We start from the raw sequence: 72,089 nt of genomic DNA on the forward strand, positions 1-72,089 counted from the left end.
TCCACTAAAATCCCGTCAACCCTCCTCAACATATCGGTCGTGTCTCGTATATAAGACGGAAGGGTCTCAACCAAAGGCTTAAGGTAAAAATCTATAAAGAAACAGACAGGATAGCATAGTCCTTCGAGACCAGACATGTTTGGGTGTCCGGGAGCGCTTACGGGATCCTTGTGGATTTTGGGGAGGAGATATAGGGTGGGAACTCTTGGAAACTTAACTGTAAAACCCTCCAGAATTTTTTTGGTCAATAATGCCTTTCTCGAAAGCAGAAGTTAATATACATTGTAACTGGTCGGAGAAGGAGGCGGCAGGATTGCAGGACTGTTTTTTATAGGTATTACGGTCCCTCAGCTGTCTGAATACTTCTTTTTCATAACTTTCAATTGGCCAGATCATGATGTTAACCCCCTTATCCGCCGCCTTGAAAACTACATCATTAAGGGATTGTAATTAGTGTTGAGCGAGCATGCTTGACACTGCTCGGTACTCGGGATGTTTGGTGAGCACCGAGCATTTCCGGATTACTGGGGCGGGAGCTCGGGTCTCCGCCCTGCATGTTTGGCGCTCTTTACAAAGCCAATGAACATGCAGGGATTGCCAGCCAGTCACTGGAATGCCGCAGCCATGTTGTTTGTGGGCATTACAGTGATTGGCTGGCCGCACAGCGTCACCTTGAGTATTTAAATCGGGCGCCGCCATCTTGGGATCAGACAGTGTAGGGAGAGTGCTGCTGAGTTAGGGAGAGATATATAGTGCGAAATAGGTAGTGTAGGGTCTCTAAAGCCTGCCAAATCAAACAAACAGTACTTCTCAGGACTAATATCCATCCCAGATATCGATATCAGGCAGGCAGGCTGTATAGGAGACGCAGTGGTTATACCAGCAAACGCTGCATTACAGTCCTGTGTGCTCCTGTTGGTCAAATTGCTAGACTTATACCCCGGTCTCAGGGGCCAGGAAAAATCCTTTTTTTTTCATCTAAATCCTGTATTTTTTTTTCCTCAGTCAGACTGTACAAATACGCATCTTATTAACCTTTTGTTATCCCCCCCCCAAAAAAAAAAAAAAATTGAGTGTTTCTGCGACTGTTCAGATACCAATATATCTGTTTAATAGAGTCTGATGTATGCCAGAGAACTAGAACTGTGGTTTTGCAGTTCCACGGGTCAAATCTCTGTATTATCCTGCTTTTGGCATTTTTTGCCGTAAAAAAAAAACTGTAATAATGTCTCCCTGACAGTTCAGACACCAATATATCTGTTTAAAAGAGTCTGGTTTAGGCTAGAGAAATAGAACTGTGGTTTTGCAGTTCCACGGGTCAAATCTCTGTATTATCCTGTCTTTGGAATTTTTTGCCGTAAAAAAAAACAGTAATAGTGTCTCCCTGACTGTTCAGACACCAATATATCTGTTTAAAAGAGTCTGGTGTAGGCCAGAGAAATAGAACTGTGGTTTTGCAGTTCCACGGGTCAAATCTCTGTATTATCCTGCTTTTGACATTTTTTCCATAAAAAAAATAGTAATAGTGTCTCCCTGACTTTTCAGACACCAATATATCTGTTTAAAAGAGTCTGGTGTAGGCCAGAGAAATAGAACTGTGGTTTTGCAGTTCCACGGGTCAAATCTCTGCATTATCCTGCTTTTGGCATTTTTTCCGTAAAAAAAAACCTGTAATAGTGTCTCCCTGACTGTTCTGACACAAATATATCTGTTTAAAAGAGTCTGGTGTAGGCCAGAGAAATAGAACTGTGGTTTTGGTCGTGTGTGACAATGGCCGTAACCTGGTGGCGGCTCTGAGGCGAGGCGAGATCACACACGTACCATGACTGGCTCATGTGCTTAACCTCGTGATTCAGCAGTTTCTTAAATTGTACCCTGAGTTGCCAGATCTGCTCGTCAAAGTACGCCGCCTGTCAGCTCATTTTCGGAAGTCAGCTACAGCTTCTGCCACCCTTGCTGTGTTGCAGCAGCGTTTGCAGCTTCCGGCACACCGACTGGTGTGTGATGTCCCCACATGTTGGAACTCTACCCTCCACATGTTGCAAAGGATTTGTGAGCAGAAGAGAGCAGTTGTGGAGTACCAACTGCAACAAGGCCGTCGATATTCAGGTCAGACTCCACACATAAGACCTCATGAGTGGACCTGGATATCTGACATATGTACCATCCTGACAAACTTTGAGGAGTCCACCAAGATGGTGAGTGGCGATGACGCCATCATTAGCGTCAGCATTCCACTTGTCTGTCTTTTGCAACGCTCTCTGCAGAGAATTAAAAAGGAGGCATTGCAGCCAGAGTATGATGAGATGGATCAAGAAGCCGTAATGGGCGATTACACACAGCCCAGCCTCATCTTATCCCAACGTGAATTGGGGGACAATGAGGCAGAGGAGGAGGAGGAGGAGGAGGAAAAGCAGGAGCTGTCATCATGCGCTGTAGACGGCAGTACCTGAACATCTGTCATACAGTCGGTTCAGCGTGGGTGGCCTGAGGACAGGAGGGAGGAGGAGGAGGAGGAGAGCATGGTTAGTCGTCATCTTGGTGAGGACACGGAAGTCTTGCCCTTTACCAGTCTGGCACGCATGGCTGACTTTATGTTACGCTGCCTTAACCGTGACCCTCGCGTTGTCAAAATGCTGGGTGACAGTCATTACTGGTTGGTGACACTTTTAGACCCCTGCTACAAGGATAACTTTCACTCCCTTATTCCTGAGGTGGAGAGGTCTACAAAAATGTGGCAGTACCAGAAGGCCCTTGCTGCAGAACTGTTAAGAAAATTCCCATCTGAACACGCTAGCGGCAGAGGTCACAGTTCGTTGACCAACCAAGGCGTACAGCCGAGAGAGACGCAACTCCAATCCAGCAGAGGCAGGGGAACACTGTCAACATTCTGGGACAGTTTTCTGAGACCCGCTCAGCTTACAGGCCCTGAGGCGCGGGGTACTCTCACAAGGAGTGGAAAGTTTCAAAAGATGGTGAGGGAGTACCTTGCCAACCGTACCAGCGTCCTCCGTAATTCCTCTGTGCCTTTTAATTATTGGGTATGCAAGCTGGACACTTGGAATGAACTCGATCTGTATGCCTTGGAGGTCCTGGCCTGCCCTGCCGCTAGCATGTTATCGGAGCGTGTTTTTAGTGCCGCTGGGGGAATTATATCTGATAAGCGCACTCGCCTGTCAACTGACAATGCTGATAAGCTGACCCTTATCAAAATGAACAAGGGCTGGATTGGGCTAGACTTCTCATCACCACCAAATGACAGCAGAGTAACATAAAGTCAAATCCACTGTGTTATTTCGAGAGGTGTATTCCCATTCACATCTTCATACCCACACATGGGTATGCACTTCCTCATTTCGGCGCTATTTTGGTCTTCTCCTTATCCTCAGCCTACACCACAACTATACCACCAGGGTGACCATGGTCCGTGTTGCCAGCATTGCAAGTTCCTCCATCCTAATTTTTGGCAGATTTTGCTTCGAAGGCATAGGCAAAGACTATGGGAGACCCACTCCCCAATAATGGGAATAATGTTTTTATTATGCTGTACTGCGTGGCTCTTGTTTGCCAGCACTGCAAGTTCCTCCGTCCTAATTTTTGGCAGCTTTTGCTTGGAAGGCATAGGCAAAGACTATGGGAGACCCACTCCCCAATAATGGGAATAATGTTTTTAATATGCTGTACTGCATGGCTCTTGTAAGGGGCATGAAAACCGTCTTGTTAAGCTACTCTGAACTCCACGTCTCTGTCAGCAGATATTGACTTGGATGTGGATTGAAACTTTGGAGAAATATAAGTGGTTATTTACATTTTTTTAATGTTTTTTGGGGAAAAAAAGGAATATAACATGTTATATCACAAGTCAGAGAACTACAGTTGCAGAAACCTTGAATTCAACCCACTTTCATTAATTTTATAGAAGAAAAAAATCAGTAACACTTATTTGTTGCACATCATTCTCGGTAAAAAGTAATTCAAACAGCCCTTTGTTTAGAACAATGTTTCAACTATACCCTTTATTTCACAAAGCTGTACCTAGTCATTTTTTCACTAAATAGTTTGTTATGAATTCGTTAATATGTATGATTGTGATATCTTCCTGAAAACAACATGCTGCTGTCTCTATTAGTAGTAGTTAATGAAGAATTGAATAGCTCATGTTTCCATGAAGCATCCTCAATGTGCAAACTGTCTAAAAAAAGAAATATATACTAGGTAAAGTGAAGCAGATGTCTAGCATTATATTAACACATGTATTATGGTGTATCATGTAATGGTACACTGTAGGGAATCATAATGAATAGTTTGAAATACAATATTGTGCATTGTTGATGTTTGTTAAAATAAAGATATTCAATTCATAATAAAGGGATTAAAAGCTTAATTCATGCCTATGTTAATGTTTGTCTGCAAGTACACAGATAAATGGCAGCGTACCTTATCACATTAAACACCTGCACGTACAAGTTCCTCTGCTGAGATCTCAGTGGGATTGTATGTTTTACAGAGCTTAAACTTTCATTTCCCAAAATAATGATATCATTCATTTACAGATATAGATAGGCCTTCCTTACTCTAACTCTTTCCTGAAATGAATGTTCTGCTACAACTGGAAAACAAAATATTGGATTAATTGCTAGTCTTATACATTACAAATTGAAGCCTCTTCATCTAGTGAAAGGAAACAAATAATTGCTGTGCAATAGTGAGGCAAACACACACCTTTATCTAGAATTGCTAGCAGCAGGTGCATTTTGCCTCATGGGACCGTGATAGTCTCATGGACAATATTACTGCCAGTAGTAATTAAGAATAGATTCCAAGGGTGTAAATGCCTGGGAGACATGCCTATAAATAAAAGGAATTCTCATTAGAGTGTTGTAAATTTGTTTATTTTTTTTCTTTTGGCAACTTATTATCTTTTACATTCCTAGCAAAGTACAATTCAGCGGCTGGTTGGAAAGAAAAAATGAAGAACTGCTGTAATATTCTGCTGCATTAAAAACAATGATAGACATCTTTTTATTTACAAAATTAGATCAATATATTAAACAACTGAAAATCGTATGAAAAAGAGTTTTTGGCAATGGAGAACTCCCTTGGACAGGGCTGGCTTTATCCAAAAGCAAATAAAGAATTAAGCTATGAATAGTCAATTGTGCATTTTTTCATGTAATCCATATACACTATACATATACATTAGTGATGAGCGAGCATGCTCGCTACTGCTCGGTACTCGCCCGAGCATCTTACTACTCAAGATGCTCGGTGCTCGCCGAGTATTTCCGGGGTTGCTCGGCGTGAGCTCGGGTCTCCTCTTAGCATATTTAGCGCTCTTTACAGAGCTAATGAAAATGCAGGGATTGCCTGCCACTCACTATAATGCTGCAGCCATGTTGGATGTGGCATTACAGTGATTGGCTGGCAGCACAGCATCATCAGGTCAATATCAGACCTGACGCCGTCATGCTCGTCACAGTCACTCCAGAATCAGACAGTGTAGGGAGAGGTGCTGCTGAGCTAGGGAGAGATTTGCTTGTTTCTAGTTAGTGTAGGTGTACCAAACTATATTAGAGACACATATCGATCTCAACAAACAGTCCTTCTGAGGACTAATCCATCTGCAGAGATTTCAGGCAGGCTGTGTATATAGGCAGGCAGGCAGGGTATATAGCAGACTGCAGTTCACATAGCACAAGAGGCTCAATTCCAGTTTTGTCTGCTGCTGCTGTTAGATATTTCTAGAAATAGGCCCAGGTCTCAAGGGCCAGGAATATATATTTTTTTTATCTTAATTCTCATTATTTGCTTAAAAAGCAATCCAGAGAATACTGTTTTTCTGCGCCATTTGCTTGTTGGCACCGCAGAATACAGCCAGGTCCTTTCCATATTACAGCGCTAAAAATCCAGCTATTTAAAACTGTGGTTTGTCCGTCACACAGATCACATATAATTGCGCTGAAAATACTGCCATTTCTGCCCTCCATTAGAAATGTTTTCAGTGTGTCAGTGAAGCAATTGACACCAGTTTGCTGTTCAAACTACTTACCTACAGGCCAGATATTTAAAACTGTGTTTTCTCCATCACACGGATCACATCTAATTGTGCTGAAAATACTGCCATTTCTGGTCTCCATTAAAAAATGTTTTCAGTGTGTCAGTGAAGCAATTGACACCAGTTTGCTGTTCAAAATAGTTAACTACAGGCCAGATATTTAAAAATGTGGTTTGTCCGTAACACGGATCACATATACGTTTTCAGAAAATACTGCCATTTCTGGCCTCCATTAACAATTTTTTTCAGTGTGTCAGTGAAGCAATTGACACCAGCTTGCTGTTTAAAATAGTTATCTACAGGCCAGGTATTTCAAACTGTGTTTTCTCTGTTACAGGGATCACATATATGTTTTCAGAAAATACTGCCATTTCTGGCCTCCATTAAAAAAAAAATTCAGTGTCAGTGAAGCAATTGACACCAGTTTACTGTTAAAAATAGTTACCTACAGGCCAGGTATTTAAAACTGTGGTTTGTCCGTTACATGGGTCACATATAAGTTCGCTCCAAATTCAGTCATTTGTAGTGAGCGTGGAAGATATTGTTCTCCATTTAAAATGGGCAAGGCACGTGGCAAGGGACGGGGAACTAGACGCGATGGTGATGGTGCATGCAGAGGCAAGCTGAAATTGTGCCACAACAAATACCCATATCTTCTCGTTCGACCTCTCTGTCCCGATTAATAGGGGACCGCAGAACACCACTATTGAGAACAGAGAAGTGTGAAAAAGGTTATTGGTTGTATAGCAGATAATGCTTCCAGTCTCTTAGCCACCACCACCTTGTCTTCCACATGGTCAAGTCTCAGTAGCTGTGAGTCTGGACCACATATTCCTCACCATGAGCCTCCTTCCTACCACCATAACGAGTGCCCAGAGACAACTGATCCCACACTTGAGCTGTTCACTTTTCCATTTATAGATTCAGCCCTCTCGCCTGGTCCACTTGAAGCAGGGCAAGAGGAGATTGCATGTAGCGAATAAATATTTGAGCATCCACAGTCACACGAAGGAGACGGTGGGAAAGTGTCACAAGAGGTGGACGATGATGAGACACAATTGCGCAGAAAGTCAGGAGGAGGACCAGAGTGCGGAAGTGGAAGACGAGGTGGTGGTTGATATAGTAACTGACCCAACATGGCAGGAGGATATGCAGAGCGAGGACAGCAGCGCACAGGGGAAGGGAGGCAGAGCACCCTAACAGGCAGGAAGAAGCAGTGTGGTGGTGGCAGAAAGAAGGCAGGCAACCGCTCCCTGTAACACCAACACGACGGAAGTTGCCAGTACAACTGTTAGGTCTTCCCGAGTCTGTTTTTTTTATTAAAGACTCTGCCAATAACCACAAAAAGGCAATTTGCAACACCTGCCAGGCCAGCATCAGCAGGGGTGGCAAAACGACCAGCCTGACCACCACCAGCATGATCAGGCACATGGCAGCAAAGCACCTGACTTTGTGGGCCAAACCCCAGGGTCCAGGAACAGTGTCTGCGGGTGGCACCATTGCTTCTTCTGCTGTTGTGCATGCAAGCCAATCCTCTGTCCATGGTGCATGTGAAGATGCCTTCTGCCTTGCACCTGTCATTGCACACTCTCAAGTAACATCATCAGGAGGCACGTTCACATCCTTGTCCCAGCGCAGAGTTCAGTTGTCCATACCCCAGTCCTTGGAATGCAAGTGAAAATACGCAGCCAACGCCCCATAGGCAACACTACTAAATTCCTACATTTCGCGACTGCTTGCGCTAGAAATGTTGCCTTTTAGCTCGAGGAGACGGAAGCATTCTGCAACCTGATGGCGGCGGCCATTCCTCGGTACTCGGTCCCCAGCCGCCACTATTTCTCCCACATTGCCATCCCCACATTACACAAGCACGTGTCCCAAAACATCTGCCGTGCCCTCAACAATGCAGTTACCGGGAAAGTCCACCTAACCACGGACACGTGGACAAGTGCTTGTGGGCAGTGACGGTACATCTCGCTGACGGCACACTGGGTTAACATAGTTGAAGCCGGGACCCAGTCGGACCTTGGGACGGAACACGTCCTCCCGACGCCAAGGATCGCAGGCCCTAGGTCAATCAGGGATGCCCCCACAGTCTACAGCTCCTGCACGTCATCCTCCTCAGCCTCCTTCTCCTCTTCAGCCTCCATCTCCAAAATGCCCACATCAGTCACAAGCTGGAAGCACTGCAGCACTGCCTCGGCCAAGCAGCAACAGGCTGTGTTGAAGTTAATGTGCTTAGGTGACAAAGCTCACAATGCTGAAGAGTTGTGGACAGCTCTGAAAGAGCTGGCAGATCTGTTGCTGACTCCGCAGAACCTACAGCCAGGCATGGTCGTGTGTGACAATGGCCGCAACCTGGTGGCGGCTCTAAGGCGAGCTCACACATGTACCATGCCTGGCACATGTATTTAACCTCGTGGTTCAGCGATTTCTCAAATCCTACCCATAGCTGCCGAATCTGCTTGCTAAAGTACGCTGCCTTTGTGCCCATTTTAGAAAGTCACCTACAGCTTCCGCCGCCCTTGCTGTATTTCAGCAGCGTTTGCAGCTTCTGGCTCACAGACTGGTGTGTTATGTCCCCACGCATTGGAACTCTACACTGCAGATGTTGGGAAGGATTTGTGAGCAGAAAAGGGCAGTTGTTGAGTACCAGCATCAACAAGGTCATCGGTATTCAGTTCAGACTCCACACAAAAGACCTCAGGAGTTGACATGGATGTCAGACATATGTACCATCCTCCAAAACTTTGAGAACTCCACCAAGATGGTGAGCGGCAATGACGCCATAATTAGCATCACCATCCCGCTTCTCTGTCTTCTGAAACATTCTCTGCTCACAATCAAAGAGGATGCATTGCAGGCGGAGCACGATGAGATGGTCAAGAAACCATACAGGGTGATTACACACAGCCCAGCCTCATCTCATCCCAACGTGGATTGGGTGACAATGAGGAAGAGGAAGAGGAGGAAGAACAGGAGCTAGTTTCATGTGCTATAGACGTTACTACCTACACAACTGTCATACCGTCTGTTCAGCGTGGATGGCCTGAGAACAAAGAGGAAGATGAGGAGGAGGAGGAGAGCATGGTCAGCCGTCCTCTTGGTGAGGACACGGAAGTCTTGCCTGTTAGCAGTCTGGCACGCATGGCTGAGTATATGTTACGCCTCCTTTCCCATGACCCTCGCGTTCTCAAAATTTTGGGTGCCAGTCATTACTGGTTGGTGACACTTCTGGACCCATGCTGCAAGGAGAACTTTATATCTCTTATTCCTGAGGCTGACAGGTCTACAAAAATGAGGCTGTATCAGAAGGCCCTTGTTGAGAACTATTAAAAAAATTCCCATCTGAAAACGCTGGCGGCAGAGGTCATAGTTCATTGGACAACCAAGGACTACAGGCGAGAGAGACATAGCTCCAATTCAGCAGAGGCAGGGGAATACTGTTAAAGTTCTGGGATAATTTTCTCAGCCCCTCCAATCGCACGAGCCCTGACGCGTGGGGTACTCTCACAAGGAGTGCAAAGTTTGGGAACATGCTGTGGGAGTATCAATAACAAAACAATAGGATCTTTCTTTAGTTTTAAAAATAGAGTCGCCAAGGTAACCTCAATGTAATCACATTTTCCAGCTCCAGCACCTCCTCCTCAATCTCCGAAATGACCACATCAGTCACAAGCTGAAAGCACTGCAGCACTACCTTGGTCAAGCGGCAGCAGGCTGTGCTGAAGATAACATGCTTAATGCTTAGGTGACAAACCGCCCAGTGCTGCAGAGATGTTGAAAGTTGTAACACAGCAGCCTGATCTGTGGCTCTCACCGCTGAACATACAGCCAGGCATGGTCGTGTGTGACAATGGGTGGAACCTGGTGACGGAGAAACGTAAATACAGTTTCCCTCTATGCCAGTCCTTTCACCGAGCGAAACAATATGGCTGTGGTGAAATACAACTCCCACTGAGAAGCTGTTTCAGATTGAAAAACATTGTGCCCACCAGAGGATTTAATTCTGAGGGATAACCTGTCTCACACGCTCAAGAGCGCCATAGCAGCTGCAAAGTTAATGCTATCATGAAGTCTCATGAGGTAGAAGCCAAGGGATACCAGAGGATTCGATGGTGGGATCGTTCAACCCTGCCTAGAAGCAGTCCTTGCTAAGAAAAGTGTGTGGGAAGGTTCCCGGACACTCTATTTTTACTGAGGAGGAAACACACGCAAACACAGGGAGAACATACAAAGTCCTTGCAGATGTTGTCCTTGCTGGTATTTGAACCCAGGATCCCAGCGCTGCAAGGCTTCAGTGCTAACCACTGATCCCATGTGCTGCAGTTCACCCTCTAATATCTAACACGCTGGAGAAACTTGCACCTACTGCCACTCTATCTTCAGCTCCTTTGTGAGAAAATGTACTAGGGCAGCCACTCAGTCTACCAAATAAAATTTCTGAGAAGGAAATTGGGGATGGCTTTGCTACTGGTACTGGGGGCAGTGCTAATACCATGGCGTCGTACCAAAGTTTGCTGGAAATATTCCAGGCTGGTAGGAGGCAAGCAAATTCCCACAGAAAAGTACCAGCAGTAATGTTCAGGCCACATTTCAAGTGCAAGCAGCTTTAGAGGACTTCCTGGAAGAAATGACACGCAGGGTAGATACGGTTATCCTCTATGCCATTCCTTTCACCGAGCTAAATACAACTCTCAGCAAAAAAAGGTATGGACTGGCTCCGTACCGTCCCTGGCCACATTCACCTGTCCACGTGTTTGTGGTTAGGCCGTCCTTCCCAGTAAGTGCACTGGGGAGGGCACAGGTAATGTTGTGGGACCCGTGCTTGTGGAAGGTGGAGGCGATACGGGGAAATATAGTGATGGCTGGGGACCGAGTATGGACACCCGGCCGCCGCTGGCATGAGGTTATGAAAAGCTTCCACGAGCCTAAAAGGCCACATTTCAAGTGCAAACAGCTGTCAAAAATTTGGCAGTATAGTATTGCAGCCTGTGGGTGGATGGGTGGCTGCCTGCATACTTGCGCTTGCATTCAAGGAATGGGGTAGGGACAACTGAACGCTGCAGTGGGACAAGGACGTGGACGGTGATTGTTGCAAGTCTGCAATGACAGGTGCATGCCGGGAGGCATCATCGCATGCGCCAAGGATCTCTTATGATGGGCACACTTTTAGGCAGTGACCTGGGAGTCAGAGATGCTTCCAGAGGTCTTCCCCATGCTGTTCCCATGTCTTTTCAGCACTGTATGCATGTGTCTGATGATGTGTCACACACCACATGGCCAGTTAAGGTTGTAAAATGTTAAAATGACATTTCCTGGTGAATGCATTTGTCTTGGTTGAAAGCAATGAAAAAGTGCAAAAATGCATCAAAAACACTACGTGTGAACATAGCCCAAGTTGTGGAGGAGTATTTTTGTTTTTGGTTATTTATTTTGCCTTACAAGTCATTACCCTGGAAAGGATGTTCCTTAGTATATTTCACAGGAAAATCCATTTTGGTTTCGTTTTTGTATGTTTTATTGTAAGTCCGTAAAAGTGGGGTAATACTCTGACCACGTTGCTGACAGCAGTGATTTGGGAATCAGAGATGCTTCCAGGGGTCTTCCCCATGCTGTTCCCATGTCATTTGAGCACTGTTCCCATCGATTTGGGCAATTTTTAGGCCCTCTGCAGACCGCCGAGGGGAGCCACCTGAAAAATGCTCGAGTTTCCCATAGACTTACATTGGGCTCGTTGCTCGGGTCGAACACCCGAGTATTCCAATTTGCTCGACTCGAGCAATGAGTACCCGAGCATTTTAGTGCTCGCTCATCACTACTAATGACTTACTTACAGCCAAAGCTAACAGACAGTTCTCTGTACTCCTTCTTCTTGACCTGTCCTCTGCCTTTGTCATAGTTGACCACTGCCTCCTACTACAGATCCTCTCTTCATTTGGCATCAAAGACCTTGCCCTATCTTGGATCTCCTCATACCTTTCTAACCGCACATTTAGCATCTCCCACTCCCACACTACCTCCTTATCCTGCCCCCTCTCGGTTGGTGTCTCTCAAGGCTCTGTCCTAGGAACCCTACTCTTCTCAATCTATATCCTTGGCATGGGACAACTCATATGATCTGTACGCTGATGACACCCAGATCTACCTCTCTGGCACAGATGTCACCTCTCTGCTGTCCAGAATCCCAGCATGTCTATCAGCCATATCCTCCTTCTTCTCCTCTTGCTTCCTCAAGCTCAATATGGACAAAACTGAACTCATCATCTTTCCCTGATCTCTCATATCTTCCCCACCTGATCTTTCTATCACAATAAATGACATCACACTTTGCCCTGTACCGGCAATCCGCTGCCTTGGAATAACCCTTGACTCTGCCCTTTCCTTCAAACCCCACATCCAAGCTCTTGCCACCTCCTGTCGCCTCCAGCTCAAAAATATTTCCAGAATTCGTCCTTTCCTCAACCCTCAATCTACTAAACTGCTTGTGCATGCCCTCATCATCTCCCACCTCGACTACTGCAACATCCTCCTCTGTAGCCTACCTGCTAACACTCTCGCACCCCTCTAGTCTGTCCTCTAGTCTGCTGTGCGCATCTCTCGCCTCCCTACTCCTCAGCTAACCCCCTTTGCATATCCCTTCACTGGCTCCCAATTGCCCAACGTATCCAGTTCAAACTACTAACACTGAACTACAAAGCCATCCATAACCTTTCTCCTCCATACATCACTTAACTAATCTCCCAATATATTCCCTTACATAATCTCTTGTCCTCCCAAGACCTTCTTCTCTCCTCCATACTTATTTGTTCCTCACCCAATCACCTCCAAGATTTCTCCTGACTATCCCCCATCCTATGGAATTCTGTGCCTCAAGACGTCTGATTAACCTCCATATTTGGATCCTTCAGATGGAACCTGAAAACCCATCTCTTCAAACAAGCTTACAGCCGGCCGTGACCTTGCTTGCTGCCACCTCAACAACACAAGAGCTACTGCAACCCCCCCAACCTACTGTCTCCTTCCTCATTCCTGTGGAATGTAAGCCTGCAATGGCAGGATTCTTTTCCCTCTGTACTAGTCTATCATTGTTAGTTTTGTTTACTGTAAGTGATATCTGTATTTGGAATGTAACCCTTTCTTATGTACAGCACCATGGAATCAATGGCGCTATATAAATAAATAACAATAATAATGATCCTGAATTTTAATGATTTTTCAAGATGTCCACTCTCTACAAAATGTTTAGAAACAGGCAGGTCTAGCCTTTTCTTCCTAATTGTGTACCTATGATGGTTTATACGGGTATTAAAATCCAAGGTCATTTCCCTGACATATAACAGATTTCATGGACATTACAAAAGGTAGATAACATGATCTGATGAACAAGCAAGATAATAATTGATAGAGAATATTTCCCCATTAGCTAGATTCTGGAACTGATGTCCCTTCAACATATTAGGACAATTAATGCAACTGGGAAACTCCCCGTTCTCCGTTTCCCTGTTAGTGAGGTCTGAACAGATACCTTCTGTGACCCCACATCGGAGTGAATTATTCTATCCCTGATATTTTTTGCACACTTGTAAGAAATCAATGGGGAAGTTTAATCTCTTTAATCTCAGGTAGACACCTACTCAGAATAGACCAATGTTTTCTAACTATGCTTGCCACAGCCTTACTTTCTTCACAAAAGGAGGTCACAATAGGAATCCTATCTGCAGTTTTTACTTTAATCATTGTTTCACTCAGGAGGCTAGCACGATCTGTGTTTTTTACTTTATCCTTCCACTTATTTAACAATTTTTTGGCATATTTCCTTTTACTAAACCTTTCCATCATAGATTCTAAAGATGAATCAAGTTTATGTATATCACTCACAATTCTCCTAACCCGTAGGAACTGGGTAAATGGTAACGATTCCACCATTCTCCATGGGTGATGACTATCGTATCTTAACAAATTATTTTTATCCGTCGGTTTAACAAATAATTCTGTGCTAAGTCTATTTTCTTCAAACTTGACTAGTGCATCTAAGAATTGTATTTCTGTCTCTGAATGTAGGAGTGTAAATTTAATGTTATTATCAACGCCGTTCAAAATAGCATGAAACTCCGTTAATTCACTTTATCTCCCGGACCATAGGAGGAGGACATCATCTATTTATCTATACCACCCACATACATGTCTAAAGTGGATGGACACATAGATGAGGTCCTCCTCCTCCAAGGTCCTCCTCCATCAAGGTCAAATTAGCATAAGCAGGCACCCATTGCTATACCCCTACGTTGCATATAGTATTTGTCACTAAATAGAAAATAATTATTCCTCAGAACAATATCTAATAGTTCTAAAATAAACTCACTATACCTGATCCCATATCCTGAATCACTAAGTTTCTTACCTACTGCAGCAAGTCCCACCTCATGGCTAATAAAGGCATATAATGACTAGCTATTGAACCCATTCTACACCCTGGTAGCAAGCATTTTATTGGTACATTTTTAATTTTATTAATCTCGCCGGAGTCAGCACATGCACATACCACACTATCCTGCCCAATGTTTTTAAAGACACTGTGTCTGTGAATTCGCATACACAGTGTCTTCAATAAAATGGCGCCGTAGTTTGATATACGCACGTGCTGACTACAGCACCACACTGCGCAGGCATCACCCATCCCGGCATCGGACAGAAGGAAGAGTCCAGCGTTATATATAAGATGTATTGATATTACAGGGGTGTACCCACTGATGCTAAGCGCGGTGTATATCATGTGATGTGCTAATAATACAGGGGGTGTACTTACTAAGGCTGAGCTTTGTATATACAATGCTAAAAAAAGTACACCCACGTATTATCAGTACATTTATTATACAGTGCTAAGCATAAGTGAGTACACCCCTTTATTGTCAGTACATTATATACACAATGCTCAGAATAAGTGAGTGCTCTCCCATATTTTCAGTATATTATACATACAGCACTCAGCTTAAGTAGGTACACCCCTATATTATCAGTACATTACACACTGCTCAAAAAAATACAGGGAACACTTAAACAACAGAATATAACTCCAAGTAAATCAAACTTCTCTGAAATCAAACTGTCCACTTAGGAAGCAACACTGATTGACAATCAATTTCACATGCTGTTGTGCAAATGGAATAGACAATAGATGGAAATTATTGGCAATTATCAAGACACCCTCAATAAAGGAGTGTTTCTGCAAGTGGGGACCACAGACCAGATCTCAGTACCAATGCTTTCTGGCTGATGTTTTGGTCACTTTTTAATGTTGGTTGTGCTTTCACACTTGTGGTTGCATGAGACGGACTCTACAACCCACAGAAGTTGATCAGGTAGTACAGCTCATCCAGGATGGCACATCAATGTGAGCTGTGGCAAGAAGGTTTGCTGTATCTGTCAGCGTAGTGTTCAGAGGCTGGAGGCGCAACCAGGAGACAGGCAAGCACATCATGAGACGTGGAGGGGGCCGTAGGAGGGCAACATCCCAGCAGCAGGGCCGCTACCTCCGCCTTTGTGCAAGGAGGAACACGAGGAGCACTGCCAGAGCCCTGCAAAATGATCTCCAGCAGGTCACAAATGTGCATGTGTCTGCACAAACAGTTAGAAACCGACTCCATGAGGGTGGTATGAGAGCCCGATGTCCACAGATGGGGGTTGTGCTCACAGTCCAACACCATGCAGGACACTTGGCATTTGCCACAGAACACCAGGATTGGCAAAGTAGCCACTGGCGCCCTGTGCTCTTCACAGACGAAAGCAGGTTCACACTGAGCACATGTGACAGACGTGACAGAGTCTGGAGACGCCGAGGAGAGCAATCTGCTGCCTGCAACATCCTTCAGCATGACCGGTTTGGCAGTGAATCAGTATTGGTGTGGGGTGGCATTTCTTTGGAGGGCCACACAGCCCTGCATGTGCTCGCCAGAGGTAGCCTGACTGCCATTAGGCACCGAGATGAGATCCACAGACCCCTTGTGAGACCATATGCTGGTGTGGTTGGCCCTGAGTTATAAAAAATAAAGGGAACACTCAAATAACACATCCTAGATCTGAATGAATGAAATATTCTCATTGAATACTTTGTTCTGTACAAAGTTGAATGTGCTGACAACAAAATCACACAAAAATCATCAATGGAAATCAAATTTATTAACCAATGGAGGCCTGGATTTGGAGTCATCCCCAAAATTAAAGTGAAAAAACACACTACAGGCTGATCCAACTTTGATGTAATGTCCTTAAAACAAGTCAAAATGAGGCTCAGTATTGTGTGTGGCCTCCATGTGCCTGTATGACCTCCCTACAATGCCTGGGCATGCTCCTGATAAGTTTGCGGATGGTCTCCTGTGGGATCTCCTGCCAGACCTGAACTATAGCATCCGCCAACTCCTGGACAGTCTGTGGTGCAACGTGACGCTTGTGGATGGAGCAAGACATTATGTCCCAGATGTACTCAATCGGATTCAGGTCTGGGGAAAGGGCGGGCCAGTCCATAGCTTCAATGCCTTCATCTTGCAGGAACTGCTGACACACTCCAACCACATGAGGTCTGGCATTGTCCTGCATTAGGAGGAACTCAGGGCCAACCGCACCAGCATATAGTCTCACAAGGGGTCTGAGGATCTCATCTCGGTGCCTAATGGCAGTCAGGCTACCTCTGGCGAGCACATGGAGGGCTGTGAGGCCCTCCAAAGAAATTCCACCCCACACCAATACTGACTCACTGCCAAACCGGTCATGCTGAAGGATGTTGCAGGCAGCAGATCTCTCTCCACAGCATCTCCAGACTCTGTCACGTCTGTCACATGTGCTCAGTTTGAATCTGCTTTCATCTGTGAAGAGCACATGGCACCAGTGGTGACTTTGCCAATCCTGGTGTTCTGTAGCAAATGCCAAGCATCCTGCATGGTGTTGGACTGTGAGCACAACCCCCATCTGTGGACGTCGGCCCCTCATACCACCCTCATGCAGTCGGTTTCTAACCATTTTTGCAGACACATGCACATTTGTGGCCTGCTGGAGGTCATTTTGCAGGGCTCTGGCAGTGTTCCTCCTGTTCCTCCTTGCACAAAGGCGGAGGTAGCGGCCCTGCTGCTGGGTTGTTGCCCTCCTACGGCCCCCTCCACATCTCCTGGTGTACTGGCCTGTCTCCTGGTAGCGCCTCCAGCCTCTGGACACTACGCTGACAGACACAGCAAACCTTCTTGCCACAGCTCGCATTGATGTGCCATCCTGGATGAGCTGCACTACCTGAGCAACTTCTGTGGGTTGTAGAGTCCGTCTCATGCAACACGAGTGTGAAAGCACAACCAACATTCAAAAGTGACCAAAACATCAGCCAGAAAGCATTGGTACTGAGATGTGGTCCCCACTTGCAGAACCACTCCTTTATTGAGGGTGTCTTGATAATAGCCAATAATTTCAATCTATTGTCTATTCCTTTTGCGCAACAGCATGTGAAATTGATTGTTAATCAGTGTTGCTTCCTAAGTGGACAGTTTGATTTCACAGAAGTTTGATTTACTTGGAGTTATATTCTGTTGTTTAAGGGTTCTCTTTATTTTTTTGAGCAGTGTGTAATGTACTGATAATATAGGGGTGTACCTACTTAAGCTGAGTGCTGTATGTATAATGTACTGAAAATATGGGAGAGCACGCAATTATTCTGAGCATTGTGTATATAATGTACTGATAATATGTGGGTGTACTCACTTATGCTGAGCACTGTATAATAAATGTACTGATAATACGTGGGAGTACTCACTTATGCTGAGTGATGTGTATATATAATGTACTGATAATACATGGGGTGTACTCACTTATGCGGAATGCTGTATGTACTGTATAATGTACTGATAATACAGGGAGTGTGCTCACTTATGGTGAGCACTGTGTATATAATGTACTGATATTACAAGGGGTGTACTAACGTATACTGAGAGCTGTATATATAATGTACTGATAATATGGGGATGTACTCACTTATGCTGTGCGCTGTATATATATAATGTACTGATAATTCTGGGGTGTACGCACACTGAGCGCTGTATATATAATGTAATGATAATACAGGGGGTGTACTCACTTATTCTGAGCACTGTATATATAATGTACTGATAATACAGGGGGTGTATTCACGCGGAACGCTGTATATATATAATGTACTGATAATACGAGGGTGTACTCACTTATGCTGGGTGTTGTATATATAATGTAGTGATAATACGGGGGTGTACACACTTATGCTGAGTGCTGTATATATAATGTACTGATAATACGTGGGTGTACTCTCTTATGCTGAGCAATGTACATATATAATTTACTGATAACACAGGGGTGTACTTACAAATGCTAAGTGTTGTATATTTAATGTATTGATAACATAGGGGTGTACACACATATGCTGAGCGCTTTACTTATAAAATGTACTGATAATACAGGAGTTGTACTCACTTACGCTGAGCACTGTATAGATATAATGTACTGACAATATGGGGGCATACACACTTATGCTGAGCGCTGTATATACAGGGTTGTCCAAAAGTAGGTGGACAGAAAGTGTAATAAGGTTATGAAGGGGGAGATTTATCAAACATGGTGTAAAGTGAAACTGGCTTAGTTGCCCTTAGCAACCAATCAGATTCCACTTTTCATTCCTCACAGACTCTTTGGAAAATGAAAGGTGGAATCTGATTGGTTGCTAAGGGCAACTGAGCCAGTTTCACAGATCTAGTTTTCACAGATAGATCTCCCCCAAATCTGTTTTCGTTTCAGATAATTCGGATAACACATAATGACAAATAATTTAAATACAGATCAAAGAAAATGGATTTTTATTGGAGTATTGGAAGTCTTGAAATGCTGAAACAGTTAGAGCAAATTGGGTTGAAACATTTGGTTCTCAAGCCCCAAAGAGACAAACCATTTACCGCATTCGTGATAAATTCAATGCCACTGGCTCAATCCTTAATGCTCCAAAAACTGTTCGACCCAAAACAGTCTGTACAGAAGATAATAAACAACCTGTTGCGGAAACATTTGTTCAGAGTCCAAAAAAGTCCACCAGAAGAGCCTCTTTGGAATTTGGAATTTCACGAGCTTCTATCATGCGAATCCTGAAATCTATTGGGTGGAAAGCTTATCGTTCACGTCTAATTCATGGTTTATTGGAGGATGATCCAGACAGGCGGCTGCAATTTAGTGAGATTATGCTTAACGAAACTGAAGAAAATGCAGTAATTTTAGATAACATTATGTGGAGTGATGAAGCTTCTTTCAAATTATCCGGCCATGTTAACAGACATAATTGTATTTACTGGTATAATGAGAACATGCATTTAACGTTAGAGCAACAACTAAATGAGCCTCGTGACAATGTTTGGGGTGGTATTTCAAGTTTTGGTGTTTTAGGACCAATATTTTTTGATGGAACAGTCACAGAAGATAAGTATCTTGAAATTCTAATGAATCAAGTTGTTCACCAGTTACAGCAACAGCCTAATTCAAATGACCTTTATTTCCAACAAGATGGGGCCCCTCCACATTATTCAAGAGTAGTCCGTGAGTATCTTGATGATACATTTCCTAATAAATGGATTGGCCGAAGAGGCCCACTTGATTGGCCGTCACCTTCACCAGACTGGACCCCAATGGATTTTTTCTTTTGGGGAGTACTCAAGGACAAAGTTTATAGTCGAAAACCAAAAAGTGTCAGTGATTTGAAAAATTACATAAGAGATACATTTCAAGAAATTAATACCCAAAGAGACTTGTGCAAAAAAGTTTGTCGAAGCGTAAGAGGCAGACTTCAAAGCTGTGCAAATTGTAATGGAAAACAGTTTGAGCACCTGTGTTGATAAAATTTAAGGGCTTTTGTATTATTGTTCAGAATAAAATTTAATTTTTAATGTTATGCTTGTGTTAGTAAATATAATTTTATATAAATCAAAAAATATGTTATTATTTTCTGGCCACCTACGTTTGGACCACCCTGTATATAATGTACTGATAGTACAGGGGGTGTATTATGGGGGTGTATTCATTTATGCTGAGCACTGTATATATAATATACTGATAATATGGGGGTGTACTCACTTATGCTGAGCGCTATATATATATATATATATAATGTACTGATAATACAGGGGGTGTGCTATGGGGGTGTACTCACTTATGCTGAGCACTGTATATACTGTATAATGAACTTCGGCACTCCATACATGAAAATATAAGAAATATTATATCTAGACTAATGTCACTTTGAAAAATGAAGGTTTTTTGCGCATAATTTGGCCAATTTATGTGTGCCCATCAACCACGACAAGGTCACCTTCGTATGATGGGAAACTACGCTACGCTACCACTGGATATGCCACTCTTGGGCTGTAAGCCTGTATGGACAATATGTCTCTGCTTGGGCTTTTAACCTACAATGTATGGGCTGGTAGAGCTAGTTAAAACCACCTGTGACTGAATGGGAGGGACACATGGTCAGAAAAAAGGCTGTCAAACTTCTAATAGTGTGAACACGTACCTGCTGCAATGCTCCAGGAGCGGGATCCCAAAAATGATTAATAGAAAAAAGAGAGGGGTCGCTCACTGGTCTATTCGGGTGCTCTGAAGAAAAAAGTAATCTCAATTGCAAAAAGAACTTCGGCACTCCATACATGAAAATATAAGAAATATTATATCTAGACTAATGTCACTTTGAAAAATGAAGGTTTTTTGCGCACAATTTGGCCAATTTATGTGTGCCCATCAACCACGACAAGGTCACCTTCGTATGATGGGAAACTACGCTACGCTACCACTGGATATGCCACTCTTGGGCTGTAAGCCTGTATGGACAATATGTCTCTGCTTGGGCTTTTAACCTACAATGTATGGGCTGGTAGAGCTAGTTAAAACCACCTGTGACTGAATGGGAGGGACACATGGTCAGAAAAAAGGCTGTCAAACTTCTAATAGTGTGAACACGTACCTGCTGCAATGCTCCAGGAGCGGGATCCCAAAAATGATTAATAGAAAAAAGAGAGGGGTCGCTCACTGGTCTATTCGGGTGCTCTGAAGAAAAAAGTAATCTCAATTGCAAAAAGAACTTCGGCACTCCATACATGAAAATATAAGAAATATTATATCTAGACTAATGTCACTTTGAAAAATGAAGGTTTTTTGCGCATAATTTGGCCAATTTATGTGTGCCCATCAACCACGACAAGGTCACCTTCGTATGATGGGAAACTACGCTACGCTACCACTGGATATGCCACTCTTGGGCTGTAAGCCTGTATGGACAATATGTCTCTGCTTGGGCTTTTAACCTACAATGTATGGGCTGGTAGAGCTAGTTAAAACCACCTGTGACTGAATGGGAGGGACACATGGTCAGAAAAAAGGCTGTCAAACTTCTAATAGTGTGAACACGTACCTGCTGCAATGCTCCAGGAGCGGGATCCCAAAAATGATTAATAGAAAAAAGAGAGGGGTCGCTCACTGGTCTATTCGGGTGCTCTGAAGAAAAAAGTAATCTCAATTGCAAAAAGAACTTCGGCACTCCATACATGAAAATATAAGAAATATTATATCTAGACTAATGTCACTTTGAAAAATGAAGGTTTTTTGCGCATAATTTGGCCAATTTATGTGTGCCCATCAACCACGACAAGGTCACCTTCGTATGATGGGAAACTACGCTACGCTACCACTGGATATGCCACTCTTGGGCTGTAAGCCTGTATGGACAATATGTCTCTGCTTGGGCTTTTAACCTACAATGTATGGGCTGGTAGAGCTAGTTAAAACCACCTGTGACTGAATGGGAGGGACGCATGGTCAGAAAAAAGGCTGTCAAACTTCTAATAGTGTGAACACGTACCTGCTGCAATGCTCCAGGAGCGGGATCCCAAAAATGATTAATAGAAAAAAGAGAGGGGTCGCTCACTGGTCTATTCGGGTGCTCTGAAGAAAAAAGTAATCTCAATTGCAAAAAGAACTTCGGCACTCCATACATGAAAATATAAGAAATATTATATCTAGACTAATGTCACTTTGAAAAATGAAGGTTTTTTGCGCATAATTTGGCCAATTTATGTGTGCCCATCAACCACGACAAGGTCACCTTCGTATGATGGGAAACTACGCTACGCTACCACTGGATATGCCACTCTTGGGCTGTAAGCCTGTATGGACAATATGTCTCTGCTTGGGCTTTTAACCTACAATGTATGGGCTGGTAGAGCTAGTTAAAACCACCTATGACTGAATGGGAGGGACACATGGTCAGAAAAAAGGCTGTCAAACTTCTAATAGTGTGAACACGTACCTGCTGCAATGCTCCAGGAGCGGGATCCCAAAAATGATTAATAGAAAAAAGAGAGGGGTCGCTCACTGGTCTATTCGGGTGCTCTGAAGAAAAAAGTAATCTCAATTGCAAAAAGAACTTCGGCACTCCATACATGAAAATATAAGAAATATTATATCTAGACTAATGTCACTTTGAAAAATGAAGGTTTTTTGCGCATAATTTGGCCAATTTATGTGTGCCCATCAACCACGACAAGGTCACCTTCGTATGATGGGAAACTACGCTACGCTACCACTGGATATGCCACTCTTGGGCTGTAAGCCTGTATGGACAATATGTCTCTGCTTGGGCTTTTAACCTACAATGTATGGGCTGGTAGAGCTAGTTAAAACCACCTGTGACTGAATGGGAGGGACGCATGGTCAGAAAAAAGGCTGTCAAACTTCTAATAGTGTGAACACGTACCTGCTGCAATGCTCCAGGAGCGGGATCCCAAAAATGATTAATAGAAAAAAGAGAGGGGTCGCTCACTGGTCTATTCGGGTGCTCTGAAGAAAAAAGTAATCTCAATTGCAAAAAGAACTTCGGCACTCCATACATGAAAATATAAGAAATATTATATCTAGACTAATGTCACTTTGAAAAATGAAGGTTTTTTGCGCATAATTTGGCCAATTTATGTGTGCCCATCAACCACGACAAGGTCACCTTCGTATGATGGGAAACTACGCTACGCTACCACTGGATATGCCACTCTTGGGCTGTAAGCCTGTATGGACAATATGTCTCTGCTTGGGCTTTTAACCTACAATGTATGGGCTGGTAGAGCTAGTTAAAACCACCTATGACTGAATGGGAGGGACACATGGTCAGAAAAAAGGCTGTCAAACTTCTAATAGTGTGAACACGTACCTGCTGCAATGCTCCAGGAGCGGGATCCCAAAAATGATTAATAGAAAAAAGAGAGGGGTCGCTCACTGGTCTATTCGGGTGCTCTGAAGAAAAAAGTAATCTCAATTGCAAAAAGAACTTCGGCACTCCATACATGAAAATATAAGAAATATTATATCTAGACTAATGTCACTTTGAAAAATGAAGGTTTTTTGCGCATAATTTGGCCAATTTATGTGTGCCCATCAACCACGACAAGGTCACCTTCGTATGATGGGAAACTACGCTACGCTACGCTACCACTGGATATGCCACTCTTGGGCTGTAAGCCTGTATGGACAATATGTCTCTGCTTGGGCTTTTAACCTACAATGTATGGGCTGGTAGAGCTAGTTAAAACCACCTGTGACTGAATGGGAGGGACACATGGTCAGAAAAAAGGCTGTCAAACTTCTAATAGTGTGAACACGTACCTGCTGCAATGCTCCAGGAGCGGGATCCCAAAAATGATTAATAGAAAAAAGAGAGAGGTCGCTCACTGGTCTATTCGGGTGCTCTGAAGAAAAAAGTAATCTCAATTGCAAAAAGAACTTCGGCACTCCATACATGAAAATATAAGAAATATTATATCTAGACTAATGTCACTTTGAAAAAGTGACATTACCTGCTGCATTGCAGCAGGTACGTGTTCACACTATTAGAAGTTTGACAGCCTTTTTTCTGACCATGTGTCCCTCCCATTCAGTCACAGGTGGTTTTAACTAGCTCTACCAGCCCATACATTGTAGGTTAAAAGCCCAAGCAGAGACATATTGTCCATACAGGCTTACAGCCCAAGAGTGGCATATTCAGTGGTAGCGTAGCGTAGTTTCCCATCATACGAAGGTGACCTTGTCGTGGTTGATGGGCACACATAAATTGGCCAAATTATGCGCAAAAAACCTTCATTTTTCAAAGTGACATTAGTCTAGATATAATATTTCTTATATTTTCATGTATGGAGTGCCGAAGTTCTTTTTGCAATTGAGATTACTTTTTTCTTCAGAGCACCCGAATAGACCAGTGAGCGACCCCTCTCTTTTTTCTATTAATCATTTTTGGGATCCCGCTCCTGGAGCATTGCAGCAGGTACGTGTTCACACTATTAGAAGTTTGACAGCCTTTTTTCTGACCATGTGTCCCTCCCATTCAGTCACAGGTGGTTTTAACTAGCTCTACCAGCCCATACATTGTAGGTTAAAAGCCCAAGCAGAGACATATTGTCCATACAGGCTTACAGCCCAAGAGTGGCATATCCAGTGGTAGCGTAGCGTAGTTTCCCATCATACGAAGGTGACCTTGTCGTGGTTGATGGGCACACATAAATTGGCCAAATTATGCGCAAAAAACCTTCATTTTTCAAAGTGACATTAGTCTAGATATAATATTTCTTATATTTTCATGTATGGAGTGCCGAAGTTCTTTTTGCAATTGAGATTACTTTTTTCTTCAGAGCACCCGAATAGACCAGTGAGCGACCCCTCTCTTTTTTCTATTAATCATTTTTGGGATCCCGCTCCTGGAGCATTGCAGCAGGTACGTGTTCACACTATTAGAAGTTTGACAGCCTTTTTTCTGACCATGTGTCCCTCCCATTCAGTCACAGGTGGTTTTAACTAGCTCTACCAGACCATACATTGTAGGTTAAAAGCCCAAGCAGAGACATATTGTCCATACAGGCTTACAGCCCAAGAGTGGCATATCCAGTGGTAGCGTAGCGTAGTTTCCCATCATACGAAGGTGACCTTGTCGTGGTTGATGGGCACACATAAATTGGCCAAATTATGCGCAAAAAACCTTCATTTTTCAAAGTGACATTAGTCTAGATATAATATTTCTTATATTTTCATGTATGGAGTGCCGAAGTTCTTTTTGCAATTGAGATTACTTTTTTCTTCAGAGCACCCGAATAGACCAGTGAGCGACCCCTCTCTTTTTTCTATTAATCATTTTTGGGATCCCGCTCCTGGAGCATTGCAGCAGGTACGTGTTCACACTATTAGAAGTTTGACAGCCTTTTTTCTGACCATGTGTCCCTCCCATTCAGTCACAGGTGGTTTTAACTAGCTCTACCAGCCCATACATTGTAGGTTAAAAGCCCAAGCAGAGACATATTGTCCATACAGGCTTACAGCCCAAGAGTGGCATATCCAGTGGTAGCGTAGCGTAGTTTCCCATCATACGAAGGTGACCTTGTCGTGGTTGATGGGCACACATAAATTGGCCAAATTATGCGCAAAAAACCTTCATTTTTCAAAGTGACATTAGTCTAGATATAATATTTCTTATATTTTCATGTATGGAGTGCCGAAGTTCTTTTTGCAATTGAGATTACTTTTTTCTTCAGAGCACCCGAATAGACCAGTGAGCGACCCCTCTCTTTTTTCTATACTGTATAATGTACTGATAATACATGGGTGTACTCACTTATGCTGAGCTCTATATATTTAGAATGTACTGATAATATGGGTGCACTCACGCTGAGCGCTTTATATGTATAATGTAGTGATAATACAGGGGGTGTACTCACTTATGCTGAGCACCGTATATATATAATGTACTGATAATATGGTGGTGTACTCACGCTGAGCGCTGTATATATAAAGTACTGATAATACAGGTGGTGTACTCACTTACGCTGAGCAGTGTATACATAATGTGCTGATAATACAGGGGTGTACTCACTTAAGCTGTGCACTGAAGTATATATAAAATGTACTGATAAAGCAGGGGGTGTACTCACTTATTCTAAGCGCTGTAAATATAATGTGCTGATAATACAGGGTTGTACTCACTTATGCCGAGCAGTGTATATTTAATGTACTGATAATACAGAGGTATACTGACTTATGCTGAACGCTGTATATACAGTTGAAAACAGAAGTTTACTTACACTATATAAAAAGACACATATACCTGTTTTTCTCAATATCTGGCATATTGTCGAGAATTGTTTAAAGGCATAGAAATCTTAGTATATGTAAACATTTGACTTTGCAGTAAGTAATAAAAATGCCTTAATGCCTCTCTCATTATTCTGGCATTAGGCAAATATTTAAAATTATGGTAATCCTAATTGACATAAAACGGGAACGGTTTATTCTGATTTCATGTCAGATATTGAGAAAAACATGCATATGTGTCTTTTTATATAGTGTATGTAAGCTTCTGGATACCAGCAGGTGTAGTTCTATAGAAACTTAAAACTTAACGTTTAATACCATTAGATAAAATATATGCCAAATGCAAGGACCTAAAAACACACAGTTTGACTGCCTGTGGTATATAATAACCAAGAGAACTTCCATATATTGTTACTTCCAGAGATATAAATATATGTCATATAAGCATATTACATCTCTAACACAAACCAGGGAAGGAATGGCAAATAGGAAAAAAGATAATGAAGCCCACAGTACACTATATCAACTTATTGTACCCCAATATGTGGGAACATGAAGGCATTCACCCTGAGATATGGGAACATGAAAACACTCGCCCCATCAATGGTGACCATTTAACTCTGCTATATAGAAATGGAACATCCTCACCAATTTTGATGGCTGTCCATGCTCTCGGATCTCAGAGGGGGCTCCATATGATGGTGGTGAACCGAAATTCATAAGGTCACCAAACCAAATACCGCTCCCCAGATGCCGCTCCCCCAAATACCGCTCCCCAGATGCCGCTCCCGACGCGTTTCTTAGCCTTAGCTATTCATCAGGGGAAAGAAGAAAGAGGACATGCGGTATGCACGCTGCCCAAAGTCGCGCAGCTCGTTCACCAGACAGCGCTACTTCATGCTCTATTAGATCCTCTTTTGAATCCTAATCGCGCTCTGTTCATAATCGTGTCACTTCCGGTTCCGGTCACCTGACATCCGGTATGTGGAACGCAGATGCCGGCCGTGACACGCAAACGTCACTTCCGGTATGCGCGTCATAGACAAGGAAACATCGCACATAACGGAGCGATAGCTAGGGGACACGCAGGATCACCAGCCGGCATCCTGCTTTGGATGTCACCATAAAAGGAGTCTCATCCATGAATATCCCAAGCCATGGAAAGTGTCCAGAACATATAATAACTGGCACTTATCCTGGCAACATACCATATGTACCGCGGTATATATAAAACACGCGTTCATTTTACCCCAGTGGTTAGAAGGCTGGAAATGCTTCATAGGTCCAGAATCGCACAGTGAAGCTACGGCCCAACCCCAGGAGCGCACTTTAAGCCCAAAATAGTAATGAAAGAAAAATGACAAAAACAGAAACAGAAAAAAATAGAAACAGAAAAAAATAAAAAAAAAAAATATAAAAAAGGAGGGAGAGGGGTATGAAGGGATATGAGGGAACAATGGAGAGGGACCGCACCTCATAGATTTGGAGAGTTAGAGGAATGTATGTAGGGAGCCAGGGGACCTATAAACATCCCTATTCAGCACCTGAAAAAATATATCCCTACCTGACAGTGGAGGTTGGCACCCTATAAACCTGCGCAAATGGCGCCCCCACTCCTCGACGGCTGTCCCTACACTCCTCTCCCTAATTCACCCTATATTTATAGGAACGGCCTGTAGGACAGCTGCTCGTTGAGGCCGTAGGGAGCCGTTGTCCGCATTCTGAAGATCCACTTCGTCTCTCTTTGCAGTATCAGTTTGTCCCAGTCGCCCCCTCTTGGTGGGGCCGTAACTTTGTCAATTCCCATATAGCGTATTATATCCCTACTGTTCGGATGTACGTTATTCACGTGTTTTGCCAGGGGGGTATCTCTTTTCAGGGCGATATCTCTTTGGTGCTCTCCTATTCTTCTTCTCAATTCTCTCTTTGTCTTCCCTATATATTCCATTCCGCAGACACATTTAGCCATATAGATAATTCCCTTCGATCTACAATTAATGAAATGTTTGACAACAAATGTTTTTCCGGTGACATTACTTATGAAGTCTTTCCCTTGCGTAATAACTTTGCATGATACGCATCCACTACATCTAAAACAGCCAGTTATGGAGCTTTTCAGCTTTTTGTTCCCCATATGGCCCATATAGTGACTATGGACCAATCTGTCCCTAAGGGATCTGCCCTTTTTATATGTAATCATAGGTCTTGAGTCAACCATGTTACCAATATCCTCGTCCATTAATAGAATCGGCCAATGTTTTTGTAATATCCTACGGACTGTATACGACTGATTAGTGAAAGTAGTGATGAGTCTGCAGAAGGTGTTGTCCTTATCCACATTTGGGGATGAGTGTAAAAAGGAGGAGCGGTCCCTGGCCAGAGTCCCCCCATAGGCCTCAGCTATCACCTTCTTTGGGTAACCCCTCTCATGAAATCTCTGACAGAGATCGGTGGCCTGGGCTCTAAAAGTGGCATCGTCCGAGCAGTTCCTCCGGACCCTCATGAATTGCCCCTTCGGTATGCCCCTCTTAAGTGGGGCTGGATGGTTACTCTCCCACCTGAGGAGGGAATTCGAGGCAGTTTTTTTCCTATATGTACTGGTCTCTATCTCCCCATCCTTTCCTATCCGTATCAAGATGTCCAGAAAGGGCAACTCCTGGGGGCCAAACTCAAAAGTGAAGTGTAAGTTAAGGTCATTATGATTAAGCCTTTCTACAAGGTTTCCAAAGGATGTTTTGTCCCCATTCCACAGAACTAGGACGTCGTCGATATATCGAACCCATAGCAAAATGTTTTCACCACCTTCAATAGGGATGTCTCCAAAAACCACGGTTTCCTCCCACCAACCCAGGTATAAATTGGCATACGATGGGGCACAAGGGCTCCCCATCGCAGTACCCCTGAGCTGGTGGAAGTACTTCCCACCAAAAAGAAATACATTTTTGGTCAGGCAAAACTGAAGGGCCTTCATCACAAAGTGATTGTGTCGCTCAAATTGTTTGCCTCTCCCCATAAGGAAAAAACGTATCGCCTCCAGACCCCTATCATGGGGAATTGAGGAGTATAATGACTCCACATCAATGCTAGCCAAAGTCACGTCTTTGTCAACTGTCATACCTTCTAGTTTTCGAAGCAGGTCATTGGTGTCACCGACAAATGAGTTCAAGCTTATAACAAAGGGTTTAAGTACCTTCTCCAAATATATTCCCAAATTTTGCGTTAGGTTATTAATTCCCGATATTATGGGTCGTCCTTTCAGTGGATTCAAGCCCTTATGTACCTTTGGGAGACTATAGAAGGTAGACATAACTGGATGGATTGGACAAATAAAATCTCTCTCCTGTTTACTTAGGGTACCATCCCTCATGGCCTCATTTGCCAATTCCTCCAACTCTTAGCTTCTGGTTTCAACTGTATTATGTACTGATAATATGGGGGTGTACTCACTTAAGCTGAGCGCTTTACATATATTGTACTGAAAATACAGGGGGTGTACTCATTTATTCTATTCACTGTGTCTATAATAGACTGATAATATGGGGGTGAACTCACTTATGCTTAGTGCTGTATATATAATGAACTGGAAATACAGGGGTGCACTCACTTATGCTGAGCGCTCTGTATATAATGTATTGATAATACAAGGGTGTACCCACTTATGCTGAACACTGCAAATATATAATATACTGATAATACAGGGGTGTACTCACTTATGCTAAACCTTGTGTATATAATGTACTGATAATACAGGGTTGTACTCACTTATGCTGTGCGATGTATATTTATAATGTACTGATAAAACTGGTGTACTCATGCTGAGTGCTTTATATATATAATGTACTGATAATATAGAGGGTGTACTCACATATGCTTAGCACAGTATATATAATGTACTAATATTACAGGGGTTGTACTCACTTATGCTGAGCATTGCATATATACACTGTTCAAAAAAATAAAGGGAACACTTAAACAACAGAATATAACTCCAAGTAAATCAAACTTCTGTGAAATCAAACTGTCGACTTAGGAAGCAACACTGATTGACAATCAATTTCACATGCTGTTGTGCAAATGGAATAGACATTAGATGAAAATTATTGGCAACTATCAAGACACCCTCAATAAAGGAGTCGTTCTGCAGGTGGGGACCACAGACCACATCTCAGTACCAATGCTTTCAGGCTGATGTTTTGGTCACTTTTGAATGTTGGTTGTGCTTTCACACTTGTGGTAGCAACAGAAGTTGCTCAGGTAGTGCAGCTCATCCTGGATGGCACATCAATGCGAGCTGTGGCAAGAAGTTTTGCTGTGTCTGTCAGCGTAGTGTCCAGAGGTAGAAGGGCAACAACCCAGAAGCAGAACCGCTACCTCCGCCTTTGTGCATACAGGAACAGAAGGAGTACTGCCAGAGCCCTGCAAAATGATCTCCAGCAGGCCACAAATGTGCATGTGTCTGCACAAACAGTTAGAAACTGACTCCATGAGGGTGGCATGAGGGCCTGGCATCCACAGATGGGGGTTGTGCTCACAGCCCAACACCATGCAGAACGCTTGGCATTTGCCACAGAACACAGGATTGGCAAAGTCGCCACTGGTGCCCTGTGCTCTTCACAGATGAAAGCAGGGTCACACTGAGCACATGTGACAGACGTGACAGAGTCTGGAGATGCCATGGAGAGAGATCTGCTGCCTGCAACATCCTTCAGTATGACTGGTTTGGCAGTGGGTCAGTAATGGTGTGGGGTGGCATTTCTTTGGAGGGCCGTACAGCCCTCCATGTGCTTGCCAGAGGTAGCCTTACTGCCATTAGGTACCGAGATGAGATCCTCAGACCCCTTGTGAGACCATATGCTGGTGCGGTTGGCCCTGGGTTCCTCCTAATGCAGGACAATGCCAGACCTCATGTGGCTGGAGTGTGTCAGCAGCTCCTGAAAGATGAAGGCATTGAAGCTATGGACTAGCCAGCCATTCCCCAGACATGAATCCGATTGAGCACATCTGGGGCATCATGTCTCGCTCCATCCACCAACGTCACGTTACACCACAGACTGTCCAGGAGTTGGCAGATGTTTTAGTCCAGGTCTGGGAGGAGATCCCACAGGAGACCATCCGCAACCTCATCAGGAGTATGCCCAGGCATTGTAGGGAGGTCATACAGGCACGTGGAGGCCACACACAATACTGAACCTCATTTTGACTTGTTTTAAGGACATAACATCAAAGTTGGACCAGCTTGCAGTGTGTTTTTCCACTTTAATTTTGGGGATGACTCCAAATCCAGGCCTCCATTGGTTAATAAATTTGATTTCCATTGATGATTTTTGTGTGATTTTGTGGTCAGCACATTCAACTTTGTACAGAACAAAGTATTCAATGAGAATATTTCATTCATTCAGATCTAGGATGTGTTATTTGAGTGTTCCCTTTATTTTTTTGAGCAGTGTATAATGTACTGATAATATGGGGGTGTACTCACTTATGCTGAGTGCTGTATATATGATGTACTGATCATACAGGTGGTGTTCTCACTTATGCTGAGCACTGTATAAATAATGTACTGATAATACAGGGGTGTACTAACTTATGCTGAGCACTGTATAAATAATGTACTTATAATACAGGTAGTGTACTCACTTATGCTGAGCACTGTATATACATAATGGATTGATAATACAGGGGTGTGCACACTTACGTTGAGTGCTTTATATATAATGTACTGATAATACAGGGAGTGTACTCAGGCTTGATCGCTGTATATAATGTACTGATAATTCAGGGGTGTACTCACTTATGCTTAGTGTTATATATATAATATACTTATAATACGGTGGTGTACTCACTTATGCTGAGCGCTGTATCTAATGTACTGATAATACAGGGGTGTACTCACTTATGCTTAGCGTTATATATATAATGTACTGATAATACGGGGGTGTACTCACTTACGAATTTCTCTTTCTTTCTCTCTCTCTTGTCCTGAACATAATGTCGTTATTGTGCCATTCTGAGCATGCTCAGTCTTTAGAGGCTTCAGACAGACGGACATATCCCTGGTTATATTATAGATACCATGTCAAATGATGCTAAGACGATCTTTCTATCCAACACAACTGAATCCAGTTTGCGTAAAAATTTGATAGTGTCCATTATGAATGATGTTGCTTCTCTAGCTATTGGGCCTAATATTTTATCCAGAAATATGCCAATATGGTTAAATAGGAAATCACTCCGCGAGACAATGGGCCGTCCCGATAGGTTTATAAGGGATTTGTGTACATTAGGTAACACGTATATGACCAGCGTAACCGGGTTCTCAATTGTCAAATATTTATAAAGATTATCATCTATCAATTTTTGATGAACAGCCCTGTCTAAAACAGATTTCATTTTCCATTCAAACCCTCATACACCTCAACATCCGAAAGCAGATGGTTAATCTCTGCCATGTAATTCACTGTATCCATGATGACGACCGCACCACCCTTGTCGACCGGTTTAATCGTGAGGACACCATCATGTATCAGTGAATTCAATGCTAGATTCTCAGCACTAGTAAAGTCTGGATGTTTCAATTGATCCCCAGTGCAGGGTTCTTTCAGTATCTCTATATCCATATTTACTGTAAGCTGTAATATAAGCTTCAATAGCTGGGACATTCATGAAAGGCAGAAAATCACTGTTATTGCTATGACCAAAATTTAACTTAAAAACAACCCCAGTGGACTCCCCAATAGGTTGTTCCTTATCATTCTTACCATACCAATATTTGAGTTTGATATATCTAAAAAATTTAAACAATTCCATCTCCAATTTAAACTAATTAATGTTAGTACTTAAGCTATAGGAAAGCCCCTTATCTAAAACATTAATTTCATCATCAGTCAAATTCCTAGAGGAAAGGTTAACTACAAGATTTGATCCCTCTTCCTCATTGTTGTATGTTTTGGTGGGGTTCACCCGATTCCTTTGCGGTTTTTCTCTTTTCTCCATGATAGTGCTTCCGTCCTCCTTTCCGATTTTTCTGTGATCCCCTTTTGTGTCAGTCATCGGTTCTTCTAGGAACCTTATGTGGAGAGCATATAAGGTCATTTAAAGTGTCAACATTTGTAATAGTACAAGGATATCCACCTGTTCTATTAATAACTTTATCCTTCATAACTCTGTCTCCATTTTCTTGCTAAGCATATATAGTTCTCACGCGATAGTCCTCAGCATCCCTATTCTATTTCTGCCTTAATTTACTCTCAATGTCCAAAATATTAATATTCAATGTTGAATTTCTCCTTGCAAAAATTCCATGTTTAATAATAGTATATGAATTGCATATTTGTTTGACAAGGCAAAAAACGTTCACAGAAAACATTATTGCTGGAAAAAAAGATTTGGATGAATATTTGATCTCCCCCTCCTCTGGGGATCCCCTTACTTGTAAAATATTCCTTTAAAGTCAGTAAGTGGAGTTAAAGAGTAAGTAAACGTTTTGTTGCAAAACCATACTTGCATTTGAGATCAAGTGAAGGTGGTGCACTTAGAAACGTGGCATCACCCTCAATTCCTCCAAGGATCCTGTCTTTGTCTTTTATGGTATAAAAAAACACATCGGGCACGTCCAGATTACCTCTAAATGTGGCCTTATTAAATACAGAAAATTGCTGTGGATGTTCAAACAGGTAATATCCAAAAACAAGACAAAGAACAGCACCAGCCAAGATTTTAATGCAAAGCCTCCCAGGTACATAGCAGTCCTCAATACTAGTGTTGAGCCACCCCCGTAGTGTTCGAGTTCGGTTCGGTTCGTCGAACACCCGTGTGTTCGCCGAACTGTTCGTCGAACACCTTCGAACACCGTTAAAACCAATGGCAGGCAAACAAAAACACATAGAAACACATAGAAAACCCCTTCAAAGGTGTCCAAAAGCTGACAAACTGCTCTGAAGACACAACTAACACATGGAAAAGTGACAAGTACATATAGTCATGCGAAAAGAAAAGAGGTGGAGGAGTAAAAGGAGGGGGAGACACAGATATAGGCATGTCATGCCCTTCTAAAATCCAAAAAGTGAGAAGCCGACACGTTCAGTCTGCTCCTGCCCGTGCCACCTCCGTGTCGCCGGGTTTGTGCCAGAGCCGCGGTGAACCCTGACGGCCAGCCCCCCTCTCCCAATACTGGTGCCTGTCCGCTGGTGGGTCGAGCGAGCCCCCCTGTGGTGGAGGCAGCTCTAAGCTTTTTAATTTAAATTGTCTCTCTAATTTGAATGAATACACTTTAAATCCATTTACAAGGATCTATTGGAGGGCAAGTCTCATGCCAGCAGCCGCATAATTCCAGCTCCAGTAGCGTCCACTAAAGCTGCTGCAGTTAAAAAGCTTTTATAAGGATCGAGCTCGGCTGTCCACCGCAAGGCATCCTACTGCCAGTCCCAGCCCCTATGCCTTGGGGTGCCTCCTGATGCTCTTCACTGAGTATCCCGTGGTCCCGAAGCATTTCCTTTGAAAAAATTAAGTGTCAAAACTACAGGTGGTGTAGCTTGCTTAACAGCCGGGATAATCCGCTGACTAGCAGACACTGCTACTAGGCACAAAGTATTTCCTGGGCTAGATGCAGTTAAAAATTTGTAATTAGATACTCTCGTTGGATGCTGAGAAAGCATTCCATAGAGTCTCCTGGCACGCCATATATGATTCTCTTAAAAAGCTTGGGGTAGGGGTCTAGGGGACCCTTTTATAGCCAAAATCACGGCCCTGTATCGCAATACGTCACCTAGGCTGAAGATAAATGGAACTGTATTACCCTGAGGGCTCGGTTGCTACAGAGGTATTACACCTCACCCAGAGGTGTGATATCTCACTCTCAGGTAAGGATGGAGTGTGGATCAGGACCCGACACCTGCATGCATTACACCACATTGCCGTGGGGCAGGGCGACCAATATGCCCCTGAGATGGGCACGACACTCCCTGTCCCTGGCTGGAGTGGGGGGAGGGAACACTGAGGAAGGGGAACCCTGTAGTGCAGGAGCAGGGAGGAAGCAGTTCCTGGGTGCATTGAGAAGGGAGTATAAAAGGTGGGCACCATCTTAGTTCAGTGCAGAGAAGTCTGAGCAGAAGTGGCAGGGAGCAGGGGCTCTGCATGAGCTCTGCTCCGGAGGCGGGCCTAGTAACAGAGGCCCAGGCCTGGAAGAGGGAGAAGGAAGGAAGAGGAGCGGAGAAGGCTCCAGGAACGAGGAACGAAGGGATCCCAGGGGTGCGGACGGGCGAGTCGCCACCGCACGCCCGAATCCACCTGCGTGGAGGGGTCAGGCCAAAGGGGGAGACCGGTCCCAGAAACTAGTGGAGGCAGGAAACGACCCTCAGCTAGAAACAGGAGGCTGTGACATTTTATGTGGCGCAGTCCCTCGCTACACCCGCTAGGAAGGCACCACATAGGGTCAGGGAGACTGGCGCCAAGTTTACCAAGAGGAGGCCCGAGGCTGCCGGACAGAAGGGTTGGTAAGAAAGGCCAGACAAAGGAAACACAAAGGGGGTCCTGTGAAGCACTCCAAAGTTATCTGGGAGTTGTCTGAGCCCCTCACCTGGTGAGCACAGTACGACGTGGGCAGCCGTTACCTGCAGACGTGGTCTGGATAATAAGAACTGTGAGCAAAGGCCCTGGACTGCATCACTGACTCCGTGTCGTTACTGCTGCTGCCCTGCACCATCACCCCCATACTCCGCATACACTGCCCTGAGGCTATACTCCTCCCGTGGGGATTTATGCTACGCTCTGCTGCAACCACAACAACAGCCTCAGCGGTCTGCCCTGGAGCGGCGGTTCACTCTGACCGCAATCCACGGGTGGCGTAGTCGGACATTTAAACATCAAAACCACATAAATAGTTCCGCCACTGGTTTGACCGCCCTGAGCCACTGAACTGGGTCGCCACCGCGGAGACTACAACCACCAGCATCCACCAAAAAGGGTCCGGCTCCGGGTGTCCCAAGGCACAGGGGGCGCGTCAGAACATTTTCATCACCTTTCACAATCACCAATGGGACAAGGCAGGGATGTTCTCTGTCCCCTCTCTTATACATCCTAGTGACGGAGCACCTGCTCTCATCAATTCGCCATAACCCCAATATTAGGTGGATTGAGGTGGGAGGCACCGAGTACAAGTGCTCTCTATTTGCTGATGATGTCCTAGTATATATCACTCAATCACATATATCCATCCATGCTGTTATGGCTGAAATAGATCACTTTGTTACATGGTCAAATTTTAAAATCAAAGCAGCAAAGTCTGAGGCCCTCGATGTCTTCCTCCCCAAATCCATATAGGATTCCATCCAGTCCAACTTTCCCTTTGCCTGGCCCTCACAGGGTATCAAATACTTAGGAATTCCTATTCATAGAGACCTCTCCCATCTATGTTATCTTAATTTTGGGCCCTTTATTGAACAACTCCATACAGACCACGGTTGGCAAGTTAGAGCTGTAAGATTCACTACGTGAACCACTGGTGTTTTGTGGAAAAGCACATGTACACTGTGTTCCAAATTATTATGCAAAAAGTGTTTAGGAGTGATAAGGGAAGAATTTGTTTGTCAGTTAAACTCATTGATGGTGATGTGTGTCAGGGCTCTTTATATCACTGTAAGCAATTGCAGACACATGTGCTAATTAGTTTGGCAGGTGTGTCCAATGAAAGGCAAGACTACTTAAGAAGGCTGTCTCACATTATTAAGCAGCCTACATTTTCTGCCAAAATGGGAAAGAAAAAGGATGTGTCGGCTGCTGAGAAGCAACAAATTGTGGAGTGTTTAGGTCAAGGCATGACTACAATCAACATTGTGCGATGATCAGGATGAAGTGTCTTGGCAATCACGAAGTATGTAGCTGATTCACAGTACACACGTGTGCGTGCTGATAAGGGCAAATTGAGGACTCTTTCCTACAGGCAATTACGTCAGGTTAAAAGAGCAGCGGCAAAAAAGCCTTGTCATAGCAGCAGACAAGTTTTTGAAGCTGCTGGTGCATCCAACGTCCCCCGAACAACAAGATGCAGGGTCCTTCAGAGGTTTGCAGCTGTGCATACGCCATCCTGTCGACCTCCTCTATCCACTTCACACAAGCAGAAACGGCTCCAGTGGGCCAAACATTACATGAAGACTGATTTCAAAACTGTTTTGTTCACGGATGAGTGCCGTGCAGCGCTCGATGGTCCAGATGGATGGAGTGGAGGATGGCGGGTTGATGGACACCCCACGCAAACACGGCTACAGCGCCAACAAGGAGGAGGTGGAGTAATGTTTTGGGCTGGAATCATGGGGAGAGAGATTGTCGGCCCCTTTAGGATCCCTAAAGATGAACTCCATAATGTATGTGGATTTTCTCAAACAGCACTTCCTGCCATGGTTCAAGAAGAAGAACCGTGTATTTCACAGCAAGATCATTTTTTTGCATGATAATGCACCATCTCATGCTGCACATAAAACATCTGCATCTCTGGCTGATATGGGCATAAAAGGGGACAAACTTATGGTGTGACCCCCATGCTCCCCTGACCTCTACCCCATTCAGAACCTCTGGAGCATCATCAAAAGGAGTGTCTATGATGGCGGGAGGCAGTTCACATCTAAGCAACACCTCTGGGAGGGTATTCTGTCCTCATGCAAAACAATTGAAGCAGAAACCATCCAAAACCTGACAAATTCAATGGACGAGAGAGTTCAGAAGCTCCTTTCGAACAAGGGGTCCTATGTGAAAATGTAACATCACCTAGAATAAAGTTTTGAGTTGAAAACTGTTTGATTTCAGTTTCTAATAACCTGCTAATGCTCATAATTTCAAAAATGACCATTTTTTTGGTCTTTATTAAAATGAAAAGGTTGATCGAAAAGTTTGGGGGATCTAAGAGTGTGGCAACCCAGTAGTCATGATTACTTCAAATTCTAACAATATGAGGGTCATGTTGCAGGTAGTGCAGCAAGAAGGCACTTATGTGTCTTGCGCATCTCGGAGCCCCAAAATTATTTTCCGGGCTAGATGCAGCTAAAAATTATTATTAATTTTAAATCTGGTGGAGCTTAGTATAGATGGCCTAATAGGATCAGTGCTGCACACTGCTACAAAGCCCAAATTATTTTCCAGCCAAGATACAGATAAACATGATTAGTAATTTTAAATCTGGTGGAGCTTATTATAGATGGCCTAATAGATACAGATAAACATGATTAGTAATTTGAAAGCTTAAAACGGTTAGAAGGGTGATTTTAACCAATCATCCATCTTTTACTCTCCCCAGGATGACACAGGGGTAGAAAAGTCATTTCAGATCCATGATTTGTTCATCTTTATGAACGTGAGTCTGTCTACATTATCAGTGGAGAGCCGCGTGCGCTTATCTGTCAGCACACCACCAGCAGCGCTGAACACACGTTCAGACAGAACGCTGGCTGCGGGGCATGACAAGATCTCCAAGGCGTAAGTGGCTAGCTCCGGCCATTTATCCAGATTGGAAGCCCAAAAAGAGCAAGGGTCCAGTGACACAGTCATGGCTTCAATGTTTACTTGGAGATACTCCTGTACCATCGTCTCTAGGCGTTGACTATGTGTCAGACTTCTTGTCTCCTGTGGCCTTGCAAAAGATGGGCTAAAAAAGTGGTGAAATGATTGCGCAAAATTGATGTTACCAGCAGATACTGTGATTCTGTTATGGATTGAGTGCTGAACACTTGACGGTCCCACGGTTGGCAAGTTGGAACTGTGAGATTCACTACGTGCACCACTGGTGTTTTGTGGAAAAGCACATGTAAGATTCTGCAACAGTCTCTGCTGATACTCCTGCATGCGTGCATCCCTTTCTATGGCAGGAATAATTTCTGCAAATTTACTTTTGTACCGGGGATCTAACAGTGTGGCAACCCAGTAGTCAGGATTATTTCTAATTCTCACAATTCGAGGGTCATGTTGCAGGTAGTGCAGCAAGAAGGCACTCACGTGTGTCGCGCATCCAGGAGCACCAAGTCCCTGTTGTGTTGGTGGCGAGGTAACAATCATGCTTCCTTCCTCTGTCCTCTCCCCCCAACCTCGCACAACAGAAATGTGATCAAGGTCTCCCTCATCTGATGAGTCTTCCATCAGTTCGTCCTCCACTTCTTCCTGGGCTCCTGCACCTTCCTCACTAGTTTGGCTGCTACCATGCGCCCTGGTAAAACCATCTCCCCCACCCTCACATGCCTGCCGCCTTGGTGCTGCCGACCGTCTGGACCTTGCAGATGTTAGCCCTTCCGCATACAACTCCTCCTCCTCTACTTCCTCCACCTCCTCTTGTGCCACCACCTGACTCCGAATTCTGTTTATCATGTGCTCCAGCATGTAAATCACTGGAATAGTCATGCTGATAATGGCATCGTCAGCACTAAACATCTTCGTCGCCATTTCAAAACTGTGCCGAAGGGTGCATAGGTCCCTGATCTGAGACCACTCCTCCAGCGTGATTTGCCCGTCTGGATCTCGTTGGCCCAGGCTATACGTCAGAACGTATTGCACCAGGGCTTGTCGGTGCTGCCACAGTCGCTGCAACATGTGCAGAGTTGAATTCCACCGGGTAGGCACATCGCATTTTAGCCGGTGAAGTGGCAGGCCCAATGACTTCTGTAGAGATGTAAGTCGCTGAGCTGCGGGATGCCAACGGCGGAAGTGAGCACACAGCGACCGTGCCCTCTGCAGAAGGCCATCTAGTCTGGGATAGTGGGCTAAAAATTGCTGGACAACCAGGTTCAACACGTGAGCCATACAAGGCACGTGTGTGACATTGCCCCGGCGAAGGGCCGCACCCAGGTTTGCAGCATTGTCGCACACGGCCTTCCCTGGTTTCAGGTCCAGTGGAGACAACCATTCATGAAATTGGTTCTCCAGAGCTGACCACAACTCCTCAGCTGTGTGACTCACATTTCCCAGACATTTCAAAGTAAAAACCGCCTGATGACGTTGAGCCCTATTGCCAGCATAGTAAGGAGGTGTACAGGATCCCTTCTGCGCAGTTAGAAAGCTTGTGGCATGACCAGACAGGCTTTGGGTGCAGGTGGAAGACCGAGAGGAGGTTGAGCAGGCAGAAGTAGTGGAGGAACTTTGACATAAAGAGGATTGACGCACAACTCGTGGGGACGGCAAGACTTGGACAGCAGCCCCTTGTCCTGCTGTCACCATAGTTACCCAGTGCCCAGTCAGCGACATGTAACGCCCCTGTCCATGCCTACTCGTCCAAGTGTCTGTGGTGAAATGCACCCTGTCACACACAGAGTTTCTCAAAGAAGCGGTGATGTTGTGTGCGACATGCTGGTGGAGTGCAGGCACACCTTTCTTTGAGAAGTAGTGCCGACTGGGCATCTGGTACTGGGGCACTGCGACGGACATAAGGTCTCGAAAATCCTCTGTGTCCACCAGGCGGAAAGGCAGCATTTCTGTAGCCAAGAGCTTGCAGATGGTGAAATTCAACCTCTTAGCTTTCTCATGGCTAGGAGGAAATGGTCTTTTACTTGTCCACATCTGAGGGACCGAGGGCTGGCTATTGTGCTTAGACGGGGTTGATAAGGGTGTCCCCGGCAAACTGCCGGTCTGTGAGGAAGATGCAGGCGGAGATGTTAGGTTGCCTTGATCCAAAGGTGGTGCTATCGATGTCGGACAGAGCTCAACACCAGCTGTTGTTACCACCTCCAAAGAAAATGATGACCTGCCAATCACGCTGGCTGTTGCAGGTAAAGAGGTGGCAGGTCTGCGCCCCAAAACAGGTGTGACTGCTGTCCCCCCAGTCACAGAGGATGAAGAGGCCGCGGATGCACAAGATATGGCAGACGGTGGTTGGCCCGGCCGGCTAGGCCGCATTGTAGCACACTGAGCTTCCCACTGCAACTTATGCTTCATGTCCATGTGCCGGTTCATGCATGAAGTACTCAAACTATGTATTTTTTGGCCTCTACTTAGCTTTTGCTGACAAATGTTACAGATAACACGAGTTGGGTCATCTTTATCGATCTGAAAAAATGCCCAGGCTATGCAAGGCTTAGCACCCATGCGACCTGAAGAGCCACCACGACTTGTGGTGAGAGGCAGAGTTGTGTTTGAGGATGCAGTTGTTGACGTGCTTCCAGTACTACGTCTCTGTCCAGGAAGGCGCAACCTGACCTCGTCGTCACTAGCATCTTCCTCCACCTCCTCTGCTGACCTCATCTCTTGGCTGACTGTGGGTTGACAGTAAGTGGGATCTCCAACCTCATCATCATCACCCTGTGCGTTATCACACCCGTCGTCCTCAGAGCCAACCTGTTCCTGCCCTGACAAAAAACTAAAGTTGTCGCTCCAATCAGATATTTGAGTCTCATCATCGTCTTCCTCATTGTCTCCAGCAACAGGAGTTACAGTTTGGGAATGAGGGTCTACATTATGGTCAGAACCTTCTGCGTCTGGTCCTGGATCTGACTCATAAAGATTCTGGGCATCAGTGCAGATCATTTCCTCATCTGGATTCACAGAAGCGCTGGAGTCGACCTCTGATTCCCAGGCTATAGTATGAGTAAACAGCTCTGCAGACTCAACCATCTGTTCTACCTCATACTCAGACGGGCAGCTGGAGATTTGGGAGCTGTGAGGAAGCAAGTGCGATTGGGGTGACACCTTTGAGGACTGGAGTATTTGTGATGTTGAAGTTGATGTGGAGGAGAGCCCACTTAAAGGAGCACTTGATATCCGTTGAAGCACCTGCTGTTTTTGTGCCTCATCTGGAATTTGTAGCGATTGGCGTGGCCGTAAGAAAGGGATCTTATCACATTGTCCACTAAAAGAAGTAGACATTTTAGTTTGGCTGGAAGATGGTCTTTCTTCTGCAGATGTTACTGTTGCTTTAACACCTACCCCACGGACACAACCTTTTTTCCCCTTCCCAACACGCCTATTCCCCTTTCCACCAGCAGCAGGCATTTTTCCACTCATTTTGGTGGTTAACTAATTCACAACTCTGGAGTTGTTTGCACAGAAAAACAATGGATGGGAACCGAGCAGAGCTGAGTGGCCAAACTGTGGTATTAGGCCAAAACTATTGGCTGGGTTAGATGCAGAAAAAAATTATATTCAATTTGCAACCTGATGGAGGTCCGTATAGATGGACTAATAGAACAAGTCCCACACACTGCTAGAAGCCCAAATATTTTTTCAGAGGTAGATGCAGAAAAAAATATATTCAGTTTGCAACCTGATGGAGGTCAGTATAGATGGACTAATAGAGAAAGTCTCACACACTGCTAGAAGGCCAAATATTTTTTCAGAGCTAGATGCAGACAAAAAATTATTTTGAATTTGCAACCTGATGGAGGTCAGTATAGGTGGACTAATAGAACAAGTCCCACACACTGCTAGAAGGCCAAATATTTTTTCAGAGCTAGATGCAGACAAAAAATTATATTCAGTTTGCAACCTGATGGAGGTCTGTATAGATGGATCAATAGAACAAGTCCCACACACAGCTAGAAGCCCAATATTTTTTCAGAGGTAGATGCAGAAAAAAATATATTCAGTTTGCAACCTGATGGAGGTCAGTATAGATGGACTAATACAACAAGTCCCACACACAGCTGGAAGCCCAATATTTTTTCAGAGCTAGATGCAGAATAAAATTATATTCAATTTGCAACCTGATGGAGGTCAGTATAGATGGAGTAATAGAACAAGTCCCACACACAGCTAGAAGCCCAAATATTTTTTCAGAGCTAGATGCAGATAAAAATTATTTTTAATTTGCAACCTGATGGAGGTCAGTATAGATGGACTAATAGAGAAAGTCCCACACACTGCTAGAAGGCCAAATATTTTTTCAGAGCTAGATGCAGAAAAAAATTATATTCAGTTTGCAACCTGATGGAGGTCTGTATAGATGGATTAATAGAACAAGTCCCACACACAGCTAGAAGCCCAATTTTTTTCAGAGGTAGATGCAGAAAAAAATATATTCAGTTTGCAACATGATGGAGGTCAGTATAGATGGACTAATACAACAAGTCCCACACACAGCTAGAAGCCCAATATTTTTTCAGAGCTAGATGCAGAAAAAAATTATATTCAATTTGCAACCTGATGGAGGTCAGTATAGATGGAGTAATAGAACAAGTCCCACACACAGCTAGAAGCCCAAATATTTTTTCAGAGCTAGATGCAGATAAAAATTATTTTTAATTTGCAACCTGATGGAGGTCAGTATTGATGGACTAATAGAGAAAGTCCCACACACTGCTAGAAGGCCAAATATTTTTTCAGAGCTAGATGCAGAAAAAAATTATATTCAATTTGCAACCTGATGGAGGTCAGTATAGATGGACTAATAGAATGATGCTATGCCCAAAAGATTTTACTTCACTAGGTGCAGTAAAAAAATTGGTATTCTATACACAGGTGGTATATCTTGCAACACAGATAGGCTACTCCACTGACTAACACACTCTGCAATAGGCCAAAAAGGATTAGCTTTGCTAGATTCAGCCAAATGCTGTGAAAAAAACTTGCACAGCACTGGCACAGACCTGCCTGGCAAAAACTGATAGGAACTGATGTAACCTAGTCCTGAAAAGGACTCCAATTACAATTAGTCTTTACTCCCACAACCTATCTATTTAAGAGCACAGACCTGCCTGATATAAGTCGTAGGAAATGCTGTAACCTAGTCCTTAAAAGGACTGCAATCACAACTATTCCCTACTCCCAAGCTATCTGTAGATTTGTGCGAAAATTGGCTTGAAATTAACAAGGTATAGCGCACACAGCAACAGCGGTGCCGTCTAACACGCAGCTGCAGCAGTGAGAAAATGGTGGCGACGGGGAAAATGGCTTGGTCTTATAGGGAAAGGACATGTGACATACACTGCCAATGACACATGCCCTTGCTTGTGTGAAAAAAAGCACTTCGCTCCGTGTGTGCGCTGCTGATAGGCTGACAGATTGCACCTCCCCACTGTAAATGCGGGAAAGAGAAAAAAAAATGGAGATCTTCATTATTCCTGCAGAGATCCATCCCCTGCCCCTCCCCCCACCCCGCTGTACACTCAAACTGCGTATTAACATTAATTTTCATCATTACTGAGAAAAAATCCAGTTATGATTTTGGTGCACGAACAGTTATCGAACATAACCTCGAACAGCCGAATTTTTCTCAAATCGTTCGTGTTCGCCGAACGGCTCGAACACCGCCCAAAACAGCTCGAATTTGAGATTGGCCAACAGTTCGAGTAGAACAACGCTCATCTCTACTCAATACATCCAAAAATATGGAGGCAGCACACAACAATAGTGAAAAAATAGATAGTTTTTAATGGCCCAAATGGCAATGTTTTGGTCCAACAGTGAGGACCTTCCTCAAGCAAAGTCAAAAGTGCAAGTGCATGGTATATATAGAGGCAGACAAATTACATAGGTAATCAGAAGCAATTGTTTTCAAAATCCATAATGTAAATACATAATTCATTCAATAAAGTGCATACATTAGTGAAAAATAAAGAGACCAAGTGCAAAAATGTACAATAATTTCTAAGCAACCAACAGCATATTTCATATTCATATATAATTAGTCATTGGTAACAGCTGTATATATTTAATGGACATAATGACTCACCCGACTAGTGTACAGTCCAGCCCCTGTGCGCCAAATCAACTTAGCAGAAAATTTCAAATGGTGATTAAGTAGAACAACAAACCAGATTTTTTCACCAAAAGTATCAATATAATCTGTATTACAGCGCTATTGAAACCATTACTTTACTTTACAAAATCTTGCTGACGGTTCGTATACAGACTGTCGTGCATGGAATGTTCACAGGTTCAGCGACCCGAACATGATAACTTCGTAAGCATATATGAGGCTGTCAAGTTTAGATAATGCTTCACGGTCAGTACTCTGATCGTGACACACAGATGTGTGAACGTGGCATTATAGACAATGAATAGAACAGAGATCGCACATGCTCATTAAAGCATTATTCTTGCATTAAAGATTTTAGGCTTCTCATATGGAAATGGTAAGATTCTCAGTAGCTAGTCCCCCAGCAATCATAGTTTATCCCCTTAGTGTGGATACGCAATATGTGTTGATTATGAGACAACCCTTCAATAATTTTCCATAAAGAAAAATTAAGGTCATGTTGTTTAATTGCAATTGCATGATTTCAACAATGTTAGTAATTTGTTATTGTGCCAACCCTGAAGTAAAAATATTATCACATAATTAAATGTCCCCTTACTTCCAAACTGACAGCGCACGACTCTTAGCTTTAAGGGTGTGTGCACGTGACATCTTTTAAATGCTGGCATACCTGCTGAATTTTTGAAGCAGAAAACACTTAAGGAAAATGCTGGCAGTCTTTTTCCTGAAGTATCTTCTTTGGTGCGTTTTTGGCTATTTTTGTAGCAGCTTAGCCACAAGCATATTTTTTTACTGCGTATATATAAACTATTGACTGGCTTCTAGAAACCACCTGTAGAATGGTCAAGTTACTTCTTTTAATGGCTTTTGAAGCTATTTCATGTGAAACAAGAGCAATAAAAATAAGCAAAAGAAACTAAACCAAAAATTGCTTTTTTTCACACTTGTGTTGCAAAATAATTATATAAATTACACAGTAATTTGTATGTATCCCAAAATAGTGCTAAAAAATATTACAATTTGTCCAGCATAAAAAAAAACCTCACAAAACCAAATTAAAAAAGCTTTTACTGCTGAAAAAAGGAAAAGAAAAAACATACAATAAAAAGAATAAGCCGATCATTAATGCCCTTTCTGGCCTTGTGAATAAAGGGTTAAAGTTAGAGATCAGCAGAACAACATGCGGAAGATCGACTTAGTAACTAATTCCCTCAAATTTGCAAGTCCCCACGAATTCAAATGCTTTTTGGATTTGAGCAGACTCAGACAGCAGGCTAATAACTTCAGGTGCTGGCTTCACCATAATGCCTTGCACTATCACATCACATGGTCCAGTGCAGCCAATCGGGGGGTACTATCCCTGGGACTATAAAATATGAGGGTTGGCCAATCAGTGCCATTTTAGGACTTTAAAGTGTAGGGAATGGAGGTCAGAGTGCACAACTTAGTTCACATAAGGATTGAAAAAGGCCTAATCTGATCGGGGTGTACTAATGCAGCTCTGAAGCTCATGGAAGTGAGGTGCTATTCCTGCATAGTCAGTGTGACTGTGAATTCATCAGTGATATATTGAAGAAATAGCACCTTAATAACATTTTTTTCTTATTCTTCACACAATGCAAATAAGGAGGGCAGTTTAATACCCCTCTGTCATAATTTATTTGATTTTGAATTTTAATTTAATTTTACTGTTACACACTTCCATGTTGTAATAGTCCAACATTTGACCCATACATGTCACCTGAATACAGCTGTTGGTTACCAACAGTTACCATCCGTTTTCCCATAGCCAGATAAGTTCAGGTCACTTCAAGATTAGCAATGCTATGTTTGCTTTAAAGAGCTTAAAAGGGGTTCAATATAGTTTTAGTAGATCTGTGAGTGTTATTCTCATATTTTCGTGATAGAGGTTTTACAGTATTGTGATTTGTAGGTAATTCATTTGCACCAAATCAAACTGTGGGGGTAAATTTTGCAAATCTGTAGAATTCAAATTTCAAATGAGCCATCCTTCTTTAGTGAAAATGTATCTGCTTCCTTTATTTACTAAATGCTGTCATTATTTAGGCTAAACCATTCTACTGCTAAAATATGACATTTCAAAATCATCTATTCATTAATATTTTTTCATTATTATTGAGAAAACTTGGATTCTTCTGGATGTTGATTTCTACCCAAAATGATCATTTTTTAACTATTGCCCTGGGACAAAGTGCGTACACAAAAAAGAGCAAATTTATACAGTCACAAATCACAAACAATAATGACTCATATAAAAAATATTTGAATCGTATTTATGATTTTACATTAGTTGCCATACCTTCAATTTTGCAGATGAAAAATTAATTTTCTATATAAATATCAGATATTGTCCAGTATTATGGGTAGAAGGCGAGAAACAGGAAATTGAAACTAGAAGAATGTATATTTATTTATGAATGTATTAAAATACACAAAACAAGGAAATCATTTTCTGAAGTCCGCGACCTTAATCCCTCCTTAATTAGACAGTCTGACCGCTGAAATATAGGTCCACTGATAAAAATCTTTTTTCTAATAAGGTGGCAATTTTTTTGCTTCCATCTATCACACACAAGAGTAGATGGAATTTTCTAATTCTCTTTATTTTAGGCTTAATATGAAGCTCTAGGAGCATAGCAACTATTCAACAAATATTTAGTGCTTGTTTGCCTAAAAGGCTTTTTCAATGAATAATCTTTATTTATGTCAGTTAGAGATAAAACTAAATGTGATCACCAAAAGGCTTGCCATTGGGGTCTCTATTGATCCTGCAAATGAGGGGTCCCTTTTTCTGCATAGAGGAAAGTGTGCATTCTTAGTTCTACTATACCAAATTCCTTCAAATCTACTATGTTGCTTTTAGGATAACACATGAAATGGGGTGCAAAACTCCAATTACAATATGACCTTCATTAACATATCTCAGATCGTGCTAGAGTCAGAGGTGGAGATTCAGATGGACATATGCTCTATGTTTTGTCCAGAGCTATTTGCATATTGACTTCCTTATTTAATTACTATATTTACTACCTCCCCTTTTAAGTAATTATTATTAGTGTTGAGCCACCCCCGTAGTGTTCGAGTTCGGTTCGGTTCGTCGAACACCCGTGTGTTCGCCGAACTGTTCGTCGAACTGTTCGTCGAACACCTTCGAACACCGTTAAAACCAATGGCAGGCAAACAAAAACACATAGAAACACATAGAAAACACCTTCAAAGGTGTCCAAAAGCTGACAAACTGCTCAGAAGACACAACTAACACATGGAAAAGTGACAAGTACATATAGTCATGAGAAAAGAAAAGAGGTGGAGGAGTAAAAGGAGGGGGAGACACAGATATAGGCATGTCATGCCCTTCTAAAATCCAAAAAGTGAGAAGCCGACACGTTCAGTCCGCTCCTGCCCGTGCCACCTCCGTGTCGCCGGGTTTGTGCCAGAGCCGCGGTGAACCCTGACGGCCAGCCCCCCTCTCCCAATACTGGTGCCTGTCCGCTGGTGGGTCGAGCGAGCCGCCCTGTGGTGGAGGCACCTCTAAGCTTTTTAATTTAAATTGTCCAAACTACAGGTGGTGTAGCTTGCTTAACAGCCGGGATAATCCGCTGACTAGCAGACACTGCTACTAGGCACAAAGTATTTCCTGGGCTAGATGCAGTTAAAAATTTGTAATTAGATACTCTCGTTGGATGCTGAGAAAGCATTCCATAGAGTCTCCTGGCAGGCCATATATGATTCTCTTAAAAAGCTTGGAGTAGGGGTCTAGGGGACCCTTTTATAGCCAAAATCACGGCCCTGTATCGCAATACGTCACCTAGGCTGAAGATAAATGGAACTGTAGCACCCTGAGGGCTCGGTTGCTACAGAGGTATTGCACCTCACCCAGAGGTGTGATATCTCACTCTCAGGTAAGGATGGAGTGTGGATCAGGACCCGACACCTGCATGCATTACACCACATTGCCGTGGGGCAGGGCGACCAATATGCCCCTGAGATGGGCACGACACTCCCTGTTCCTGGCTGGAGTGGGGGGAGGGAACACTGAGGAAGGGGAACCCTGTAGTGCAGGAGCAGGGAGGAAGCAGTTCCTGGGTGCATTGAGAAGGGAGTATAAAAGGTGGGCACCATCTTAGTTCAGTGCAGAGAAGTCTGAGCAGAAGTGGCAGGGAGCAGGGGCTCTGCATGAGCTCTGCTCCGGAGGCGGGCCTAGTAACAGAGGCCCAGGCCTGGAAGAGGGAGAAGGAAGGAAGAGGAGCGGAGAAGGCTCCAGGAACGAGGAACGAAGGGATCCCAGGGGTGCGGACAGGCGAGTCGCCACCGCACGCCCGAATCCACCTGCATGGAGGGGTCAGGCCAAAGGGGGAGACCGGTCCCCGAAACTAGTGGAGGCAGGAAACGACCCTCAGCTAGAAACCGGAGGCTGTGACATTTTATGTGGTGCAGCCCCTCGCTACACCCGCTAGGAGGGCAGCACATAGGGTCAGGGAAACTGGCGCCAAGTTTACCAAGAGGAGGCCCGAGGCAGCCGGACAGAAGGGTTGGTAAGAAAGGCCAGACAAAGGACACACAAAGGGGGTCCTGTGAAGCGCTCCAAAGTTATCTGGGAGTTGTCTGAGCCCCTCACCTAGTGAGCACAGTACGACGTGGGCAGCCGTTACCTGCAGACGTGGTCTGGATAATAAGAACTGTGAGTAAAGGCCCTGGACTGCATCACTGACTCTGTGTCGTTACTGCTGCTGCCCTGCACCATCACCCCCATCCTCTGCATACACTGCCCTGAGGCTATACTCCTCCCGTGGGGAGTTATGCTACGCTCTGCTGCACCCACAACACCAGCCTCAGCGGTCTGCCCTGCAGCGGCGGTTCACTCTGACCGCAATCCACGGGTGGCGTAGTCGGTCATTTAAACATCAAAACCACATAAATAGTTCCGCCACTGGTTTGACCACCCTGAGCCACGGAACCGGGTCGCCGCCACGAAGACTACAACCACCAGCATCCACCAAAAATGGTCCGGCTCCGGGTGTCCCAAGGCACAGGGGGTGCGTCAGAACATTTTCATCACCTTTCACAATCACCAATGGGACAAGGCAGGGATGTCCTCTGTCCCCTCTCTTATACATCCTAGTGACGGAGCACCTGCTCTCATCAATTCGCCATAACCCCAATATTAGGTGGATTGAGGTGGGAGGCACCGAGTACAAGTGCTCTCTATTTGCTGATGATGTCCTAGTATATATCACTCAATCACATATATCCATCCATGCTGTTATGGCTGAAATAGATCACTTTGTTACATGGTCAAATTTTAAAATCAATGCAGCGAAGTCTGAGGCCCTCGATGTCTACCTCCCCAAATCCATATAGGATTCCATCCAGTCCAACTTTCCCTTTGCCTGGCCCTCACAGGGTATCAAATACTTAGGAATTCCTATTCATAGAGACCTCTCCCATCTATGTTATCTTAATTTTGGGCCCTTTATTGAACAACTCCATACAGACCACGGTTGGCAAGTTAGAACTGTAAGATTCACTACGTGAACCACTGGTGTTTTGTGGAAAAGCACATGTACACTGTGTTCCAAATTATTATGCAAAAAGTGTTTAGGAGTGATAAGGGAAGAATTTGTTTGTTTGTCAGTTAAACTCATTGATGGTGATGTGTGTCAGGGCTCTTTATATCACTGTAAGCAATTGCAGACACCTGTGCTAATTAGTTTGGCAGGTGTGTCCAATGAAAGGCAAGACTACTTAAGAAGGCTGTCTCACATTATTAAGCAGCCTACATTTTCTGCCAAAATGGGAAAGAAAAAGGATGTGTCGGCTGCTGAGAAGCAACAAATTGTGGAGTGTTTAGGTCAAGGCATGACTGCAATCAACATTGTGCGATGATCAGGATGAAGTGTCTTGGCAATCAAGAAGTATGTAGCTGATTCACAGTACACACGTGTGCGTGCTGATAAGGGCAAATTGAGGACTCTTTCCTACAGGCAATTACGTCAGGTTAAAAGAGCAGCGGCAAAAAAGCCTTGTCATAGCAGCAGACAAGTTTTTGAAGCTGCTGGTGCCTCCAACGTCCCCCGAACAACAAGATGCAGGGTCCTTCAGAGGTTTGCAGCTGTGCATATGCCATCCTGTCGACCTCCTCTATCCACTTCACACAAGCAGAAACGGCTCCAGTGGGCCAAACATTACATGAAGACTGATTTCAAAACTGTTTTGTTCACGGATGAGTGCCGTGCAGCGCTCGATGGTCCAGATGGATGGAGTGGAGGATGGCTGGTTGATGGACACCCCACGCAAACACGGCTACAGCGCCAACAAGGAGGAGGTGGAGTAATGTTTTGGGCTGGAATCATGGGGAGAGAGATTGTCGGCCCCTTTAGGATCCCTGAAGGCGCTAAAGATGAACTCCATAATGTATGTGGATTTTCTCAAACAGCACTTCCTGCCATGGTTCAAGAAGAAGAACCATGTATTTCACAGCAAGATCATTTTTTTGCATGATAATGCACCATCTCATGCTGCACATAAAACATCTGCATCTCTGGCTGATATGGGCATAAAAGGGGACAAACTTATGGTGTGACCCCCATGCTCCCCTGACCTCAACCCCATTGAGAACCTCTGGAGCATCATCAAAAGGAGTGTCTATGATGGCGGGAGGCAGTTCACATCTAAGCAACAGCTCTGGGAGGGTATTCTGTCCTCATGCAAAACAATTGAAGCAGAAACCATCCAAAACCTGACAAATTCAATGGACGAGAGAGTTTAGAAGCTCATTTCGAACAAGGGGTCCTATGTGAAAATGTAACATCACCTAGAATAAAGTTTTGAGTTGAAAACTGTTTGATTTCAGTTTCTAATAACCTGCTAATGCTTATAATTTCAAAAATGACCATTTTTTTGGTCTTTATTAAAATGAAAAGGTTGATCGAAAAGTTTGGGGGATCTAAGAGTGTGGCAACCCAGTAGTCATGATTACTTCGAATTCTGACAATATGAGGGTCATGTTGCAGGTAGTGCAGCAAGAAGGCACTTATGTGTCTTGCGCATCTCGGAGCCCCAAAATTATATTCCGGGCTAGGTGCAGCTAAAAATTATTATTAATTTTAAATCTGGTGGAGCTTAGTATAGATGGGCTAATAGGATCAGTGCTGCACACTGCTACAAAGCCCAAATTATTTTCCAGTCAAGATACAGATAAACATGATTAGTAATTTGAAAGCTTAAAACGGTTGGTAGGGTGATTTTAACCAATCATCAAGCTTTTACTCTCCCCAGGATGACACAGGGGTAGAAAAGTCGTTTCGGATCCATGATTTGTTCATCTTTATGAACGTGAGTCTGTCTACATTATTAGTGGAGAGCCGCGTGCGCTTATCTGTCAGCACACCACCAGCAGCGCTGAACACGCGTTCAGACAGAACGCTAGCTGCGGGGCATGACAAGATCTCCAAGGCATAAGTGGCTAGCTCCGGCCATTTATCCAGATTGAAAGCCCATAAAGAGCAAGGGTCCAGTGACACAGTCATGGCTTCAATGTTTACTTGGAGATACTCCTGTACCATCGACTCTAGGCGTTGACTATGTGTCAGACTTCTTGTCTCCTGTGGCCTTGCAAAGGATGGGCTAAAAAAGTGGTGAAATGATTCCGCAAAATTGATGTTACCAGCATCTGTTACGGTTTGAGTGCTGAACACTTGACGGTCCCACGGTTGGCAAGTTGGAACTGTGAGATTCACTACGTGCACCACTGGTGTTTTGTGGAAAAGCACATGTAAGATTCTGCAACAGTCTCTGCTGATACTCCTGCATGCGTGCATCCCTTTCTATGGCAGGAATAATTTCTGCAAATTTACTTTTGTACCGGGGATCTAACAGTGTGGCAACCCAGTAGTCAGGATTATTTCTAATTCTCACAATTCGAGGGTCATGTTGCAGGTAGTGCAGCAAGAAGGCACTCATGTGTGTTGCGCATCCAGGAGCACCAAGTCCCTGTTGTGTTGGTGGCGAGGTAACAATCATGCTTCCTTCCTCTGTCCTCTCCCCCCAACCTCGCACAACAGAAATGTGATCAAGGTCTCCCTCATCTGATGAGTCTATCATCAGTTCGTCCTCCACTTCTTCCTGGGCTCCTGCACCTTTCTCACTAGTTTGGCTGCTACCATGCGCCCTGGTAAAACCATCTCCCCCACCCTCACATGCCTGCCGCCTTGGTGCTGCCGACCGTCTGGACCTTGCAGATGTTAGCCCTTCCGCATACAACTCCTCCTCCTCTACTTCCTCCACCTCCTCTTGTGCCACCACCTGACTCCGAATTCTGTTTAACATGTGCTCCAGCATGTAAATCACCGGAATAGTCATGCTGATAATGGCATCATCAGCACTAAACATCTTCGTCGCCATTTCAAAACTGTGCAGAAGGGTGCATAGGTCCCTGATCTGAGCCCACTCCTCCAGCGTGATTTGCCCCACCTCCGGATCTCGTTGGCCCAGGCTATACATCAGAACGTATTGCACCAGGGCTTGTCGGTGCTGCCACAGTCGCTGCAACATGTGCAGAGTTGAATTCCACCGGGCAGGCACATCGCATTTTAGCCGGTGAAGTGGCAGGCCCAACGACTTCTGTAGAGATGTAAGTCGCTGAGCTGCGGGATGCGAACGGCGGAAGTGAGCACACAGCGACCGCGCCCTCTGCAGAAGGCCATCTAGTCTGGGATAGTGGGCTAAAAATTGCTGGACAACCAGGTTCAACACGTGAGCCATACAAGGCACGTGTGTGACATTGCCCCGGCGAAGGGCCGCACCCAGGTTTGCAGCATTGTCGCACACAGCCTTCCCTGGTTTCAGGTCCAGTGGAGACAACCATTCATGAAATTGGTTCTCCAGAGCTGACCACAACTCCTCAGCTGTGTGACTCACATTTCCCAGACATTTCAAAGTAAAAACCGCCTGATGACGTTGAGCCCTACTGCCAGCATAGTAAGGAGGTGTGCAGGATCCCTTCTGCGCAGTTAGAAAGCTTGTGGCATGACCAGACAGGCTTTGGGTGCAGGTGGAAGACTGAGAGGAGGTTGAGGAGGCAGAAGCAGTGGAGGAACTTTGACATAAAGAGGATTGACGCACAACTCGTGGGGACGGCAAGACTTGGACAGCAGCCCCTTGTCCTGCTGTCACCATAGTTACCCAGTGCCCAGTCAGCGACATGTAACGCCCCTGTCCATGCCTACTCGTCCAAGTGTCTGTGGTGAAATGCACCCTGTCACACACAGAGTTTCTCAAAGAAGCGGTGATGTTGTGTGCGACATGCTGGTGGAGCGCAGGCACACCTTTCTTTGAGAAGTAGTGCCGACTGGGCATCTGGTACTGGGGCACTGCGACGGACATAAGGTCTCGAAAATCCTCTGTGTCCACCAGGCGGAAAGGCAGCATTTCTGTAGCCAAGAGCTTGCAGATGGTGAAATTCAACCTCTTAGCTTTCTCATGGCTAGGAGGAAATGGTCTTTTACTTGTCCACATCTGAGGGACCGAGGGCTGGCTATTGTGCTTAGACGGGGTTGATAAGGGTGTCCCCGGCAAACTGCCGGTCTGTGAGGAAGATGCAGGCGGACATGTTAGGTTGCCTTGATCCAAAGGTGGTGCTATCGATGTCGGACAGCGCTCAACACCAGCTGGTGTTACCACCTCCAAAGAAAATGATGACCTGCCAATCACGCTGGCTGTTGCGGGTAAAGAGGTGGCAGGTCTGCGCCCCAAAACAGGTGTGACTGCTGTCCCCCCAGTCACAGAGGATGAAGAGGCCGCGGATGCACAAGATATGGCAGACGGTGGTTGGCCCGGCCGGCTAGGCCGCATTGTAGCACACTGAGCTTCCCACTGCAACTTATGCTTCATGTCCATGTGCCGGTTCATGCATGAAGTACTCAAACTATGTATTTTTTGGCCTCTACTTAGCTTTTGCTTGACAAATGTTACAGATAACACGAGTTGGGTCATCTTTATCGATCTGAAAAAATGCCCAGGCTATGCAAGGCTTAGCACCCATGCGACCTGAAGAGCCACCACGACTTGTGGTGAGAGGCAGAGTTGTGTTTGAGGATGCAGTTGTTGACGTGCTTCCAGTACTACGTCTCTGTCCAGGAAGGCGCAACCTGACCTCGTCGTCACTAGCATCTTCCTCCACCTCCTCTGCTGACCTCATCTCTTGGCTGACTGTGGGTTGACAGTAAGTGGGATCTCCAACCTCATCATCATCACCCTGTGCGTTATCACACCCGTCGTCCTCAGAGCCAACCTGTTCCTGCCCTGACAAAAAACTAAAGTTGTCGCTCCAATCAGGTATTTGAGTCTCATCATCGTCTTCCTCATTGTCTCCACCAACAGGAGTTACAGTTTGGGAATGAGGGTCTACATTATGGTCAGAACCTTCTGCGTCTGGTCCTGGATCCGATTCATAAAGATTCTGGGCATCAGTGCAGATCATTTCCTCGTCTGGATTCACAGAAGCGCTGGAGTCGACCTCTGATTCCCAGGTTATAGTATGAGTAAACAGCTCTGCAGACTCAACCATCTGTTCTACCTCATACTCAGACGGGCAGCTGGAGATTTGGGAGCTGTGAGGAAGTAAGTGCGATTGGGGTGACACCTTTGAGGACTGGAGTATTTGTGATGTTGAAGTTGATGTGGAGGAGAGCCCACTTAAAGGAGCACTTGATATCCGTTGAAGCACCTGCTGTTTTTGTGCCTCATCTGGAATTTGTAGCGATTGGCGTGGCCGTAAGAACGGGATCTTATCACATTGTCCGCTAAAAGAAGTAGACATTTTAGATTGGCTGGAAGATGGTCTTTCTTCTGCAGATGTTACTGTTGCTTTAACACCTACCCCACGGACACAACCTTTTTTCCCCTTCCCAACATGCCTATTCCCCTTTCCACCAGCAGCAGGCCTTTTTCCACTTATTTTGGTGGTTACCTAATTCACAACTCTGGAGTTGTTTGCACAAAAAAACAATGGATGGGAACCGAGCAGAGCTGAGTGGCCAAACTGTGGTATTAGGCCAAAACTATTGGCTGGGTTAGATGCAGAAAAAAATTATATTCAATTTGCAACCTGATGGAGGTCAGTATAGATGGACTAATAGAGAAAGTCCCACACACTGCTAGAAGGCCAAATATTTTTTCAGAGCTAGATGCAGAAAAAAATTATATTCAGTTTGCAACCTGATGGAGGTCAGTATAGATGGACTATTAGAATGATGCTATGCCCAAAAGATTTTACTTCACTAGGTGCAGTAAAAAAATTGGTATTCTATACACAGGTGGTATATCTTGCAACACAGATAGGCTACTCCACTGACTAACACACTCTGCAATAGGCCAAAAAGGATTAGCTTTGCTAGATTCAGCCAAATGCTGTGAAAAAAACTTGCACAGCACTGGCACAGACCTGCCTGGCAAAAACTGATAGGAACTGATGTAACCTAGTCCTGAAAAGGACTGCAATTACAATTAGTCTTTACTCCCACAATCTATCTATTTAAGAGCACAGACCTGCCTGATAAAAGTCATAGGAAATGCTGTAACCTAGTCCTTAAAAGGACTGCAATCACAACTATTCCCTTCTCCCAAGCTATCTGTAGATTTGTGCGAAAATTGGCTTGAAATTAACAAGGTATAGCGCACACAGCAACAGCGGTGCCGTCTAACACGCAGCTGCAGCAGTGAGAAAATGGTGGCGATGGGGAAAATGGCTTGGTCTTATAGGGCAAGGACATGTGACATACACTGCCAATGACACATGCCCTTGCTTGTGTGAAAAAAGCACTTCGCTCCGTGTGTGCGCTGCTGATAGGCTGACAGATTGCACCTCCCCACTGTAAATGCGGGAAAGAGAAAAAAAAATGGAGATCTTCATTATTCCTGCAGAGATCCATCCCCTGCCCCTCCCCCCACCCCGCTGTACACTCAAACATTAATTTTCATCATTACTGAGAAAAAATCCAGTTATGATTTTGGTGCACGAACAGTTATCGAACATAACCTCGAACAGCCGAATTTTTCTCAAATCGTTCGTGTTCGCCGAACGGCTCGAACACCGCCCAAAACAGCTCGAATTTGAGATTGGCGAACAGTTCGAGTAGAACAACGCTCATCTCTAATTATTATCCTTTTATTATAACTCTTAGGATTGATGAATATAGACAGAAGTATAATAGAGTCATTCCAGTAAACTTTGTCTTTACAAGAATACTAGAAAATACTGCTGTACCTCTTCTTCTATGAGTTTCATGTAAGTTAAGATTGCTTGTATGAATTACATGTCATTCATAATTAAAGTTGAAAAATCTTGCCCTACAGTATATTTTAAGGATCTAGAAACCTGCAGTTTTCCTGTAGTATTGTTTAGCTGCTAGTTTTGTAAAGTAGATTTTATCTTTATCACACAAGTACTTTATTCAAATATGGAAAAAGATACACACAGTTGGCTCTCCAAACGTTACAATAAGGGATTCATGGGAATACAGGGAGGCACAATTCCAAATAGCAGTAAAGAAAGTTTCAAAATCCAGTAAGATAAATCAAGATAAGATGTAATATAACTAGTGTTGAGCGAACATGCTCGACACTGCTCGGTACTCGCCCGAGCATCACGCTACTCGGGATGTTCAGAGAGCACCGAGCATTTCCGGGTTACTCGGGCGGGAGCTCGGGTCTCCGCCCTGCATGTTTGGCGCTCTTTACAGAGCCAATGAACATGCAGGGATTGCCAGCCAGTCACTGTAATGCTGCAGCCATGTTGGTTGTGGGCATTACAGTGATTGGCTGGCCGCACAGCGTCACCTCGAGTATTTAAAATGGGGCGCTGCCATCTTGGACACAGTCGCTCCGGATTAGACAGTGTAGGGACAGCGCTGCTGATTTAGGGAGAGATATAAACTGCAAAATAGTTAGTGTAGGGTCTGTAAAGGATGCCAGAACAAACAAACAGTCCTTTTCAGGACTAATATCCATCCCAGATACCAGGCAGGCAGGCTGTATAGGAGACACAGTGGTTATACCAGCAAACGCTGCATTACAGTCCTGTGTGCTCCTGTTGCTGAAGTTGCTGGACTTAGCACCAGGTGTCGGGGGCCAGGAAAAATCCTTTTTTTTCATCTAAATACTCCTTTTTTTTTCCTCCTTCACACTGTACAAATACCCGTCTTAATAACCTTTTGTTGTTTCCCCCCACCCCCCCCCAAAAAAAAGCGTGTCTCTGATTTTTCAGACACAAATATAACTGTTGAAAATAGTCTGGTGTAGGCTAGAGAAACAGAAGTGTTGTTTTGCACTTCCACGGTACAAACCTCTGTATTATCCATTTTGGGCCATTTGTATCTAAAAAAAAAAGCAGTTTGAGTGTGTCGCTCACTGTTCAGCCGCAAATATCTCTATTTAAAAAAGTGTGGTATACCCCAGTAAACAATAACTGTGGTTTTGCCATCCCACGGTAAAAAATCTCTATTATTCAGCTTTTGGTAGTTTTTTCCGTAAAGAAAAACAGTAGTGTCTCCTGACTGTTGTGACACAAAAATATATCTGTTGAAAATAGTCTTGTGTAGGCCCGACATCCCAGTGTGGTTTCGCAGTTCCACGGGTCAAATCGCTGTACTATCCAGTTTTGGGCCTTTGGTATCTAAAAAAAAAGCAGTTTGAGTGTGTCGCTCACTGTTCAGCCGCAAATATCTCTATTTAAAAAAGTGTGGTATACCCCAGTAAACAATAACTGTGGTTTTGCCATCCCACGGTAAAAAATCTCTATTATTCAGCTTTTGGTAGTTTTTTCCATAAAAAAAAACAGTAGTGTCTCCTGACTGTTGTGACACAAAAATATATCTGTTGAAAATAGTCTTGTGTAGGCCCGACATCCCAGTGTGGTTTCACAGTTCCACGGGTCAAATCGCTGTACTATCCAGTTTTGGGCCTTTGGTATCTAAAAAAAATGCAGTTTGAGTGTGTCGCTCACTGTTCAGCCGCAAATATCTCTATTTAAAAAAGTGTGGTATACCCCAGTAAACAATAACTGTGGTTTTGCCATCCCACGGTAAAAAATCTCTATTATTCAGCTTTTGGTAGTTTTTTCTGTAAAGAAAAACAGTAGTGTCTCCTGACTGTTGTGACACAAAAATATATCTGTTGAAAATAGTCTTGTGTAGGCCCGACATCCCAGTGTGGTTTCGCAGTTCCATAGGTCAAATCGCTGTACTATCCACTTTTGAGCCTTTGGTATCTAAAAAAAAGCAGTTTGAGTGTGTTGCTCACTGTTCAGCCGCAAATATCTCTATTTAAAAAAAGTGTGGTATACCCCAGTAAACAATAACTGTGGTTTTGCCATCCCACAGTAAAAAATCTCTATTATTCAGCTTTTGGTAGTTTTTTCCGTAAAGAAAAACAGTAGTGTCTCCTGACTGTTGTGACACAAAAATATATCTGTTGAAAATAGTCTTGTGTAGGCCCGACATCCCAGTGTGGTTTCACAGTTCCACGGGTCAAATCGCTGTACTATCCAGTTTTGGGCCTTTGGTATCTAAAAAAAAAGCAGTTTGAGTGTGTCGCTCACTGCTCAGCCGCAAATATCTCTATTTAAAAAAGTGTGGTATACCCCAGTAAACAATAACTGTGGTTTTGCCATCCCACAGTAAAAAATCTCTATTATTCAGCTTTTGGTCGTTTTTTCCGTAAAGAAAAACAGTAGTGTCTCCTGACTGTTGTGACACAAAAATATATCTGTTGAAAATAGTCTTGTGTAGGCCCGACATCCCAATGTGGTTTCGCAGTTCCATTGGTCAAATCGCTGTACTATCCAGTTTTGGGTCTTTGGTATCTAAAAAAAAAGCAGTTTGAGTGTGTCGCTCACTGTTCAGCCGCAAATATCTCTATTTAAAAAAGTGTGGTATATCCCAGTAAACAATAACTGTGGTTTTCCTCTTCCACGGTTCTAATCTACTCTTTATTACCCTTTTTCCATTGATAGTGCAAGTGTAAGCTATTTTACTTCATTTACAATGGGCAAGGCGCGTGGCAAGGAACGTGGAAGTGGACATTCTGGTGATGGTTCGTGCAGAGGGCGGGGCCGTGGCCAAGGTGAAAATGTGCCACAACCAACAGCCACATCTTCTCGCTCCCACTTCTTGACCGAATTACTAGGGAAGCACAGAACAACACCAGTATTGAGAACTGATCAGTGTGAACAGGTTATTAATTGGATAGCAGATAATACTTCCAGTTAGGTGGGCACCACCACCTCCGGTCTGTCTTCCACACGGTCAACTCTTAGTAGCCGTGAGTCTCGACCGCATACTCCTCCTCACCCTGATGCTCCTTCCTCCCACCATGCCGAGTGTCGTCAGACAGCAAGTGATCCCACACTTGGACACTCTGAAGAGCTGTTCACTGGTCCATTTCCATATTTGGGCCCCTCGCCTGATACGCTTGAAGTGGTGGAAGAGGAGATCCCATGTTGCGATGCCCAAATATTTGAATAGCCACGGCCACAGGAAGTCGACGTTGGCAATCTTTCACAAGAGGTGGACGATGACGAGACACAATTGCCAGGAAGTGAGGAGGAGGATCGTGGTGCGCAAGTGGAAGAGGAGGAGGTGGTGGATGATCTAGTAACTGACCTAACGTGGAAGGAGGACATGCAGAGTGAGGCCAGCAGCACACAGGGGGAGGGAGGCAGAGTACCCCAACAGGCAGGAAGAAGCAGTGTGGTGGCCGCAGACAGAAGGCAGGCAACCATTCCCCGTAACACCAACACGAGGGACGTTGCCAGTACAAGGGGTAGGTCTTCCAGAGTCTGGAATTTTTTTAAAGACTCTGCTGATAACCCCAAAAAGGCCATTTGTTCCACCTGCCATGCCAGCATCAGCAGGGGTGACAAAACTACCAGCCTGACCACCACCAGCATGATCAGGCACATGGCAGCAAAGCACCCCACATTGTGGGGCGAAACCCAGGGTCCACGACCAGTGTCAGCGGGTGTCACCACTGCTTCTTCCACTGTTGTGCGTGCAATAGAACCCCCTGTTGTGTGTGCAAGCAATCCCCTGTCCACACTGCATGTAAAGATGCCCCCTCCTCTCAGTCTTCACTTGTTATGGCAGTTTCTCAAGAAACAGCATCAACGTCCACGTCCACGTCCCACCGCAGCGTTCAATTGTCCATATCCCAGACCTTTGAACGAAAGAGGAAATTCGCAGCTAACGCCCCACAGGCCACAGTCCTAAATTCGCACATTTCATGACTGCTTGCATTGGAAATGCTGCCTTTTAGGCTGGTGGAGACGGAATCCTTCCACAATCTTATGGCAGTGGCCGTCCCTCGGTACTCGGTCCCCAGCCGACACTATTTTGCCCGGTGTGCCATCCCCGCACTACACAAGCACGTGTCCCAAAGCATCTGCCGTGCCCTCAACAACGCAGTTACTGGGAGAGTCCACCTGACAAAGGACACGTGGACAAGTGCTTGTGGCCAGGGACGGTACATCTCTCTGACGGCACACTGGGTAAACATAGTGGAAGCCGGGACCCAGTCGGACCTTGGGACGGAACACATCCTCCCCACACCAAGGATTGCGGGCCCTATGTCAGTCAGAGTTGCCCCCACAGTGTACAGCTCCTGCGCATCCTCCTCCTCCTCCTCCTCCTCATGTTCAGCCTCCATCTCAGAAATCACCACATCAGTTACAAGCTGGAAGCATTGCAGTACTGCCTCCGCCAAGCGGCAACAGGCTGTGCTGAAACTCATAAGCTTAGGTGATAAACCTCACACTGCTTGTGAGTTGTGGACAGCTGTGAAAGAGCAGGCAGATCTGTGGCTGAGACCGCTGAACCTACATCCCGGCATGGACGTGTGTGACAATGGCCGTAACCTGGTGGTGGCTCTGAGGCGAGGTGAGATCACACACGTACCATGCCTGGCTCATGTGCTTAACCTCGTGGTTCAGCGGTTTCTTAAATCGTACCCCGAGTTGCCAGATCTGCTCGTGAAAGTACTCCGCCTGTCAGCTCATTTTTGCAAGTCGGCTACAGCTTCCGCCGCCCTTGCTGTGTTGCAGCAGCGTTTGCAGCTTCCGGCACACCGACTGGTGTGTGATGTCCCCACACGTTGGAACTCTACCCTCCACATGTTGCAAAGGATTTGTGAGCAGAAGAGAGCAGTTGTGGAGTACCAGCTGCAACAAGGCCGTCGATATTCAGGTCAGACTCCACACATAAAACCTCAGGAGTGGACCTGGATGTCTGACATATGTACCATCCTGACAAACTTTGAGGAGGCCACCAAGATGGAGAGTGGCAATGACGCCATCATTAGTGTCAGCATCCCACTTGTCTGTCATTTGCAACGCTCTCTGCAGAGAATTAAAGAGGAGGCATTGCAGCCAGAGTATGATGAGATGGATCAAGAAGCCGTAGCGGGCGATTACACACAGCCCAGCCTCATCTCATCCCAACGTGCATTAGGGGACAATGAGGGAGAGGAGGAAGAACAGGAGCTGCTATCATGCGTTGTAGACGGTAGTACCTGTACAAGTGTCATACCGTCGGTTCAGCGTGGGTGGCCTGAGGACAGGGGGGAGGAGGAAGAGAAGGAGGAGGAGGAGGAGGAGAGCATGGTCAGTCGTCATCTTGGTGAGGACACGGAAATCTTGCCTGTTACCAGTCTGGCACGCATGGCTGACTTTATGTTACGCTGCCTTAACCATGACCCTCGCGTTGTCAAAATGTTGGGTGACAGTCATTACTGGTTGGTGACACTTGTAGACCCCCGCTACAAGGAGAACTTTCACTCTCTTATTCCTGAGGTGGAGAGGTCTACAAAAATGGGGCAATACCAGAAGGCCCTTGCTGCAGAACTCTTAAAAAAATTCCCATCTGAACACTCTAGCGGCAGAGGTCACAGTTCGTTGCCCAACCAAGGCGTACAGGCGAGAGAGATGCAACTCCAATCCAGCAGAGGCAGGGGAACACTGTCAACGTTCTGGGACAGTTTTCTGACACCCGCCCAGCTTACAGGCCCTGAGGCGCGGGGTACTCTCACAAGGAGTGGAAAGTTTCAAAAGATGGTGAGGGAGTACCTTGCCGATTGTACCAGCGTCCTCCGTGATTCCTCTGTGCCTTTTAATTATTGGGTATCCAAGCTGGACACTTGGAATGAACTCGATTTGTTCGTCTTGGAGGTCCTGGCCTGCCCTGCCGCTAGCATGTTATCGGAGCGTGTTTTTAGTGCCGCTGGGGGAATTATAACTGATAAGCGCACTCGCCTGTCAACTGACAATGCTGACAAGCTGACCCTTATCAAAATGAACAAGGGCTGGATTGGGCTAGACTTCTCATCACCACCAAATGACAGCAGAGTAACATAAAGTCAAATCCACTGTGTTAATTCGGGAGGTGTATTCACATGCACCGCTTCACACCCACACATGCGTATATGCTTCCTCGTTTCGGCTGTTTAATCTTCTTCTCCTTATCCTCAGCCTCCACCACCACTATACCACAAGGGTGCCAGCATTGCAAGTTCCTCCGTCCTTATTTTTGGCAGCTTTTGCTTGCAAGGCATAAGCAAATACTATGGGACACCCACTCCCCAATAATGGGACTTATGTTTGTAATATGCTGTACTGCATGGCTCTTGTAAGGGGCATTGCAAGTTGCTCCATCCTAATTTTTGGCAGCTTTTGCTAGGAAATCATAAGCAAATACTATGAGACACCCACTCCCCAATAATGGGACTTATGTTTGTAATATGCTGTACTGCATGGCTCTTGTAAGGGGCATTGCAAGTTGCTCCGTCCTAATTTTTGGCAGCTTTTGCTGGGAAAGCATAAGCAAATACTATGGGACACCCACTCCCCAATAATGGGACTTTTGTTTGTAATATGCTGTACTGCATGGCTCTCGTAAGGAGCATTGCAAGTTGCTCCGTTCTAATTTTTGGCAGCTTTTGCTGGGAAAGCATAAGCAAATACTATGGGACACCCACTCCCCAATAATGGGACTTATGTTTGTAATATGCTGTACTGCATGGCTCTTGTAAGGGGCATTGCAAGTTGCTCCGTCCTAATTTTTGGCAGCTTTTGCTTGGAAAGCATAAGCAAATACTATGGGACACCCACTCCCCAATAATGGGACTTATGTTTGTAATATGCTGTACTGCATGGCTCTTGTAAGGGGCATTGCAAGTTGCTCCGTCCTAATTTTTGGCAGCTTTTGCTGGGAAAGCATAAGCAAATACTATGGGACACCCACTCCCCAATAATGGGACTTATGTTTGTAATATGCTGTACTGCATGGCTCTTGTAAGGGGCATTGCAAGTTGCTCCGTCCTAATTTTTGGCAGCTTTTGCTGGGAAAGCATAAGCAAATACTATGGGACACCCACTCCCCAATAATGGGACTTATGTTTGTAATATGCTGTACTGCATGGCTCTTGTAAGGGGCATTGCAAGTTGCTCCGTCCTAATTTTTGGCAGCTTTTGCTGGGAAAGCATAAGCAAATACCATGGGACACCCACTCCCCAATAATGGGACTTATGTTTGTAATATGCTGTACTGCATGGCTCTTGTAAGGGGCATTGCAAGTTGCTCCGTGCTAATTTTTGGCAGCTTTTGCTGGGAAAGCATAAGCAAATACTATGGGACACCCACTCCCCAATAATGGGACTTATGTTTGTAATATGCTGTACTACATGGCTCTTGTAAGGGGCATTGCAAGTTGCTCCATCCTAATTTTTGGCAGCTTTTGCTGGGAAAGCATAAGCAAATACTATGGGACACCCACTCCCCAATAATGGGACTTATGTTTGTAATATGCTGTACTGCATGGCTCTTGTAAGGGGCATTGCAAGTTGCTCCTTCCTAATTTTTGGCAGCTTTTGCTGGGAAAGCATAAGCAAATACTATGGGACACCCACTCCCCAATAATGGGACTTATGTTTTTAATATGCTGTACTGCATGTGACGCGCCCCCTGGGCCGTGTGTACACGTGTGTGGGATACCCGGTGCCGGGTCTCTGGAGTCTGTAGTCTCCGTGGCGGTGACCCGGTCCCGTGGCTCAGGCTGGTCAAACCAGTGGCAGTCTTTCTTAGGTTTTGAGGTTAATTGTCCGACTGCGCCACCCGTGGATTGCGGTCAGGGAGTACCACCGCTGCGAGGCAGACCACTGAGGCTGGTGTTGTGTGCGCAGCATAGAATGGGATAACTCCCCTTGGGAGGAGTATAGTCTCAGGGCAGTGAGTGTGGATGATGGGGGTGATGGTGCACGAGCACAGCAGGAATGACTCAGAGTCTTTGCAGTGCAGTTCAGGGTCTTTACTGATGATTATAAGGTAGACCCTCCCGGGAGTACTGGCTAGCATAAGAGGCCAGGTCAGTCTGTGAGCAAGCAGGAGTTCCCCTGGCCAGGTGGAGTTGTAGGCCTCCCCGTCTGTCTGCACTCTTCCTGGCTACCTTGCTGTAAGTGGGTAGAAGTAGACCACGTCCCTGAGTGTAGTGCTCACCTTTATGGCTGGTGACTTGGGGCCTTCTGTTAGCATCCGCTCCACGACGGCGGTGTTGGTCCCTTGCTTGTGACTGAGCCTCTGGGCTTCTATGGCAAGAGGACCTGAAATCCCCTGCTGGCTGGTTTCTGCTGCTGAATATATAAGTCCTCACAGCTTCGGACTCCTGTGTCCGGTTCCTATTGTCTTCTGCCAGGGCAAGCTCTGCTCAGCTTCCAGCCCCTGGTCTTTAGCTCCTAGCTCCTACAAAGCTCCTTGCTGTTACTTTCCCTTGCTCTCACTCTGACTCTGACTGTTCTCTGACTCACTCAACCCCGCCCCCGATCCAGTTTATAAGGGCAGAATTCTCCCCTCCCAGGATTGGGGCAGGAGGATGTTGCATGTTTAAGGGATCCTGACCAGGAAACCTCCCACTTGCTCTCCGACGTAATATCTCTATTACTGTGGTGACCAGACCCCTGGGGTGCCACACATGGCTCTTGTAAGGGGCATTGCAGTTCCTCATAATTTTTGGAAAGCCTTCCATTCACTGCTTAGGCCAACAGTGCACGGGAGACCCAGTTGCTATAAATGGAAAAAAAGGTTTAGTTAACGCCCTCTGACCTCCATGTCATTTCCAAGGGGCATTGGAGTGGCTCGAAATTTTTGGTAGGCATTGCACTCACTGTATGCCCTATAACTGTGTAGCCGAACCGCTCCTTTTGTTACAGAAACATATCCTACAAGACATATCTGGTTGACTGGCCTGATATTGATGTGAATGGTCCCTGTTCCTCCTGCTCTTTCTCCTTTGCCACTACCTCATCCATCATTTGTCACCTGAAGCTTTGTTTTAACGGGAGTCATAGAACTTGGATAGTAGAAGGAAAACATCCAGCAATCCTCGGAGGAGGTAGGATATGCGCCAAAACGCTGACCACCTTAGGCCTAGCCGCTACTACATACATGCGCTTGCATTACAACAAAACAAAGCAGATGCTAACTTCTATCATCCTCATCATGCTCCTCACCTTGGCACTCTCAACTCCCCTGATGGAGAAGCCAGGGCCCACCGGAGGAGTCTGATAGTCCGGTGGGCTCGGCCAATGCTGCCCTAAAGCAGGCCAGGCTAAGAAAAGTGTGGGAAAGGTTACCGGGACAAATAGGGGTGGCTGGGGACCGAGTATGGACACCCGGCCACCCCCTGGAGGCTGGGGAGCAAGCGGGGACACCCGGCCACCAGGCGGCTGGGGACTGAGTATGGATACCAGGCCGCCGACACAGCCATGGCGTGGTGGCCAGATTCCGCCTCCACATGCCTAAAAGGCCCAACTTAAAGTGCAAGCAAGCAAGCAGTATGGTATTGCAGCCTGGGGCTGGGTGGGTGGCAGGCTGCATACTTGCGCTTGCATTGCAAGGAATGGGAGAGGTACAATTGAACACTGCCCTGGGACAAGGACTTGAATGGGGATAGTTGCAAGTCTGCAACGACAGGTGCAAGGCATCTTCGCATGTACCATGAACAAGGGTTTGGCATGCACACACTACAGCAGAATAGGCTCTCCTTCCCACTAAATGCACTGGGGAGGGCACAGGTAATGTTTTGGTATACGCGCTTAATCTTATGTATAAGGCACACCAGGACAAATATGGGCGGCTGGGGACTGAGTATGGATACCTCGCTGCCGAAGCAGCCATGAGGTAGTGGCCAGCTTCGGCCTCCTCCAAACTAAAAGGCCCCATTTCAAGTGCAAGCTAGCAGTATGGAATTGCAGTCTGAGGGTGGGTGGGTGGCAGGCTGCACACTTACACTTGCATTAAAAGAAAACATAGCAGATGCTAACTTCTGTCATCATCATCATGCTCCTCACCTTGGCACTCTCAACTCCACCGATGGAGAAGTCAGGGCCCACCAGAGGAGTCTGGTTCTCTGGTGGGCTCGTCCAATGCTGCCTAAAGCAGGCCGGGCTAAGAAAAGTGTGTGGGGGGATGTTCCAAGGAGAAATAGGGGCGGCTGGGGACCGTTTATGGACACCCGGCTGCCCCCAGGCGGCTGGGAACCGTGTGTGGACACCCGGCTGCGGGGCGGCTGGGTACCGAGTATGGACACCCGGCCACCGGGCGGCTGGGGACTGAGTATGGATTCCAGGCCGCCAACACAGCCATGACGTGGTGGCCAGATTCCGCCTCCACTTGCCTAAAAGGCCCAATTTCAAGTTCAAGCAAGCAAGCAGTATGGTATTGCAGCCTGGGGGTGGGTGGGTGGCAGGCTGCATACTTGAGCTTGTATTGAACACTGCCCTGGGACTAGAACTTGCATGGGGATAGTTGCAAGTCTGCATCTTCTGATGCGGTAAGGATCACTTATGATGGGCACACTTTTAGACAGTGACCTGGGAGTCAGAGATGCTTCCAGGGGTCTTCCCCATGCTGTTCCCTTTTCTTTTCAGCACTTTATGCATGTGTCACACAGCACATGGCCAGATAAAGTTGTAAAATGTTAAAATGACATTTCACGATGAATGCATTTGTCATAGTTGAAAGCAATACAAAAGTGCAAAAACGCATAAAAAATGCTACTTGTGAACATAGCCGAAGGTGTGGAGGAGTATTTTTGTTTTTGGTCTTTTATTTTAACTTATACACAAGTCTTTACCCTGGAAAGGATGTTCCTTAACATATTTCACAGGAAAAAAGTTTCACTTTCGTTTTTGAATGTTTTATTGTGAGCCTGTAAAAGTGGCTTAATACTTCTGACCACGTTGTTGACAGCAGTGACCTGGGGGTCAGAAATGCTTCCTGGGGCGATCCCCATGCTGTCCCCATGTCATTTGAGCACTGTCACTATCGTTTTGGGCACTTGTTAGGCTTTTAAAAGACTGCCGGGGGTGCCACCGCAAAAATGCTCGAGTCTCCCATAGACTAACATTGGGCTCGTTGCTCGGGTCGAGCACCCGAGTATCACGGCGAGCTCGGCCCGAGCTTCGAGCACCCGAGCATTTTAGTGCTCGCTCAACACTAAATATAACCCAAAATGTAATTCTCTGACTCCACTTACACGTGCCCACAATAAATACAGTGGATGAAATAAGTATTCAACACATCATCATGAATTTCATGGCAATAGCACTTTTAGAAAAATATATTTATTTAGAAAATTGGTGACATGTTGAACACTTATTTCACCTGCTGTATAGAATTAACAACTTGCTATAAATAACAATATAATGAATAATTTGAAATAGGATTGTGTTGGTGATTAAATCCATGCAGTATAAAAGTATATAGCAGGGACAATCAATATGTATTTCTTTTTGGATTTTTAGATGAACCCTAGCACAAAGAGAGTTGCTAATGCTCTGAATACCTGTAGTTATATAGCCGAAAAGCAGACGTATTACAGACATGCATCTTGGTTGCATGAATTGTGTAATTATATGCTGATATACTGACATGTACAGTATATCTTTTTGATTTTTTTTATATTTTTCTGGGTGGAGTCACAGTCATGTTTTCTTGTAACATGATTGGCTACAATACCTTTTCTCTATCTCTCCTTACTCTATTATTAATAGTGTTATGACAAAGGGCCCCATGGCCTGAAATGTGTAAGCCTTTTTGCCTTGTATTGTTGTGGAGTTTATTGTGATATAAATTTAGCTGTAGTTTGTTTGCTTCTGAATGCCAGTACTTCCTTGTTTTCTGTCTTTCAAGGAAATGTCACATGATTCTACATGAGTCTATTGTATGGGCAAATATATCAATTTATTTATGCCTGTTTACTGATGTTACTATGTGGCATATCAACCAATCTGTATATCCTTTTTATAAGTTAAAGTATTGAGCCACTATATCTTTATACTCGGTCAGAGCTGTATTTTATTCAGCTGTTCATCCCCACAATCATAGCACAAGAACACGTGTGAAGGAGGATAAGGTGATACATAGTGATGGGCGAGCACTAAAATGCTCAGGTGCTCGATGCTCGGGTCGACCAAACTGGAATGCTCAGGTGCTCGACCCGAGCAACGAGCCCAATGTAAGTCTATGGGAAACTCGAGCATTTTTCGGGCGGCTCCCCCCGGCGGTCTGCAGAGGGCCTAAAAATTGCCCAAATCGATGGGAACAGTGCTCAAATGACATGGTAACAGCATGGGGAAGACCCGTAGAAGCATTTCTGACTCCAAGGTCACTGCTGTCAACAACGTTGTCAGAGGTATTGCGCCACTTTGACAGACTCACAATAAAACATACAAAAACAAAACCAAAATGGATTTTCCTGGGAAATATGTTAAGGAACATCCTTTCCAGGGTAATGACTTGTAAATCAGGCAAAATAAATAACTAAAACCAAAAATACTCCTCCACACCTTGGGCTATGTGCACATGTAGCGTTTTTGATGCGTTTTTGCACTTTTGCACTACTTTCAACCGTGACAAATGCATTCACTGGGAAATGTCATTTTAACATTATAAAACCTTATCTGGCCATGTGGTGTCTGAGACATGATCAGACACATCCTGCTTCATTTATGAAGGAGGGACTCTGAAAATCACAAAGCCTATTTTTATAGGGCCATCAGGCGGCCTTTACTATTCTTAAAGGGCCTGCAGTCGGCCCTCACGATTGTTAGAGAGCCATCAGCCGGCTATGCATTGTTGTTCCCATTACTAAAGAGTAGGTCTCCTGTACTGTTATTGCGTATGCAGTGAGTGGCAGGGCTGGCCAAAATTTGGACCGACCCCAATACCCATTTGAAAATTTGGACGCACACCAATACCCCTTTGAAGAGACTATGAGGAGGGCCTCCTGAAAACAATGTTCCCAATATTAGGAACTGGGTCTCCCATTGTGTTTGCCTATGCAGTGAATGCAAGGGTTGCTAAAAATTTGGAGGCACTCCAATGCCCCTTGGAAGAGACGTGGAGGTCAGAGGGCCTCCTGAAAACAATGTTCCCATTATTAGGAAGTGGGTCTCCCATTGTGTTTACCTATGCAGTGAATGCAAGGGTTGCTAAAAATTTGGAGGCACTCCAATGCCCCTTGGAAGAGACGTGGAGGTCAGAGGGCCTCCTGGAAACAATGTTTCTATTATTAAGAAGTGGGTCTCCCATAGTGTTGGCCTATGCAGTGAATGCAAGGGCTGCCAAAAATTGGGAGGAACTCCAATGCCCCTTGGAACAGACGTAGAGCGCCTCCTGAAAAAATGTTCCCATTATTTGGAAGTGAACAAAAAAATTTTATGGGCTTCATGAACACCTTTTAAAAAAATTATGTGGGTGTTGCATCACGGACCACCCTGGTGATACGGTGGTGGAGGATGAGGATGAGGAGAAAGAGGAGGACAAGAGCAAATAGCCAAAATCAGGAAGCGTATACCCATGTGTGGGTGTGAAAATGTGCATGGGAATACACCTCCCAAAAAAAGACAGAATTTGAGTTTATGTTACGCTGCTATCATTCGGTGGTGTTGAGAAGTCTGGCACAATCCAGCCCTTGCATAGAGAGCTAGTCGTTTCCACGTGTCCAGCTTGGATACCCAATAATTATAAGGCACAAAGAAATCACAGAGGACGTTGGTACGGTCGGCAAGGTACTCCCTCAGCATCTTCCCAAACTTTGCACTCCTTGTGAGAGTACCCCGCGCCTCAGGGCCTGTACGACGGGAGGGGCTGAGAAAACTCTCCCAGAACTTTGACACTGTTCCCCTGCCTTTGCTGGATTGGAGTTGTGTCTCTCTCGCCTGTACTCCTTGGTTGTCCAACGAACTGTGCCCTCTGCCGCCATCGTTTTCAGAAGGGAATTTTTTAATAGTTCCGCAACAAGGGCCTTCCGGTACTGCCACATATTTGTAGACCTGTCCGCCTCAGGAATAAGAGATATAAAGGTCTCCTTGTAGCGTGGGTCTAGAAGTGTCAGCAACCAGTAATGACTGTCACCCAAAATTTTGAGAACGCAAGGGTCATGGGAACGGCAGTGTAACATAAACTCCACCATGCGTGCCAGACTGCTAACAGGCAAGACTTCCGTGTCCTCACCAAGAGGATGACTGACCATGTTCTCCTCCTCCTTCTTGTCCTCAGGCCATCCATGCTGAACAGATGGTATGACAGTTGTGCAGGTAGTAACGTCTATAGCACATGAAACTAGCTCCTGTTCTTCCTCCTCCTCCTCCTCCTCTTCCTCATTGTTACTCAAACCACGTTGGGAAGAGATGAGGCTGGTCTGTGTGTAATCACCCTGTATGGTTCCTTGTTTCATCTCATCGTGCTCAGCCTGCAGTGCATCATCTTTGATTGTGAGCAGAGAGCATTTCAGAAGACAGAGAAGCGGGATGGTGACGCTAATTATGGCGTCATTGCCGCTCACCATCTTGGTGCAGTCCTCAAAGTTTTGAAGGATGGTACAGATGTCTGACATCCATGTCCACTCCTGAGGTCTTATGTGTGGAGTCTAAACTGAATACCGATGGCCTTGTTGATGCTGGTAGTCAACAGCTGCACCCTTCTACTCACAAATCCTTCCCCACATCTGCAGTGTAGAGTTCCAGTGCGTGGGGACATCACACACCAGTCTATGAGCAAGAAGCTGCAAACGCTGCTGAAGCAGGGCAAAGGCGGTGGAAGCTGTAGCTGACTTTCTAAAATGGGCATACAGGTGGCGTAC

Source organism: Phyllobates terribilis, unplaced genomic scaffold (genome assembly GCF_046119375.1).
Source record: "Phyllobates terribilis strain yellow unplaced genomic scaffold, ASM4611937v1 Scaffold_2__4_contigs__length_985480577, whole genome shotgun sequence".
Lineage (NCBI taxonomy): Eukaryota > Metazoa > Chordata > Amphibia > Anura > Dendrobatidae > Phyllobates > Phyllobates terribilis.